The 57,229-nt window shown below is 46.5% G+C and overlaps 3 protein-coding genes across 3 annotated transcripts; all 3 read left to right on the forward strand.

Moving 5' to 3' along the window:
- Positions 1–1,302: 1,302 nt before the first annotated feature.
- Positions 1,303–8,335, forward strand: BPIFA2 (BPI fold containing family A member 2; the record flags this gene model as incomplete). Its single annotated transcript, XM_082670732.1, has 4 exons — positions 1,303–1,450; positions 3,950–4,094; positions 5,903–6,043; positions 8,257–8,335. 4 exons carry the CDS (start codon positions 1,303–1,305, stop codon positions 8,333–8,335), a joined length of 513 nt encoding a protein of 170 aa, XP_082526858.1.
- A 10,841-nt stretch (positions 8,336–19,176) lies between these two features.
- BPIFA3 (BPI fold containing family A member 3) lies at positions 19,177–30,936 on the forward strand (the record flags this gene model as incomplete). Its single annotated transcript, XM_082670733.1, has 7 exons — positions 19,177–19,300; positions 25,221–25,371; positions 27,464–27,571; positions 28,437–28,586; positions 29,798–29,882; positions 30,305–30,368; positions 30,902–30,936. The coding sequence occupies 7 exons, from the start codon at positions 19,177–19,179 to the stop codon at positions 30,934–30,936; spliced, it is 717 nt and encodes a 238-aa protein (XP_082526859.1).
- A 7,621-nt stretch (positions 30,937–38,557) lies between these two features.
- On the forward strand, positions 38,558–44,702 carry BPIFA1 (BPI fold containing family A member 1; the record flags this gene model as incomplete). The annotated part of the gene is made up of 7 exons (XM_082670734.1): positions 38,558–38,587; positions 38,776–38,950; positions 39,122–39,281; positions 40,737–40,844; positions 41,158–41,307; positions 42,159–42,243; positions 44,667–44,702. The coding sequence occupies exons 2-7, from the start codon at positions 38,791–38,793 to the stop codon at positions 44,700–44,702; spliced, it is 699 nt and encodes a 232-aa protein (XP_082526860.1). The 5' UTR covers positions 38,558–38,587; positions 38,776–38,790.
- Positions 44,703–57,229: the final 12,527 nt, after the last annotated feature.

Here is a 57,229-nt window from a genome sequence, read left to right on the forward strand (position 1 = left end):
CACAATTCTAGCCCCATCTCTGTCCCTGTCTTACTGGGTGACCTCAAGCTGGTTGCTTTCCCTCTCTGAGCCTGAGTTTCCAAATGAAGACAGAATTAGGCTGGATGATCCCTGTGGGTCCTCCTGCCAGAACATTCTCCAACTCATCAAGTCTATCCATTCTCAGTCTTTACCCCCGCCCCCACCCACAATGGCAACCGTCTTGGCAGCTGGAGGCTCTATGCGAACCTGATCTTAGTCTTGGCACAAAGTCCTCTCCATATCCATCCATTCCAGTTCAAGCATCCTCAGTGATCTTTGGGTTGGAAGTCTCTGTGTTCACTCTGGACAGGGGTTATTTTCTTTGGAGTCTCCTTGGATGGCTCTGAAACCAGGGCTTGCTTCCATGGGCAGGCTCCCATCCCATCACCACCATATAAGGGCCATCACCACCCAGCACAATTCCAAGAGACTGTGCAGGGGAGCAAGGATTTGGTATTTTCCTCCAAACCTGTGAATGGTGGACTTCCCCATTAATGTCTCCCCACATGGAGGCCTTCAGAAGGTGTTGGGGGCAAGAGGCAAAGGGAAGGGCCACTTGAATTAGCTACTATTTTGAAAATAGGAAATTAAGAAATAGATTATATTAGAAGTGTCAAACTGATGATCAATGCAGTGTCATGATGTGGCACCCTTTTATTTGTTCATGCTTTTATTTGGCAAACCTTTATTTTGTTGTACTGTACTAGGTGCAAGCTTTTTACTATGGGTTGGGAATTCAACAGTGAAATAAGTCACAATCCCTCCTCTAAGGAGTTCACAGCGTGGTGGGAAAGACAGACAAGTCATCACTAATTGGTACCCAGGACTCCAATCAGAGAATGAGGGCAGCAAAACGGTGGAGTGGGGCCCCCTAAACCTAGACTCTGGGGAGGGGCCTAGATTGGGTTTCATAGAGGACATGATGATGTCTTACTGAAGCTAGAGAGTCAGTAGGAAGTGACTTAGGTAAAAAGGCAAAGAAGAGGGAAATGTTCCAAGCAGAAAAGACAGTATGTGCAAAGGACCTCTGTGTAAAGAGCATTGACTTGGAGTCAAGTGTGACTTGTCATATAGCAGCTCCTCCACTCACTGGCTGTGTATGTCTGGGCAAGTTCCTCTAGCTTTCTGACCTGTGCTGGCCATCTGTAAGAGTGGAGATAACCACATCGATCTTAAAGGACTGTTGAGTGTAAGAGTGACAGGTGCTCATCAAAGATCCCTTTTCTCTACAGGTAATTCTCACTCCTGTTCCTCCCATGACTGTCCAGGTGTCAGGACAAGATGTTTCAGCTTTGGAAACTTATTCTCTTGTGTGGTCTGCTCACTGGGACCTCAGCGTCTCTTCTTGAGGATCTCGGCAATGATGTTGTGAGCAAGCTGAAACCTGTTCTCAATAAAGGACTTGAGACCGTTGACAGTACACTTGGACGTGAGTCAGCAAGAGGGATGATCAGTGGCAGCTAGGAGCTTGCCTCCTAAACACTATGCCTGTATTACCAAAGGCTGCCACCAGGGGCTGCTCTTTTTTAAAAGTGTACAATCTATTCATTTAAAAGAAGTCATTTAAGTGGTAAAAAATGTTACCCCTTCTCACAATTTTGTATATCTAGGGTAAATTATTATTATTATTTTTTTTGCTGGGTCAAAGGGTATGAACACTTTAATGACTCTTAATACATACTGCCATGCTCCTGCTTTGTATCCACTGTCAAAGGTATTCATCAATTTCACTTTAAACAATGGTACTAATATTATTACATCTTCTATGCCAAGTTAATTGATATAAAAACATACTTTGTTGTTCAATTTGAAGTTTGCTGTAGCCTGAACATTTTCCCCTGTTTGCTTACTATCTACATTTTGTTGTTTATTTCATTTGTCATAAAGGGGGCATTTATAATATTTTTATACATTAGGATAAACTTTTTATATATTATACATAATAATCCATTGCTCTAACATTTGAGACAAATACTTTTCCTGCTGTTTTCATTTTCACTGTGATTTGTTGGTTCTTTTTTCTTTTCTTTTCTTTTTTTAACATCTCCATTGGAGCACAATTGCCCCACAATGGCATGCCAGCCTCTGCTCCACAACAAAGTGAATCAGCCACACATATACACATGTCCCCGCATCTCCCCCTCTCCCACCCCCCATCCCACCCCTATAGGCTGCCACAAAGCACCGAGCCGATCCCCCTGTGCCACACGACTGTCCCCCACCAGCCATCCACTCCACGCCCGGCAGTGCATATATGTCCATGCCACTGTCCCACCTCGTCCCAGCCTACCCCCCCACCCCGCATCCCCAAGCCCACCCTCCAGCAGGTCCGCATCCCCACTCCCGTCCTGCCCCCAGGCTCTTCTGATCACTCCTTTTTTTCTTCCTTAGGCGCTGCTCTTTATGGGTGGTTTCCTGAGAGAGGTGGTGATTTGGTTCCTGGTTCATTCATTTTTAATTTTTCTAGAAACAAGCAATGCTTAAATAAATAAAACGTTACATATTATATCACGGTAAATTTTCTAATACATGCATAAGATAAATTCCTAAAAGTGACATTTCAAAAGTTCAAAAGGTATGCACATTTTAAATTATATTGGATATTGACAAATAATCCCCTATGTTAACATTTTCTCCAATAGTCTTTTTTTCTACTCCCTTGACAGCACTGGTATGGAAAACTTAAAGATTTTGCCAGTCTCACAGATGAAAGGTTATAATTCATTTCACTTACCATTTCTCTAATTACGAAAGAATCTACATATTTTAACTCAAATATTTTATTTATATTTTTAGCATATTCTTCTGTTGGGTCATTCAATTAGCTTAGTAATTTGTATTAACTGATTGGAAATTGAGCCCTACTTAGCTTAGGTAGCTTTAAAACTACCTACCTTTCTACTTAAATATATCTCCTTATAATTATGATTTCTTAAAAGAACTTGGTCTGCTTTTCATTTTCTGGAAACATTAGCAGCACACTGACAAACATTCTTTATAGGAGAAACTAACTTCTGTACATGACTGCCTTTCAAACCTTGCCAGGGCTTAGGCAACTTTCAAAGATGCAGAAGGGATCCACTCTCCAATTTCATTGCCGATAAAACTGAGCTCAGAAACAGAAGTGTCTGGATCAAGGTCACCTAGTTAGTTACAGGACCAGATGTAGTTTCCATCTCTGTTTGCGTCATTATAACTAGGTAGATAGATACTGTCCATTGCAGAGCCATGTTGCTGTACTATGATTACATATCTTGTCTTGTAGCCTTTTTTTCCTCCTTGAGTGAGTTGTTGCCTTGTTGGTTCTTATTTGAATTATTTTCTGCACATATATTCTTAATTCTTTTCAAATGTGCCATCCTACTTCTGCCATGCCATTTGCTCTATCAAATCCCTCTTTTCTCTGAAGATCCCCCTTTAGGACACTCTGTCCTCCTGCTCCTGTATGAATTATTGCTTTCTAGGCCTGCTGCGAAGCTGTCATCCAGGGACTCCTATTTGCCACTTTCATGAGTTGGAGCCATATTTTTTCCTTGATTCTAGATTTTCCATTTCTTAGTTTATTCTAAGTTTATTTTGTTTGTGTGAGCATCTCATTAGAGCTTCACTACTAGAAGCTGATGTGCAATCAATATCTATTGCCTGGTCACTGGATCGATTGCTTTGTTGACGAATGATGAGTATATCTTAGTGTGAAGGCAGCATGGAAGGAACAAGGTCTCCTTAGCTGTGTGACTTCAGGCCCATTTCTTAACCTTTTGATCCTTTATTTCCTCATCTGAAAGTGCAGACAATAATAATATCTACTTTATGGGGTTGTTATAAAGATGAAATGAAATAACATAGGCACATGGTCTCATTTAGTATCTGGTGCATAGTAACTGCTTCGTAAGTTGTGTATCACACTAAATGGAGATTGTTTCTACAGCTATCCTTCAGAAATTGAAGGCTGCCTTGGAGACGCTCCGGGAATCCACATCTTGGCAGGAGGTCCAGCAGAAGATCCAGGAAGCTGAGAACTTGTTGGACAAAGTCCTTTCTAAAATTTTTCAAGTAGTGGAAAAGGTTATGGGGTGAGTCACTACTTCATGGTAGAAATCTTTGTTCCAGGAAAAGAGAATACATATCTTTAGGGGACGTAAGATTAAGGTCAAAGACAGAAAGGTGAATAAACCTTGTGTGTCCCTGCAGAGCGGAAGCCGTCTGAGGCCAGCTCTACCAGAGTTTGGGTAAATTACAGGCAGGGCTGCAGGGCCTATCTGGGCATCTCATGGGTTTGGGCTTTCTCATTCTGTGATTTCAGGGTCAGGATGAAGATTCTCTTTACCCTTACCTCTACCTGTTTGCTGGTGCCTAAAGCCACTTTTCCAAGGAAGAAGACTTGTCTTCTCTGAAAATAGCTGAGTATATATAGTCTGAATGCTGTCAGGAGAGAGGAAACCAGAATTCACAATATGTAGGTGGCTCCACACATGAAGTTCTGGAGTCCACCAATTCTGGGTTCAAATTCTGACTGTACATAAAAGAGAATGAAATAATGCCACTTATAGCGACGTGGATGGACCTAGAGATGAACATACTAAGTGAAGTAAGTCAGAGAAAGGCAAATGTCATATGATATCACTTATATGTGGAATCTAAAATATGACAGAAATGAACTTATTTACAAAACAGAAACAGACTCACCGACCTCGAAAACAAACTTATGGTTACCAAAGGGGAAAGCGCTGTGGGGGGATAAATTAGGAGTTTGGGATTAACATATACACACTACTATATATAAAATAGATAACCCACAAGGACCTCCTGCATAGCATAGGGAACTCCACTCAATATTTTGTAATTACCTATAAGAGGAAAGAATCTGAAATAAAATATATATCTCTATCTACCTCTATCTATCTCTGTATCTATATCTGAATCACTTTGCGGTACACCTGAAACCAAGACAACATTGTAAAGCAACTATACTTCAATTAAAAAAAAATTCTGGCTGTGGCATGTATTTACCCTTGGAGTCTTGAGGGAAACCACATTTGTCTGAATCTCAGTATGCCACGCCATCCAATGGAGAGATTCAAACCTCTGAACAGGGCTCTCATGAAGACCAAAGCAGGCAAAGTCAGCGAGGCTCGTATGCGCATCACGATGCTGGCATCGTGAGAAGCGCCCAGCAATGGCTGTCATGAGGAGTGACAAGGGTGAACTGTGGTTTTTGCACAGGTTGAAAATCAGTAATGTCCACATCCTGGATATCAAATCTGAAGTGACTCCTGATGGCAAAGGCGCTAGCCTGAGTATCCCCATCACCACGAACGTCACCCTGACCCTATGAGTAGGCATTAGAATCTGAGGTTTGGGAGAGGCAGTGCGGCATGGCCGATGGATCTCCAATCTGGAATCAGAGACAGAGACAGGAAGATGAGGATGTGTAGAAGAGTCTTTATAAATGAACTGCACTATGATTTCATCATTCATTACCTGTGAGGTCTTGGGATAGTTACTTAACTTCCCTATACCAGGTACCAGTACCAATAATAATACTTTCCCCTCATGGTATTGGTGTAATGATTCAAAGGATCAATCCATGTAAAATAGTTTTTTGGAAACACCTAACACAGAATTTGTGCTCAATAAATGTTAACTATTATTTTTATTTTAATTATCAGTGTGATACTGTATAGAAATATCACATGAACCAAACCCATGTGGCCAGGTGAATAAACTCCTAACGTAAAAAAGTAGATTCCATAAAGAAAATAGACCATATTGACATTATCCATAGACATCCCATATAATGTCCACACAGATGGATGAACTCAAGTGGGCAGTGTGAATGGACTTCTAGACCTCTGTTCACTGTGAATCTTATTTCCTGCAGGCCTCTGTTGGGTGAGCTTGTCGACCTGGGCCTCCAGACTAGTGTCAGCATTGAAACTGATGCCAAGACTGGTGTCTCCACAGTGATCGTGGAAAAATGCACCAACGACCCAGCCGACATCTCACTCACCTTCCCGGACAGGTCAGGCCCACCCATCTCAGCAGAGCAGGGCTCCCAGAGGAGTTGGGACCCCTAGTTTCAACCTTATTCCTGTATCTGGGAGGGAGCATCGTATGGTGAAAAGGAGTTCAGACTCTTGTGTCAAGTTTGCTTTGCCACTAACTTGTGGCTTTGTAACCAATTTAGCCTCTCTAAGCTTCAGTTTTCACATCTGTAAACTGAGGATGATAATAATACCTAATTCATAGGTACTGTGCTGACCAAATGAGAAAATGCAAGTGTTTAGCATTCAGCCTGGCACATACTAAACTCTCAGTAATAATAATATCCATGCTGACTTTCTGTCTCTTTGTTCTTCCCATTACTGAGACACGAGTGTTGACCTCTCCAAACATAACTGTGAATTTGCCTATTTCACCTTTCAGCTTTATCCGTTTTTGCTTTATACTTTTTGAAGCTCTGTTGTTAGGTGCATGCACATTTAGCATTGCTATATCTTCTTGAAAAACTGACCCTTTTGTTATTATATAATGTCCCTTAATAATAATAAAACAATAATAATAATAAACTGTGTTTACCTTCTTGCCTCCAGTTAGGAGGGAGAAAGAGGAGTAAATACCTAACATGGACTCTAATCTCAGATTTCCCCAAATCATCCTCAACCCACTGGAAAATTCCCAAAATGAGATCTTGAAAACATAATCCTCTCCATTTAAATCACTGATCTCTGGTAACCCACAAAATCTACATCTTAAACTGTGTGCTTGAAAGAGCATGTGTAGCCCAGGGAAGAGGGTGGAGGGAGAAAGGCTGACTCTGGTCATGGCTGAGAGACGAAAAGTGGTCTGGAACTGAAGGTTGCCTTCAGGGGGAGGGGGGAAGGTTGCCTCTGGCAGGAAACAAGGCTGAGCCATGAGCGAAAGTCAATCCATCCTACCCCAGCAAGGAATCTGATCACACATTGCCTAAAGACCCCCCAAAACCAAAGAAAGGCTCCACGGCCTATTATTGCTTGGAAAGACTGAGGTGTAAGTCCGAATGCCTGAGCCCTGGTAGATACACCCTTGCCCATAGTCCCAGGGAATTCATCCTGCCCTCTGGGTCCCAGTGTCCATATCTGTAAAATGGCATTCCACTCCGCTGCTCCAAATTCTCTCAGGGCTTTTCTCTCCACTTTGGGTGGAATCCCAAGCCCTCCTCAGGGCCATCTAGGCACTGCTTGGTCTGGATCAACCCTCATGTCCCTGTGCTCTCCCCTTTGCCCACTCTGCCCTGGACATGCTAGCTTTTGCTCTGTGCCTCAGACAAACTTCTTCCCACCTCAAAACCTGTGCACGGGCTGCTCTGGCGACATAGAACACATTTTCCCCCAAGCCATCTCAATGTACATCTCATTCTTCAGGGTCTAAAACAAAGTTTCTCTTATTCTCTCTTATAAGAATCTACTCTTGCCCTTCTGAGTTCTTGTCACAAGTTTTCATTATATATTTAATTGTATGTTTCCTTCATTTATTCCTTTAGCCAAAAATGTGTTACACATCTGCTATGTGCCAGGCAGCCACCATTCTGAGCTCTGGAGAATGTACTGGTGACAGCAGACAAGGAACCTTTCTCATGGAGCTTATTCTCTGGAGGGAAAGGCAGACAGAGGAGCATTCAGTACACTAATAAAGAGCCCACAAGGAAAGTGTCACATTGCAATGATCCCTGCGCAGAGCAGCACACTTAACAGGGCACTATGATACAAAGCCCTCCCTTAGACAAGCAGTCACGGAGGGCTGCTCTGAGGAGGTGACAGTTATGCTGAGAGCTGCAGGTGGGAAGGAACCAGACTTAGCCAAACTTGTTTAATATACTATTTAGGTACCAGTTTAGGAGGTGCTTGTGCTTTGCTCATCCCTGTGTCCCCAGTCTCGCTTGGTTTCTGGCACATAGTTGGTGCTCTATAGATATGTATTGAATGAATGAATGAATGGATAGATGGATAGATGGATGGATGGATAGATGAATGGATGGATGGATGAATGGATAAGGTCTCAGGGTTGTGATGAGACTCATGGGGTATTGGGGTGAGCTGCTGATCAGACATGGGGCTCTAAGTGATGATACCCCTGGATAGAGGCTCAAGTCACCTGACTTCAAGGTGCTCCACCATCTTCCACCCTCTTCCCACTTCTCCTGCTTGGCTGCTCTGCCAACTTCACTGAGTTTTATCAGTTTCCTCCCTTTTCCAGCCCCATTGGACTGGTCAATGAAGCTGTGAACACTGTGGTCAAACTCATGAGAAAGACAGTGTCCCTTGTGGTGCAGTAAGAGGTGAGTCCCCAACTTCTGCGGGCCCAGAGCCAGGCCTGCTGGGGGACAGGTGTGACATTCCCTGGCCTGGCAGCGGGAGGAGGGGAGCAGGGGCCTGACATTAGCTGAAATCACTGGGTCCCACATTTGAACCATTTGCCATACCCATGTACTGCCAGTAGACCTTCTAGCTAATATTTTCTTTAATCAACACAATTTTACTTAAATTTATTGAAATACATTTATTTTTAAAAGGAAACTTTATATCACTATCATAAATAGAAATTAATATCACATCATATAATTAAAAAATAAGCACAGAAGAAGTAGAACTGTCACTGTTTGCAGATGACATGATGCTATACATAGAGAATCTTAAAGATGCTACCAGAAAACTACTAGAGCTAATCAATGAATTTGGTAGAGTAGCAGGATACAAAATTAATGCACAGAAATCTCTTGTATTCCTATAAACTAATGATGAAAAATCTGAAAGAGAAATTAAGGAAACACTCCCATTTACCATTGCAACAAAAAGAATAAAATACCTAGGAATAAACCTACCTAAGGAGACAAAAGACCTGTATGCAGAAAACTATAAGACACTGATGAAAGAAATTAAAGATGATACAAACAGATGGCGAGATATACCATGTTCTTGGATTAGAAGAATCAACATTGTGAAAATGACTATACTACCCAAAGCAATATACAGGTTCAGTGCAGTCCCTATCAAACTACCAATGGCATTTTTCACAGAACTAGAACAAAAAATTGCACAATTTGTATGGAAACACAAAAGACCCCAAATAGCCAAAGCAATCTTGAGAAAGGAAAACAGAGCTGGAGGAATCAGACTCCTGGACTTCAGACTATACTACAAACCTACAGTAATTAAGACAGTATGGTACTGGCACAAAAACAGAAATATAGATCAATGGAACAGGGTAGAAAGCCCACGCACATATGGTCACCTTACCTTTGATAAAGGAGGCAAGAGTATACAATGGAGAAAAGACAGCCTCTTCAATAAGTGGTGCTGGGAAAAAAGGACAGATACAGGTAAAACAATGAAATTAGAACACTTCCTAACACCATACCCAAAAATAAACTCAAAATGGATTAAAGACCTAAATGTAAGGCCAGACACTATAAAACTCTTAGAGGAAAACATAGGCATAACGCTCTATAACATAAATCACAGCAAGATCCTTTTTGACCCACCTCCTAGAGAAATGGAAAGCAGAAACTAACACACCATTGTAAAGCAATTATACCCCAATAAAGATGTTAAAAAATAAATAAATAAAAATAAATAAATAAACAAATGGGACCTAATGAAACTTAAAAGCTTTTGCACAGCAAAGGAAACCATAAACAAGACAAAAAGACAACCCTCAGCATGGGAGAAAATATTTACAAATGAAGCAATTGACAAAGGATTAACCTCCAAAATATACAAGCAGCTCATGCAGCTCAATATCAAAAAAACAAACAACCCAATCCAAAAATGGGCAGAAGACCTAAATAGACATTTCTCCAAAGAAGATACACAGATGGCCAACAAACACATGCAAGGATGCTTGACATCACTAATCATTAGAGAAATGCAAATCAAAACTACAATGAGGTATCACCTCACACCAGTCAGAATGGCCATCATCAAAAAATCTACAAACCATAAATGCTGGAGAGGGTGTGGAGAAAAGGGAACCCTCTCGCACTGTTGGTGGGAATGTAAATTAATACAGCCACTATGGAGAACAGTATGGAGGTTCCTTAAAAAACTAAAAATAGGGCTTCCCTGGTGGCGCAGTGGTTGAGGGTCCGCCTGCCAATGCAGGGGACGCAGGCTCGTGTCCCGGTCCAGGAGGATCCCGCATGCCGTGGAGCGGCTGGGCCCATGGGCCATGGCCGCTGGGCCTGCGCGTCCAGAGCCTGTGCTCCGCAGCGGGAGGGGCCACAACAGTGAGAGGCCCGCGTACTGCCAAAAAAAAAAAACTAACTAAAAATAGAACTACCATATGACCCAGCAATCCCACTACTGGGCATAAACCCTGAGAAAACCATAACAGTGTGGTACTCAAAAAGAGTCATGTACCGCAGTGTTCACTGCAGCACTATTTCCAATAGCCAGGACATGGAAGCAACCTAAGTGTCCATCAGCAGATGAATGGATAAAGATGTGGCACATATATACAATGGAATATTACCCAGCCATAAAAAGAAACGAAATTGAGTTATTTGTAGTGAGGTGGATGGGCCTAGAGTCTGTCATACAGAGTGAAGTAAGTCAGAAAGAGAAAAATCAATGCTGTACGTTAACACATATATATGGAATCTAAAAAAAAAAAAAAGGTTCTAATGAACCTAGGGATAGGACAGGAATAAACACACAGATGTGGAGAATGGACTTGAGGACACAGGGAGGGGGAAGGGTAAGCTGGGACGAAGTGAGAGAGTAACACTGACATACATACACTACCAAATGTAAAATAGATAGCTCGTGGGAAGCAGCTGCGTAGCACAGGGAGATCAGCTCGGTGCTTTGCGACCACCTAGAGGGGTGGGATAAGGAGGGTGGGAGGGAGACACAAGAGGGAGGGGATATGGGGATATACGTATGCATATAGCTGATTCACTTTGTTATACAGCAGAAACTAACGCAACACTGTAAAGCAATTATATTCCAATAAATATGCTAAAAAAGAAGATTCATACCCTTTGTATATGTCTCAGTCCATTCGGGCCACTATGACAAGATACCATAGACTGGGTGGCATGTAAATAACAGAAATTTATTTCTCACAGTTCTGCAGACTGGGAAGCCCGAGATCAAGGAAACGGCAGATTCAGGGTCTGCTGAGGCTTCGCTTCCTGGTTCATAGATGGCCATCTTTTGCTCTGGGGTCTCCTTTATAAGGGCACTCATCCTGCAAACTTCATGATCTAATCAACTCCCAAAGGCCCCACGTCCAAATGCCATCACATTGAGGGTTAGGTTTCAACATACGAATTTCAGGGGGACACAAAAATTCCATTTATAACAGTATTCACTCACATTGTCCATGCACGTGCCTTTTCCCCAGACCCATCCAATATCCCTGATCATCCAATATTGTTCCTTCCAGTCCTTTTGACCAAGGAGTCCTTCATCACTGCCCACAAGCCCACGTCTAGCCTCACCTCAGGCCACTTCTCTCTCTGCACAGAGTAGATGACAGACGCGCTGCCCAAAGCTCTGCCCAGAGAGATGATTTGGTCCCCTTTTTGGGCCCCTCACGAGTGGAGCTGTAGTGCCGCAGCAGACCATTGTCCTCTTACACCAGCATACCAAGCTGACCCATCCATGAATCAAATTCCAGATTTTTTCTCCTCTGTCGGCTGGTCAGAGGAAACCTCCATGAGGCCATAGATGTTAGTTGAGGAAGAGGTGCCAGTGCAACAGTGAAGGGTGACATGGCGTCTGGGCCACCTGCTTGTGCACCTTATTTGTGCCCTCTGAACTGCTCAGGCCTAATCCTGGATATGACATTTCCAATGTATGCTGGGTTGCTCCTGGGCCCACCTGACATTTGGGCTTATTTTCTGGGTCTGGCTGTACCCAACTCATGAGAAGTAGTTCTGTCCTCATGGTTATTTGATAGCCATGGTCAGACACAAGTGTCTACCTACCAGGTGCTGGTATCAAGCTAGGCACTATTTTCCAAATGATGTATAGTTCTCTGCAGCAGATGGCATGGCTTTGTTCTAGAACTCCAAGGGGTATGTGCTGTGATTTTTCTACTGGGGCTTGACAAAGGCTCCACATGTTACTATTTCCTATCACAAATACACGGAATTTACTACTTTGCTTTGGTTTTGCTTTGTTTTGTTTCACAGTTATTTTAGCTATTCTAAGTCCTTAACATTTCCATGCGAATTTTAAGAATCACCTTATCAATTTCTACAAAATCTTGCAGGGATTTTTATGGGTATTTCATTGAGTCCATAGATCAATTTGGAGGAGAAAAGACTTCTTAACAATATTGAGTCTTCCAAAAGAATATATCTCTCCATTTATTTAGACCTTTAAAAATTCCTCTCAGCAGTATTTTGTAGTTTTCAGTGTACAGATCTTATACATCCTTTGTCATATTATTCCAAAGTATTTAATATTTTTTATGTTATCAATATGGCATTGTTTTAATTTCAATTTTCAATTGTTCATGGCTAGTATATAGAAATGTAATTGACTTTGTTTCTCGATCTTGTATCCTGTAATTTTGCTAAACTCACATGTTAGTTCTAGTAACTTTTTTGTAGAGTTCATCAAACTTTCTATGTAGATGGTCATATCATCTGTGAATAAATATAGTTTATGTCTGTCTTTCCAATCCAGGTTTTAATTTCCTTTTCTTATCTAGGTAGAACCTCCAGAACAATGTTGAATAGAAGTGAGAGCAGACATCCTTGTCTTGTTCCTGAAACTAGAGGGCAAACATTCAGTCTTTTACTATTAACTATGATGTTAGTTGTAGGTTTTGTGTAGATGCCCTTTATCAGGTTGAGGAAGCTCTCTTCTATTCCTAGCTTGATGAAAGTTTTTAATCAAAGTTAGATGTTGGAGATCTATCAAATGCTTTTTCTGCATCTATTGAGATGAGCAAGAAATTTTTTTTAGTTTGTTAATATGATAATTTTCAAATGCTAAACCAACTTTTCATTCTTGAGATAAACCCCCATATAGTCATGAGGTATTATCCTTTTTATACATTGCCATATTTAAATCACTGAAATTTTGAGGGTGTTTGTCACTGTGTTCATAATGAATATTGGTCTGTATTGGTCTTAGTTTGGTTTTGGTAGTAGGGTAAGGCTGGCCTCACAGAAGAACTTGATAAGTATTCCCTTCTCTTCAACTTTCTGGAATAGCTTTGGTATAATGTGGTGTTTGGTGATGACACCATATCGGCCTAGATCTTTCTGTGTGATAAGGATTTTTCTACAAATCCAATTTCTGTAACAGATACAGAGCTTTTCAGATCATCTATTTCTTCTTAAGAAGCTTTGGTAGTTTGTGTCTTTCAAGGAATTTGTTCCTTTTGTCTAAGGTATAGAACTTATTGCCATAAAGCTACTCATAATATTTCCTTATTATCCTTTTAATACCTGTAAAGTCTGTAATGCTGTCACCCCTCTCATTCCTGATATTGGTCATTTGTGTCGTCTCTCTCTCTTTCCTAATCTCCCTACCTAGAGTTTTTTCAATTTTATTTATCTTCTAAGAGAAACAGGTTTTGATTTTGTTGGTTTTCTCTATTGGTTTTCCATGTTTATTTCATTAGTTTCTACTTTGATCTTTATTACTTCCTTGCTTCTAATTGCTTTGGGTTTAGTTGACTTTTTCTAATTTCTTACAAGGATGCCAAGTCTGATGTGTGTGGTAAGGACCCAAGCGAATTCCCTCCTTTCCACTGGCTGACATTTAAGGCTGACATTGTGGCCCTGAATGGCTGGTCCTTGTGGATGACCCGCCTTCCCCCTTTCCTCCTGAGAACACCTCTGCTAGGCAGGACCCTGAGCTGGATGGAGCCAGCTTCTGCCCCCTTGTGGTCCAGAGTGTTCACGGTTGTGGTGAGACCTGCAGTCTTCACTCCCCTGGAGCATCAACTACAGCTCATTGAAAATCTTTGATATTTGCCATGCGTGTCCTATGGGGTCTCTAGCGGCCTCTGTAGAATTACAAGAGGAAATGCCACTGGACAAGGCAGGCTCACAGGGCCTGGGACGAAGGGCGAGGACTGTGAGTGAATTTATCCAGAGACAAGGTAGAGCCTACTAGAGCCAGACACCCCCACACTTACAGGTGTGCGTCCTTGGGCAAGTGACCCCATCTCTCTGTGTCTCAGGCTTTGCATCTGTGAAATGGGGCAGTAACAATGCAAGCCTCGAGGGTTATTGGGAGGACTGATTAATTACTTTAATGAACCTACAAAGAATGCTTAGAGCAGAGGCTGGCCCACAGTCAGGCTCGATGAGTCTGCTCTTGTTACTCTTCCTGCCTCTCCTTGCAATGCCTGTGGGAGCTGTGGGCTGGTGTTGGGGGGCAGAGTGGGGTGTGGGCTGGGGAGGTTGATGGGGAATGAGTCACAGCTCCTCTGATGTCCCTCCTGTGGGCCTGGCTGCCTGGCTCCTGCCCCAGCCCCACCTCACCCAGCTGGGTGACTTTAGGGATTTTACTCAACCTCTCTGTGCCTCTGCAAAGGGAGGCCAATAATAACGGTGCCTAGCTCAGAGGGCTGTGTGGAGGATTAAATAAGCGATTACAAGCAAAGCGCTTAGACTGCCCCTCAAGCACAGTTAGTGCTCAACAAATGTTTACTAGTATCATCACTCTTATTTCAGCTAAGGGGGCCTCGTGCTCCATGTACAGCAGGATTGCCCAGAAGCTTATCCCCAGGTCCCACTTCCAGGAAGACTCTGACTTCATTGCTCAGGGGTGGCCTGGGAATCTGCATTTTTACAAGCTTCACCCATTCCCCCCAAAAGTACTATAATGCTCCCAGAAACCCAAGCTCTTCCACTTTCCTGTCCCCCTCTCCAGGCCACCCCAGAACCCAGAAGAGTCACCATCATCACCTTTTGTCAAACCTAATATTCCACTCAGAAAGGGCCCTACCCCCACTTTTAGGGAAATTTGACTTTGGGTTAAAGTTCCAGTATCTAGTCTTCCATGACTGTAAAATGTGTCCATTTCTACAAAGAACGGGATACATGAATAATAGATCCTGTTCCTTAGACGAGTGATTCTCTGGGCTATTCCAGACCCTACTGATTCAGGTGCAGGAATCTGCATGTTACTCACCCCCTCTACTGCCCCCTGGAGTGTGAGGACCTCTGCTTTGGGGAACCTAGAACTGCCTTAGAGCCCGAGGAGAGGAGGAAGTGGCCACTCCCAATGGCCATGGGAGGACGCTCATGAACAAAAGCCTGCACCGCCCTCGTTCTGCCAGGGGAGGTGGCTGCCTCCTTACACCCCTGGGTGTCCCTCCCTGGAGCCATGGACGTGAGCCAGGGCCTCTTTGGGGCACATGGCCGCTGAATTCTCACCCCTGGTCCCATCCACACCTAGTTCCTTTGTTCCTCCAACCTGCTGAGCCTTTGCCCACGCCAGGGACTTTCCTTGCGGTTCCACCTGCCAGGTGTGCCCCCCTACACCTGCACCCAAGGCCAGCTCCATCTCCTCCTGGGCCCAGCTCAGATGTCACCTCTCTGGAGACCTCCCCTAACCCTTTTCTAAAGTGGCCTCCCTGCAATTCCCAATTTCACCTCACTTTTCCCCCCCTCAATACAATTTGTAATTATTTCACGTATTGTTCTCGTTCTCTCACCAGACCATAAGCTGCTGCAGAAGCAGGGATTCTGTTGTTGCCCAGAGCCAAGCACAGTGCCTGGCACATAGTGGGCCCACAGGGGATATTGGTTGACTGGACAAGTGAATGCTCCTCCAAGTCAAACTCCTGGAAAGCCAATTACCCAGAGGAGCAGGGGTTTTAGCCAGTGTGAGTGGGCACACCTTAAGAGGACCACAGAAATCCTGCTACTGTGAGCACCATTTTTAAACCAGGTACATATATGTTTATCATCACAAACCCAAGTTTTCATCACATTTTCAAAATGCCTCCCAAAAATGTAAAGAAGCTTGTTCTAAGGTAAGTTCTTTGAAATAGTACAGGAGATTGCTAATGGGTGAGGTTTGGGGTGTCTAGCATCTCCCTCTCCCAAAGGAAATAGCATCTCACCACTCTGGGGTGGCAGCCCCTCAGGCTCATGTCCCCTCATGTGTGGCTGGAGGGTGCAATGAGATCCCACACGGAGCAGGCTTAGCACAGTGAATAAGGCCACCAGGTAAATATCGGCATCACCAACCTGAGAAGCAGCTGCTTACACGGGAGCAGAGCATCCCTCCAGGGCGCTCCTCTCTGGGAGCACCAGTGGCGGACAGGGCCAGGAAAACACCCAGCTAACTTATAGCCTTTCTTTTAAATAGCTGTTCAAGCTCTACCTCCTCAGGGACGTCTTTTCTCTGCTTACCCCGATCCCCAACTATCAGGTCTCCCCTCACTGCGCCCTTGCTTAGCTCCCCCCGCCCCCCACCTCTGCTCCGCAGCAGAGCCATGCTTCATAACCACATGCTCCTGGCAGGGAGAGATGCAGACGCGTGTGAGCTCCAGGAGGACGAGGAACCTGCCTGGCTGCTCAGAGCCCATGGTGCCTGACACTTAGCACTCACTGTCTTTAGCTGCTTTATTTGTTTTTTTCGGGTTTTTTTGTTTTGGGCTGCGTGGGGTCTTCGTTGCGGTGCACAGGCTTCTCACTGCAGTGGTTTCTCTTGTTGTGGAGCATGGGCTCTAGGTGCGCGGGCTTCAGTAGTTGTGGCACGTGGGCTCGGTAGTTGTGGCTCGTGGGCTCTAGACCGCAGCCTCAGTAGTTACGGCGCACGGGCTTAGCTGCTCCGCGACATGTAGGATCTTCCCAGACCAGGGCTCGAACCCGTGTCCCCTGCCTTGGCAGGCGGATTCTTCACCACTGGGCCACCAGGGAAGTCCCACTTTATTTGTTTGTTGAATGAACAAGAGCAAAGCCCACCATCTGATTGGACGTCTGCAAGCTCCCTCCAGGCACTGAAACCATCACAGCACCCCCAGTTGTAATTCCTGCTAGAATTGCCAAAACAGCCGTACTCTCATTTGCGGATGTGCTCAGGAGAGGTGGCTCCTTGACAGGTTGTGCACTTTCAGTGTCCTGGGCACCATCTCTAGGCTAATCATACTTGGTGTCGTTCACTCCACCAGCTTCCCTGGTTTACAGGTAACGAAGCTGAGGCTCAGAGAGGTGAGAGTGACAATGACAGCAATCATAGCAACAAGGTTTTTGAGCATTGCTATGCATGATTCTCTTTAAGTCTCACTACAGCCCCACACTATTATCCAGACTCAGGGTGCAAATCCTGGCTTTCCCTCCTGAGTCTGCCAGGAGGGAAAGCCAGGATTTGCACCCTGGTCTGTGTGACTCAGAATCCCACGCTCTTAACTGCGTGTGATTATACATTAAGCTGTCTTCAAATCCGGGGCTCACCCATGAGCCGTGCTTCCTGCTCCCTTGTCATGCACCAGAACCATAAATCTACACCCTACACGTCATCGTTTCTTTACACTCAGTGGCCCTGAGAACCACAGCCTGTGATGAGGTGGGGCTGACAACCCCCCCACCCCCAGTTCAGCTCTCCAAAGAGCCAAGGACAACAGTGACCACTCTTCTCCAATTTTCTTGACAAAAAAAATAACAAAATCCCTACTGGTTACACAAGACCAGGAAGACTAGAAAAGTACATTTAAAGTAACTGATATTCTACAAACATTCCCAAGGGGGGCATGAACACTGAGAGAGGACCTCAGATCGGGAAAGCCATCACCCTGAACTAATGCTTTTGATTTACGAGACCAGAAGTGAAGTGTCCAAGGATGGCCCAGGGCTTCTGGGAAATTCGCACAAGACCCTGCATGTCCCCCGCATCTTGGAGGGAGAGGACAAGAAGGGGAAAGAGCTTTTGTCTCAGAGCTCACGGCAGCTGAATTGTCGGGCCCAGACTTCCAAGGTCTGTGCAGCTGCAGGAGAGCAGAGGAGGGACAGAGTGGTAGGAGGTGAGATCAGAGAGGACACCAGAGACCCTGCAGGCTCTGAGAGGCATTGCACAGATTTCAGCTTTCGCTCTGTGTGCGATGGGAAATTTTGGAGGGTTTTGAGCAGAGGAGTGCCATGGTCTGATTTATGTCTTAAAATGATTTCTCAGGCAGCCATATGCAAAAGAGATTGTAGTTGGGCCAGGGAAGAAGCTGGGACACCAGGTAGGACACCCCTGCGATAACTCAGGCCAAGATGATGGCAGCTGAGGAGGAGTGGTTAGATGTGGTCAGATCCTGGAAGTGTTGACAGGACTTCCTGACAGATGGGTCATGGGAGATGAGGAAAGAGGAGTGAGTCGAGGGGGACTCCAAGGGCTGTGGCCGGAGCAACTGGGTGGATTGGGATGCCACGTCTTGAGATGGTGAGGAGAGGGGATTTGAACTGAATTCTTAATGACCCTCCAACCCAGAGCAACAAGATAAACCTAATGCTTTGGCTTCAAGGCTCTCTGTCCCCTCCTTGTAAATCTTATCCACAAACCATCCATCCGTCCAATTATTCATTCATTCATTTGTATCACTTAATAAACATCACTGGTAACTACCATGTGGTAAACATGGGAGGCACTGGACACAGGAGGATTAATTAAATTCATACCCTGCGCTCCAGAAACATGTAATTTAGTGGGGGATTCAGAGACCAGCCATCCTGTTTTATGTATTCAGTCATCTGGTCCCTCAACAATCATCAGCACTTAATTTCTCACAAGCAAGCATTGCGATAGGCATCATTGCAGATGATCCTGCCCTTAAGAAAGTCCTAGTCCAATTGGAAAGCCTGAGATTAACCATCCTTGCCCATTCATTCATTCATTCATTCACCGCAGTCACCGACATCCACCTTGTGCTGGTCTGGGAGAGGTTTCCCACTGGATGACCCAACAGTGGGGTCTACCGGGTGTCTCTAAGCAACAAGGCTTCCGTCTGGATCCCTGGCCTCCCCACAGGGTTCCACCTGCTGCCCTCACCATGTGAGCAAGCCCCAGTGGCAGCTGCCAGAGCCCATCACGACACCTCCCCACAGCATGCTGGGGGCTAACTTCGGTCCATCCATCCAGGTGGCCACCCTTGCAGCCACCCACGTGGGTACCATCTGACCTTTCTTAATACCCACAGGTCCAAGAACCCAAGATGCATTCACTCTGGAGGCTCCTGGTCCTCCTCAGCTCACTGGCCTTGCCCTTGGCACTCCATAAGCAGCACTGGCCTGGCCTGGCCAAGACCCACAGAGACAGCAAATCGGGTCTGGCGAGAAGTAAGCTAAGCCCATGTTCTGCCCACTGTCACAGGGAGGGTAGGGAAAGCATTAACTTGACCCCACCACTGACTTGCTAGATGACCTGGAATTGGTCACTTACCCTCTTCTCTTCCTTTCCTCTTAGACCTGAAGTACACAAAATTGAGTTTGAGTTGATCATACGCCTATTCCTAGCACATCGTCATTATCATGAACCATGGCAAGACCCCTCTTGTGTTTTATTTTATGTTATTTTCCTCTCGACCTCTTACTCTCACGCCCATTCCCCTCTTCCTTGGCAGGCATTGCAGCTTGTTTAATATAGGTGTTGGCTTTTTTGGGGTGGTGCTGCGCAGCGTGTGGGATCTTAGTTCCCTGACCAAGAATTGAAGTCGGGCCCCCGCAGTGAAAGCACAGAGTCCTAACCACTGGAAAGCCAGGAAATTCCCTAATATATGTGTTTTTAAATGCCCATATCCTTGTAAAACATACAGTGTTTTGATTTACATAAATGGTAAAGCTATATAGATTTCTTTTTTTTTTTTTTTTTTTTACTGTTTTCACTGGACACCGTGCTGTTGACATCTGTTGCTTCAGACTTGTACAGAAAAGTCCATGAAATACATCCACTTCATCATCACTTGGCCATTTCCCTAGGGATGAACACTTGCGTTGTCTCTAACTTCCCACTATTATAAACTACACAGCAATGAACATTCTCACGTGTCCTTCTTAGAACCTACGGGAGAATTTCCCTGGGATATACCCCGAAGGGAGATGGCTGGGCTCTAAGGCAGGTGCAAACTGAATTTAACTAAAGACTGCCGGATTGCTTTCTAGGATGGCTGTGCAGGTCTACGCCCATTCCAATAACAAACAAGCATACCTGTATCCCTTGTTTCCCAACACTGGAGAGAATCCACTGGTATCAGCCTCCTTGGGCTGCCACAGCAAGATACCACAGACCAGGTGGCTTGAACAACAGACATTTATTTTCTCACAGCTCTGGAGGCTGGAAGTTCAAGATCAAGTTGCCCACAGGGTTGGTTTCTGGTGAAACCTCTCTTCCTGGCTTGTAGATGGCCACATTCTCACTGTGTCCTCACAGGGTCTTTCCTCTGTGTGTGTACAGAGGGTGAGCGAGCACGTTCTGGTGTCTCTTCCTCTTCTTATAAGGACGCCAGTTCCATCGGATTAAGGCCCCACCCTTATGACCTGATTCAACGTTAACTCCTCCCTCAAGGCCCCATCTCCAAATACAGTCACATTGGAGATTAAGGCTTCACTATATTGATTTGGGGTGGGGGGAGCACAATTCAGTACATAACAGCATCCTTCTAATTGTTTGCCAGTCTGATGTGTGTTTGAGTGATATCTAATTGTTTTATCTTGATTAGTGAGATTAGTTTGATTAGTGAGAAGTTTGAGCAACATGTCTTAATTCTGTTAGCCATTTTGACTTCTTTGAATTCCCTGTTCTTATCTTTTGCCCATTTTTCTATTTGCTTTCCAATTTTTTTAATCCTCTTTGATTTGAGAAGATGTTAATTTATTCTTGACATTAGTCCCTTGTCAGGTCTAAGCATTGGTAACATCTCTCCCAAACTGTCACCTATTAACTTTGCTTGTAGACACTTCATTGAACAGGAATATTTTCAAACTCATCAACATTTCATCTTATGGTTTATATTTGATGAGTCTTAAGCCCTTGTCTCCAGCCTGTTTTTTCTAACAGCTTTACAGTTTCACTTTTCACATATAGGATTTTAATCCATTTGGAGGCTATCTTTATGTATGTTTACATCTGTAAATTAGAGATTCAGCTTCACTTCTCTCCTTATGAGTCCATTCAACCCACCTACTAAATGGTCAGCTTTCCAAACACATGGATTCCCTTTTGAGTTCTGTGTTCTGTGTCTGTGTAACTGTTTCTGTACCCAAAACATAATATTTTAAATACTACATCTTTGTAAAATGCCATTTTATCTGATAGAACTTTCTTCTTCCAAATGAATCTTAGACTGTGTTGAGTTCCTTAAAAAAGAGAAAAAATCTTCTGGAAATTTAATTAGGGTTTCACTGAATTTGTTTATTAATTTAATGACAATTGACATTTTTGCAGTATTATGTTAGGCAATTACAGAAGTAATATATCTTTCAATTTATTCAGATTATATTTTAGATCCCTTAATAGAATTTTAAATTTATATAAATGTCTTAAGTATGTTTTGTTAAATTGATTCCTAGAGAATTTATGGGTTTTGTTGCCACAGTAAATATTGCCTAATTTTCTATTATATTTTCTAGTTGGTATTGCTGGTACAGATGAGAGGAAAGCTGTTGATTTTTAAAAATTAATCTGCTATCCAAAAGTCTTACTGACCGCTTATTAGTTCTAATAATTTGTCTTATTTATTCTGTTCAATTTTCTATCTAGAGGATTATATCATCTGCAAATAGTGACAGTCTTATCTTTTCTCTTCTAAACCTTATACTTCTTGTGCCTTTTTCTTATCTTGCACTATAGCCAAGGCCTCCTATAGGAATGGGAATATATCTAGAATTCTCCACTTAGTATATTTCTGTAGGTTTTTGGGATATAGTTTTTATCATTTTAAGAAAGTCCCCTTATATTTCTAGTTTCCTAAATTTTTCTTAATCATAAATATTGGTCCTTAACAAATGTTTTTCTGCATCTAAAAATTAATCCATCTTTTTCTTCTACTCTGTTAATGTGATAAACTGTATTAATAGATTTTCTTATGTTGAACCCATCCTAGCATTTCTGGAATAAATATGATATTTTTATAACATACTATAATTATCTATTTATAATCTGCTATTATTATATTATTTTTATAATGTACTTTATTATTTTTATCATGTATTATTTTTATAATATACATTAACGTATTTATAATGTATCAAACTAAAATTTATATTTTATAATGTAATATGTAATATTGTAATTGTATGTAATATGTAATATGATATTTTTATAATGTACTATTAGATTTTTTAGCTAGTAATTTACTTAGGATCTTAGCAAATTTTTCATACATAAAATTGATGTGTAATATCTTTTCCTTGTACTATTCTTGAAGCAAGTTGTACTAGCCTCATAAAATGAATTTTGCATCTTCTTTTTCTGTTTTCTTTCACAATTATCTTTTCATAAAGTTGGGTAAAAGTCTTCCATAAAACCATCTAGATCAAAACTTTTGGGGAATGAGATCACCTGTTTCTTTTTTTTTTTTTTTTTTTTTTTGCAGTACGCGTGCCTCTCCCGTTGCGGAGCACAAGCTCCGGACACGCAGGCTCAGTGGCCATGGCTCACGGGCCTAGCCGCTCCGCAGTATGTGGGATCCTCCCTGACCGGGGCACGAACCCGTGTCCCCTGCATCGGCAGGCGGACTCTCAACCACTGCGCCACCAGGGAAGCCCTGTTTCTATTTCTTAATGGTTTTAAGTTATCGATGTTTCCCATTTCCCCTCATCATGACTTGGCATTTTATGGTTTGCCATAAATGTATGCATTGCATTTAGGTTATCAAATATATTCACATGTGGTTGTGGCTCCAGGTATCCTCATCTGTACAATAGGTGCAGTTAGGAAGCTGTTTCATTGGGCTGCTTTTGAGACTTAAATGAAGGCAAGTATGTGCAAAGTGTTTTTCAACTGTGAAAATGTTTATCTCTACAACCACTTCTCACGTATCTGTTAGGGTGTTACAGAAAACTCAAGTCAATCTGGTTTAAACAATAAAAAAAAAGTATTTCACACAACTGAAAGTCATAGGTAGGGCAAGCTCCAGGTTTGGTTCAATCAGCAGCTCAAAGCTGCCAACCAGAACTGAATTTCATCCTTTTTTAGCTCTGTTATCGTCATGGTTTCATCCGCAGGGTTTGGTTCACAGTGTGATAGGAAAATGGTGGCCAGTGGCCATTGGAGCTATAGGCTGTCTTGTTCCTTTCCAGTAGGAGAAAGAGAAAGAAACCTTCCCCTCAAACATGAAGCATAGGGTCTGTTTAGTCTGATAGAACCAACTTGGATCATATGCGAACTTTGTACCTGTAAGAGTCACCATGCAATGATAATCAACAGCCTCATCTGGACCAGGAATTGAAAAGAGTGTCTGAATCAAAAGAGGGGTCAGGACTTCCCTGGTGGCGCAGTGGTTAAGAGTCCGCCTGCCGATGCAGGGGACGTGGGTTCGGGCCCCGGTCCGGGAGGATCCCACATGCCGCGGAGCGACTGCGCCCGTGAGCCATGGCCGCTGAACCTGCGTGTCTGGAGCCTGTGCTCCGCAACGGGAGAGGCCACAACAGTGAGAGGCCTGCGTACCGCAAAAAAAAAAAAAAAAAAAAAAAAAAAAAGAGGGGTCAGATGGGAAGAATAGGACGAATGGGTGGATGGGAGAGTGGGTGGATAAGAGGATGGATGGGAGGATGTATGGATGAGTGGATGGATTGATGGATGGATATTGGATAGATAGATGGAGAATAAATGGGAGGATGGATGGATGGATGGATGGATACTGGACTGACAACTACTAGTGTCTGCTGCTCACAAATTCCCAAGTGCTACTATCATCATTAACCAAGAACTACTAAGAGTTCTAGGCATACCTATAGTTTCACTCCATCCTTGAAACTATTTCTTTACTGTACGTTCTCCTACTAGATAGAAAAATGGTTTGTGTGTTTAGTGCCCAGTACTGAGCCTGATACCCAGTAGATGCACAGTAAATATCCTTTGGCTAAATGTCTCAATATTCCTAGTAAGTATCCTATGAGATGGGTATTATTACTGCCCTATTACACAGATGAGGAAATCAAGACTCAGGGAGGTAGCAGAGCTAGGATTTGAATCTATGACTATGACTATGACTAGATCTATGACTCCAGAGACATTTTCTTTTTTTTTTTTAATTTTATTTATTTATTTTTGGCTGCATTGGGTCTTTGTTGCGTGTGCAGGCTTTCTCTAGTTGTGGCGAACCGGGGCTACTCTTTGTCCCAGTGCGCGAGCTTCTCATTGCGGCAGCTTCCCCTGTTGCGGAGCACGGGCTCTGGGTGCACGGGCTTCAGTACTTGTGGCACACAGGCCTAGCTGCTCGGAGGCATGTGGGATCTTCCTGGACCGGGGCTCGAACCCGTGTCCCCTGCACTGGTGGGCGGACTCCCAACCACTGCGCCACCAGGGAAGCCCCAGAGACACTTTCTGCAGCAGAAACATGGGGTGCTGAAAGGGGGTCTGGGGGCTGGCCCTGGAGGATACTGGTGAGGTGTGACAATGACTTCTGTGGCTCTGCAGTAATACATAGTTCTCAGTGTGGGGCCTGAACACCTAGAGGGTTGAGTCAGTGCAATAAATGTGTCTTGAGGTGAGCTCTGAGGTTTGTCAGAACTGGGCCCCCAACCTGGGCAGCTGGGGTCTAGGGTCCAGAGAGCTAGGACTTCACGCAGGTCAATAGCTTTTCAAATTTCCCTCCTTTTTGGAATTCATTCTTTTCCACTGGTAGCTCCACCCAGCCTTGCAGTTTATTCCGAGCATGGTGGGGGAGGATATCCATTTATTCTTTCCTTATTTGCCCACCTCTTTTTCTCTTCAACCAACATTTACTGTGATCTAGATCCCGTACGTTAGGCTCTGTGTTCCACGTTCAGAGATGCGGCACTGGGCAAATTTCAACCATAATATCTCTCTTTAGCAGCTGTTGCCTGCCAGACCCTCTGCAGGTGTGTCACACCGGCACTGCAAAGCATCATTTCACGGATGAAGAATGTGGATCTCAGTGTTGGGGGCAGGGGGATGACACACCAATCACTCAGCAAGAGGCCGGTGTGCCAGCCTGCAACCTGGGCCTCCTGGCTCCAAACCCCCCACCTTTGCCAGGACATCGTGCAATGTCACTGGTCCCATATCCATTTCCAGTTATTGTGCAGGGCCTCACGAAGCGCAATACAGAGTGCCGAATCCAGAACATCCGCTTCCTGGACAGTCTGAATGCCTCCAGGCAGACGGCCTCGGGGATGGTGGGCTGGCTAATTGGCAGCATGAACCTTCAGCAGCATCAAGAAGGCAGGTGAGATCTTGAACCCTGTCACTGGCCCTGGGACTCCTGATAAAGCTCTAAGAGGGCAGAGCTTGAGGGCATGGCAGTACGAGGCCTGTGAAGAGGAAAGGAGGGAAGATTGGAAGGAGATGTCACACCCAACACAAGGATGAGTAGGGGGCCCAGCACAAGGGGTCACTGGGAGAGGCAGCACAGCAGAATAATTAAAGGTGAAGGTTTGGGAGCAAAAGTTTCTGCATTTAAATCCTGACTCTGGGGCTTCCCTGGTGGCGCAGTGGTTGAGAGTCCGCCTACCGATGCAGGGGACACGGGTTCGTGCCCCGGTCCAGGAGGATCCCACATGCCGCGGAGCGGCTGGGCCCGTGAGCCATGGCCGCTGAGCCTGCGTGTCCGGAGCCTGTGCTCCGCAACGGGAGAGGCCACAGCAGTGAGAGGCCCGCGTACCGCAAAAAATATAAAATAAATAATAAATAAATCCTGACTCTGCCACCAAATTTGGGGAAATTGCTGGGCCACTCTGGTCTCATCTATAAAATGGGTGCCCAGAGCACAGCCTGGATAAACATCTGGGGTGCCAAAGGAACCCAGGACTAGAGTCTGATATTTGAACCCCACTCTTGCTTGAAAGCTGGGTGACTCTGGGCAAGGCATTTGAGCTCCCTGAGCTCCAGCCTTGAGTCCTCCTCAATGAAATGGGCGTAATTATCCCTGCGTCCTGGAGTTGTTAGGAGCTTTCCCTGTGGCACATAATGGATGCGTAGCCATTGGTATAATTAGCCTCGCAGAACTGGGCCTGTCCTCCACCTCCATCTTTCCCCCTTCCTCTCAGTGGATGCAGGCCTCCCCAGCTGCCTGGTCTCAAAGCTGCTCAAATGTAACACCATGATCCCAGCCTGCTGTGCCCTTGACCTACCTTCTCTCCGATTTGAATCCCTCATTCCCTCCCTTTTAATGAGCGCCAGTACTCACCAGCAGGGTTTCCCTTGCTGTGTGCAGTCACAATCACTTCCCTTCATTCATTCCTTTAACAATTGTTACAGTTATTCATTGAGCACCTACTGTGTACCAGCACCTGGGCTGGGTACTGGGAATACAGCTCTACACAGACCTACAGTCCCTGCCCTTTTGGATCTTACATCCTAGTTAGTGAGATAGGACACAAAAGTAAATAACTAATTTCAGATGGAGGGATATAACATGAAGACAAATTTAGCCAGGTCAGGGGTGAGAGTGATAGGGCTGATCGGGGGACCTTCCTATCCCTTAAGTAGAAAATGAATGAAGAGAAGGAGGTGAGTGACATGAGGTCATGGGGGCACAGTGAGTGCAAAGGCCCTGAGGTAGGAAGGAGATTGATGCATTTGAGGAGGAGGAAAAGTCCTGTGTGGCTGGGTGAGCAAGGGGAGGGTGGTAGGAGATGGGGCTGCAGAGGCAGGTGAGGCCAGACCCTGCAGATCTGAGGGGCTGTGATGCGGAGTTCAGATTTTATTGCAAGAGCAGTGAGAAACCAGTGGAGAACACTGAGTGATAGGGGAGTGTTAAGGCCCCTCTGGCTGCCACATGGAGATGGTTTGTGGAGAGGCCAAGATCGTAGCCTGGAGCCCAGAGAGAAACTAGAGCATCTCCAGGCAAGAAGTGATGGTGACCTGGACCAGACGAAAGCAACAGAGTAACGGGAAGTGGCCCATTTCAGGATATATTTTGCAAGCAGAGCCAACATGATTTACTAATGAGTGGAATGTGGCGGTGAGGGATGGAGAGAAGTTGAAGACAGCTCCCACGGTTTGGGTCTGGGCCCCTGGGAAGGTGGTGGGGCTATCCACTGAGAGCGGGAGGCTGGCTCTGAGAACGGGCCCAGGGGCTGGGTCTGCAGTTGGCTATGGGTTTCACAAATCAGTTGTGTGGAGCTGTTCGGGGGCGCTCAGGGACAGCTTGTAACCCCAGGGCTCCTGCAGGGAGCTCTTGCCCTCAGAGCATCTGTAAAAGGATCTGACTCCAAATCCGACTGCTAGGAGACAGGCCAGCCTTGTCTGTAACGCCCAAGGCCTTGAGGTCTGAGACCCTTCACCCTTGCAGGGGTCTTTGCTCTTTCCTTGTGCAGCGCCAACGTCACCAACATTCAGCTGGACTATGGTGGGATCCGGATGTCTTTCCATAAGGAGTCGTTCTTGGCAAACATCTCACTTGAATTTGACATTGACTCAAGGCTGTAAGTCATACAGAAGCGGGGCCTGAAGGGCACTGTTCCTCTTCACTGGGAACCTGGGAGTGGGGGGAGGGGGGCGGATTTGGGGAACCCAGATCTTTCTGCTGCAAACTGGTTTCAATTCCTGGTTTCCGAACTCACTTGCTGTGTGACCTTGGGCAAGTCACTTCACATCTCTGAGCCTTGGTTTCTTCAGCTGAAATATGGATGGTGATCACTGGTCAGTGGAGGCAGGTCATATGCTCATTTAAACCTATGTGAGTTCCCTACAACGATTTTTAAAAAGAGAAACAGGGGGCTTCCCTGGTGGCGCAGTGGTTGAGGGTCCGCCTGCCGATGCAGGGGACACGGGTTCGTGCCCCGGTCCGGGAAGATCCCATATGCCGCGGAGCGGCTGGGCCCGTGAGCCATGGCTGCTGAGCCTGCGCGTCCGGAGCCTGTGCTCCGCAACGGAAGAGGTCACGGCAGTGAGAGGCCCGCGTACCAAAAAAAAAAAAAAAAGAGAGAGAGATATAGAGTTTAATGATCGCATCACCCTTCCCTCCTCTGGTTTAGACTACCCTTTAACATCTACTGCCTCTGGGAGGGCTCCACTAAATTGTAAAGATTTTTAGAATAAGATTAACTCTCAATTTTTGAATTTCCGAAGGCCCCCTAATCTGGTCTATTTAAAGGATTTTCAGAAGGCACTCTGGCTAGTAATGTTTTTCTCCTTAATCGCTGACCACAGAATTTAACATCCAGGCAACGTGGAGCCCCACTGTGCTGATGTCTTGAAAGAGACACTCTCCGTGTTGGCTGCTTCCTCCTCCTTCTATTCTTTCTCTGTCTCCTGCCCCTCCCCCCTCCTCCTCTCTCTCGTCCCCAGGCCCTTCAATAACCAGATCATAAAGACACACGCACGCATGAACCTCGCTGTGGAGTTCTGGCTGGAGAAGGATGAGTTTGGCCGGAGGGATCTGGTGATAGGCAACTGCCGCGTGGAGCCCAGCAGCATCCGCATGACTGTCCTCGATGAGTAAGATCCCAGCCGCCCCTCCCCAGGGCTGGGCCCCTTCCTGACTGGCCCTGGCTGCAGCCACAGGTCTCCACTACCTCCTGGGTGAGCCCCAAAGAGATCTCACCCAGGATCTTCCCCAGGATCTGTTCCTCCTCCTGCATCCCCATCCCAGAGGTGACCCTGCCACCCTCCCAGAAGCTAGACTCCTCCTCCGCCTCACTCCCCACAGCCCATCTTCCACAGGTCCCATCAATGACCTCCTGGCAACCCTCACCTGCTCCCTTTCTCTCCATCCCCACAGCCACTGACTGGGCTCGTAGTCCACTTCCTGGACCACCGTGGGAGCCTCCTCCAACTTTCCCTGACTCAGACCTCACCGCTTTCACTCTGTTCTCCCCCTGCAGCAGAAATCACTTTCTAGCCCAGAAATCTAGCCACGTCAGCCAGCCCCTGCTCCAGACACTCCAATGGTTCTCCAGTGCCCTCTGGATGAAGAGCAAACTCCTGGATGTCACTCAAGGCCCTACTTGTCCTGTCCCCTACCCCACTCTGCAGCCCTTTGCCCTCAAGTCTTTCTGAAGAACCCCCCTCCATCAGTATGCCATATATTTTCATACCACCGTGCCTTTGCACACGCTGATCCTTATGCTTGGATGCCCCTCCTTCCTTCTTTAAAGCTCTTCCTCGTCACTCATTCATTCAACAAATATTTGCTGAGAACCTACTATGTGCTAGGCACAACATGCTTGATGCTAGGGATACAGTAGTGAACAAGATAGAAAAAAATAGACTTAAATAAAGATCTGTAGACTAGCTGACCAAGTGTGTCAACCCCAACAGACTGAGTACCTCAAGGGCAAGATTTGTGTCTGATCTCTCTCTGTAATTCCAGAATGCTGAAAGCAACTAGGTCATCAGTGGATATCCATTCATTTATTCATCAGACATTCACTGAATGCCTAGATCATGCCAGACATCCACGAAGAAAACTGTGGACTGTAGTTACTGACCTGGTTCTAATCTAATCAGCACTTAACTAGCTGTGTGACCTTGGGCAAGGCACATCACCTCTCTGAGCTGCGCCTTTGACTATTGCTTACAATGCTGCTTCTCACGTAGGGCTCTCTGAGGATTAAATGGCTGTGTGAGATGTTCTCCACACACAGCACCTGGCATTAGTATTGTCTGTATTTATCTGTTCTGTTCTGTATATCTATCTCTCTTTCTAGAGATATCCCACCAAAGATGAAACATTTTTTCCACAACCTCAGAAACAACCTGGAAAAAGTTATCCCACACCTGATAGAAAGTCAGGTAAGTTTCAGAAAAGTAGTTTCACCTTGGGCATTCTTGAGTCCGAGGGTCAGGGCATATATATTGGCATTTCAGCAAAGAATTGGGCTTTAGAACCTGAGAAATCTCAAATTAAGATGTTAAATTTTGCCATCTACTGCCTGTGTGTCCTTGGACAAGTGACTTAGCCTCCCTGAGCCTCAGTTTCCCCATCTGTAACATGGGAACCATCACAGTCCCCATTTCACAGAGAGCCACAAAGATTCAGGGGGGCAAAGCACGGAAGTGCTGTGCATAGCACCTGGTGGGTAGTTGGCGTTCAGTACAAGGGAGCCACACTTGCCATGATTCCTTGTGGAAATCCCGTGGCTTCCAGCCACAGCCCCTCCAGTTTTCTTAGCCCACTCCCTGGTCTGACCCTTCTCTCTGTGTTGGTGGCCCAGGAATGTCCTCTGATCGATGAAATCCTCAGGCAGCTGGATGTGAAACTGTTGAAAAGCCTCATGGGTGAGTAAGCACCTGTGTCCCTCCGGGGCGAGGACTCAGGACGGGCAACTGGCCAGAAGAGGTGTCCCCGCTGCAGCTCTTACTGAGGCCTGCTGAGGGGTGTCTGCATGTGCTCTGAGGACACTCAGAGGTGACCATATGACCATGACCTTCACTATCCCCCGAGAGAGCTGGGACAGCAGAGGGCACCCCTACCAAGCTGGTTGTGCCCCGCCAATTCACCCAAACCTCCAGGTTACCAGAGCTTCTCCCAAGATCTCCACTCAATCCTTTAGGGAGCACTGCCCTCCCACACACCCAAGCCCTCCCCCATCCCAGTTGCAGATAAACAGATATAGTCCCTGCCTTCAGGGAGCTCACGGTGAGTGGAAGACACAAGAACTGAATAATTAGATATCATTTGAAGAGTTTTAATGTGAATGTTCCCGGCACCAGGCCTTGGTCAGCATGGATGGATGAGAGACCCCTTCGGTGTGGACCTGGGGGTCAGAGGGCAGACACCTGGTGACTGATTCTGCCTCTTCTCCTTACAGAACAGGCCATTGCTCATGAACTCAACCAACTTTGAGTCCAGCCAGCCTTCCACGAGCCAGACTTGAGCGCCCCCTAGCTGCCCACTGATAATCAGAAGGAGATTCCAGATTTGGAGGCTGCAAGTCGCCCTCAGAGTGGGGCTTCTGATGTGCCACTCTTACCACAGGCCCTGTGGACATCCTGTCCTCTTCCACAATAAATTCTAGCTCTGAAGGGTACAGAGGTCCTTCTGCCTGGGCCCTGAGGTTTGAGTTCCAAAAGTCAGACCTGACGAAGGTCCATCCTGAGACTTGGCTGATGGCTGATAAGGTCCATCCCAAACCCAGGATATGCCTGAGTTCGCTCGTCAGCCCAGAAATGCCAGAGAAAACACTCTTTCTTTTCCTGTAATTTGCAGCCAATAGCGCATCCATGGATGTGCTCATCAGTGTGGGAAGGGCCCTGTTGCGAGTTCCCATCCCCTTGTTCATTCAACCCATGTTTATTGAGCACCTAATATGTGCCCAGAACCTTGCTGGGCTCCAGGGGGGTGAAGAAGAACAGTGACAGAGTGGTAAAGTATAAACACTGGCACTAAACAGATCTGAGTTCAAATTTGATTCAGCCCAACGAGAAGTTCCAGGAGGGTATAAACATGTGCATCAGGGTGACCAATGACCCTCCAGCCCCCAGCACAGGCCTGACACCAAATGTGTGCCCATGGTTAAATAATGGGTGAGTCCTCGTCTTATGACTCCCTAGCTGTATCTGGGACAAGGCATTTTACCTTTTGGTCTCCCTCCCCTGCAAAGTGGGAATAGAAATCTTACACGATGTGGAGCAGCGGGGGCCTCACACTGCTGGAGGGAGATGAGTCGCATCTCCACTTTGTAAAACTCGTGGCAACATCCCCTGAAGGGCAACATATTCCTCCCTCTGACCCACAGTCCCGATCCTAGGTACAGAAATACATGCACATGGGCACCGCAAGACATGTCCAACATTGCTCATAGCATCCGTAGTCATAATAGCCCCGAAGTGAAAACTCCCTAAATGCCCATCCAAAGAATGGGTAAATAGAATTGGTAAATACCTTGTGGGATCGTCACCAGCGGAATGCTCTACAGTAATGAAAATAACCTACACCCACACAACCACGTGGATGGATCTCACACACCTAACAAAGCCAGGCCCCGAAACACACGTCTCCCATCTATATGAGGCTCAAACACAGCAAACCTAACCCGTGCTGTCAGAGGTCAGGATGGTGGCTACCCTCAGGGAGAGGGTTAGTGACTGGACGTAGTAGGAGGGCCTTCTGGAGGGCTGGTAACACTCTGTTTCTTGATCTGGGTGCTGGTTATGGGGAGGGTGTTCAGTTTGTGAAAATTCATTGAGCGGTTCACTTACGTGCATTTTTCTTATGTATGTTATACTTTAACAAAAAAATTTTTTTTGAAAATAAAAACTATTTACCAGGCAGGATGTTTGTAGGAGTACATGAAAAGACATTTGCAATATGTTTAGCATCTGCTAGGTCCATGGGCAATACTTATTAAAAGTCATTTAATTCATTGTTAATTATTTGATTAATGACTACTCACTTCTTAAATATAGATTCCTGCCCTCCTCCACCCAAGGAAAGGGACAGCATACTGAGAAATCAAGGGGAAATACACACACACACAATAATAGTAGCACATACATCTAAGCACTCTGCATGTGCCAATCTTGGTGTTAGGAGTTTGCATCCAGCATCACATCAAATCCTCACAGAAACCCCATGAAGTCCAAAGCTGCTATCCTATTCATGCATAAGGACACTGAGGCTCAGAGAGGGCAAGCCACTTGCCCAAGGTCACAGAGCCAGGAAATGACCAAGTCGACTGCACTCAAGCAGCCAGACTCCAGAGCCCACAGCCTTGACCACTCTGAATCCCCACTTCAGTCTTCCATCCCTTCCTTCTAACACCCCTATCCCACCCACAACCCCACACTGGGAGAAAAATGTTGAAATCTGCGTTCTGCTAGATTGACAAGCTCAAACAAGGAAGTGTCAACAGCTCAAAGATGAGAATGGGGCAAGAGATACTCATGTCTCCATCTTTCAATTCAGACTCCCTAATCCGAAATGCTTCACTGGGGATCTGCAACCCTAAACACCCATGTTCACACGAATGATTCCCCCTGACAGCCTTGAGTTTACAGGGGTTTTCCGGCTCATGATTCAAAGAGCAAACATGGGAGGGCTGGGCCCCATCCTCCAGCGAGGTTGCCTGGTCCCGTGTGAAGGCAGCTTTTGTCTGTCTTCTTCCTGACCCTTCCAGGGGTGCCTTTCTCAAGGGGCCTCCTTGCGTTTCTCGCATTCTGTTTTCTTTTCATTTTGAGGTTCACAGAGCTGTGGACTCATTGTGTTTTCTCCTGGAGGAGCTTGTTTCACAATGGACCTCTATTATGATACTGGGGTCTGGGGTTGGGGGCGGTCATTGAAGCAGAAATTCAGCCCCAAATACTCAGAAGCTTGCTCCAGGCCCTGCTCACCTGTGCTTGTAACTTCCGAGCCCTTCCGTACAGAGTTCAGGCTCCCAGGGAAGAGAACCAGCATCCCACCCCCAAGTTCTGGAAAAATGACCTTGCATAGTTCAGAGTCCCTTGAAAAATAAAATGAACTCTGCCCTTTAGAAATGGATCTCATGGTTTTTTTGACCGGACTGGACAGATATTTATTAAAATAAAAAGGGAAGTGGCAGGACTCTAGATGTTAATTTTTCCTTTTAGTTCATCTGTATTTTCTCGATTTTTCACCAGTGAACACATGTTCATTAGCAATAATATAAAACGGATATACAGAGAACCACAAACACTGGATATACAGAGAAGAGGTAGCTTCCTTATTCGATCTGTAACTAACCCATTCTTCTTTACAGTAACCACTTATTAGAGGGGAAACATTACATTTTCAGTCTATTTTAAACCATAGTTCAATTCAGTACATAAAAATGGATCCCTTGATTCGCAAAATGACACCAGTAAAGGCTCCCAAACACAGTCACAATCTGATACGTAGGAAGAAAAGGGCATGACCTCCAGTTTCTGACAAACACGTTGGGGAGGCATTGACATCGCCAATGCGGAAAACACTGTCTTGAAATGTTAGCTGGGTGTCCGTCCATGCTTCCTGATGCCCCATGACCCTTGCCCTGCTCAGGGCACTGGAACAAACAGTACCTGTGTTTCAAGGAAGGGCAACTTCAGCAGAAGCAGAGAGGAGGCTTTTGAGTCTACAAAGCCTGGGTCTCTGACAAAACAGCAGTGACAGAGAACAGATCAGTGGTTGCCAGTTGCAGGGGAAGAGGGAGGGGGTAACTATGAAAGGGCAGCCTGAGCGTATTTTGGGGGTGATGGAACTGTTCTGTATTATTGTATTATTGTGGCTACATAAAACTTTTCATGTGGGCTTCCCTGGTGGCGCAGCGGTTGACAGTCTGCCTGCCGATGCAGGGGACACGGGTTCGTGCCCCGATCCGGGAGGATCCCACATGCCGCAGAGTGGCTGGGCCCGTGAGCCATGGCCACTGAGCCTGCACGTCCGGAGCCTGTGCTCCTCAAAGGGAGAGACCACAACAGTGAGAGGCCCGCGTACCGCAAAAACAAAAAACAAAAAAAACCAACTATTCATGTGTTAAACTCATTGAATTATACACCCAAAAAAGGTCAATTTTACTGTAGGTTAAATTTTTTTAAAGACTGAGTTGTTTTGTTTGTTTGTTTGTTTTAGTTATAAGATACTATTTCTCTTTTCACTCTCTCTCCCTTTTTTATCGGCTGTACCCGACGGCTTACAGTATCTTAGTTCCCCCACCAGGGATTGAACCCAGGCCACGGCAGTGAAAGTGCTGAATCCTAACCACTGAACTGTCAGGGAATTCCTAAAGCCTGGGTTTTTCAATTTCAAAATTTGGGGCATAGGAGACATTAAGAATAGCATATACATGATGAATTGAAGCAAGGTTTCCTGACCCCAGGACTAGAAAATTTCCCATGTTGGGTTGGTGGAGTGTGAGGGTCAAAGAGAAATTGAAGAGAAAATAGTTCTAGTGGGTTCTGAGAAGTATCTCATGGCCTTCTTCTCCCCAGGCAAACCTTGACGTGGGAGGAGGACAACAGAAACTCCAAGTCAACGTGCGGGATTCCAGAACAGAGGGGTTCTGTGTCCACATTCCCTTCCAGAACCAGGAGAGGTGGCAGGACCCCAGGGAGAGAAAGTTAACTGGAAGGTCTCAGTAGTTCCAGGCAGATGGGCTGCGGCAGTCCCCCGGGATCCTGCCTGAGACCCAAGGAATCGAGACACAGAACAATTTTGGGTGTCCAGCAAGGGTGTCCAGTAAAAAGTAAAGGCTAGGGCTTCCCTGGTGGCGCAGGGGTTGAGAGTCCGCCTGCCAGTGCCGGGGACACGGGTTCGTGCCCCGGTCCGGGAAGATCCCACATGCCGCGGAGCAGCTGGGCCCATGAGCCATGGCCACTGAGCCTGCACGTCCGGAGCCTGTGCTCCGCAATGGGAGAGGCCACAACAGTGAGAGGCCCGCGTACCGCAAAAAAAAAAAGTAAAGACTAAATTCGAAGGGGCCTTTTGGACGGGAGGGAAGCACAGCATCTTGGCATCAAGGGGTCAGATGGCATATGGCTGCTTCTATATTTCCAGTCAAAACAGGGACAGGACAGCCTTCTTCAGATGCCTTGGCACAAATAAAGCCCCTGGAACAGAAATAAAATCCCAGGGGGAAATGGGGAAGTTTTTGTTACTCAGCAAAATGGCATGTGAAATGCTAAACTATACATACATTAGAAAAAAAATATGTAGGGGAGTTCGCTGGTGGCCTAGTGGTTAGGATTCAGAGTTTTCACTGCGGAGGCCCAGGTTAGATCCCTGGTCAGGGAACCATCCCACATGCTGCGTGGCATGGCGCAGCCAATAAGCAAATAAATAAATAAATGAAGGGATTATGTATTAAAAAAAAAATGTAGGGACCTCCCTGGCAGTCCAATGGTTAAGACTTTGCCTTTCAATGAAGGGGGTGCGGGTTCGATCCCTGGTTGGGGAGCTAAGATCCCAGAGACCTTGCGGCCAAAACAACAAAACATAAAATATAAGCAATATTGTAACAAATTCAATAAAGACTTTAGAAAATGGTCCACATCAAAAAAAATCTTCAAAAAAAAAATGTAGACACATGAGTTTATGAAATGAAGTTCATACCCCATCCCCAGACATTATCCCCCACAGCCCTGTGAGGTAGATATTATCCTCCCATTTTACAGATGAGGAAACTGAAGTTCAAAGGTTTGGAGGGACTTGCCCAGGGTCACAGGATTTGAACCAGGGCAATATGCGCCCATATCCATCCCCTTTCTGCCGTAACACAAATGCAGCCTCCTAGCTTCAAACCAGCAGCTGTTAGCTGTCCAGTAACAAACTTGAATCCATTCTTTGGCTTATCTGCTTCCATTTCCCCCCAAAAGAGTGGCAACCTGACCCAAACCACAAGAGTTGTACCAAGATAACATAAAAGGGGACCCCTTTGAGGATGACTGACAACATACAAGCTGTGGGAAGAGTCTGGTGAGTGCTTGAATGGATGATTGAGTTCAAGGCCGTGGCCCAGCCCCTTGGAGGCATCAGCCAGACTCTCACAGGAAGTGGGAGCAGCTCCAGTGAAGGTCTGACATGAGGGGAAGGCAGCGCGGCTCACTGCTTACAGGGGCATCAGACACAGGGGAGAATTCTGACACCACTCACTCGCTGTGTATCCCTGGGAAGTAATCACCTTCTCTGAACCTTAGTCTCCTTATCTGACATTTGAGGTTCAACAATATCAAGCACTCATGACAAAGATGAAGTTCAAGTATGGAGAGCACCTGGCACAGAGTAGGTAGTCCATAAATGTGCATTTCGCCCTTCTCTTCCCGCTTTTGCTTATAATATGCTCTCACTGGACTAGGGCCTGGACCTCTCTGTGCCTCTTTTTTTCACCTGTAAAATAGACTCCAAAGGCCCAAGTGGTGGTAACAAATGCCTCATTACTTCATTTTGGGAAGGGAAGAAGAAAGGGTAAAGGTAGAGACCAGGATGTCACACAATCCCTCAGGCCTGGGAAACTGGAAAGCATTTTCCAGGTTATAAAAGTGGGAGGCATGACATTCACAGACATGGGGATGCAAAACGGTCAGAGCGTGCCCAAGGCATCCTCATCTCTCAGCCCAGTGATTAAGAGAAAGGACTAGAGCGTGAATGCCTAGGCCCCATGCCCACTGTGAGACTCTGGACGCGTCACCTCACACTACGAGCCTCAGTTTCCCCCTTGTAGAATGGACGTACTCGTTCCCATCCCACACAGGGTTGTGAGGGGCTGGAGGTGAAAAACGATGCCGCACCTGGCATTCAGCAAGAGCTTGGCAAGTATTAGCTGTTGACACTGTTTTTATTGTTATTATTATCCAATGGGTTGAGTCCTAATGATACTGACCAGGGTTTTTGGCCTTCCTTAATCAACAGAAATTGACTAGAGGCCAGACAAGAAATTCAGGCAAGCCTTTATGGGGGTCCCTGCTGCAGCAGGGGGGAGTGAAAACTAGTAACAGGTTCCCTTGCTCACCCCCCCGGAGGCAGGGCAAGCTGGTTCCTTCTATGGGGTGAGGGTAGGGGTGCATCCAGGGATCAGGCTAGAGGGGTGGCTTACGTAGTTTGCCCACCCCTCTGGTGGTGTTGAGTTCAGGGGGCATGCGCAGTACTCTGTTTTTGCTCCTGGCTCTTCAGAAGTGGCAGATGGGTTTTAGGTCGTTTTGTATCTTGTTGTCCATAATTTGCCCCAACTGCCCATGCACGCGGTTATGTTTAGTCCCTTATAGTTTGTTTGTATTTTGTTGCTTGAGGAGACATTTGTCCAGGTGCAAGCACTGCAGCAAAGAGTCCCAGGTCCCAGGCCCCAGCCTGTCTCACTAACTCTGCCCCATCCTCTCTGTGTCCTTGGGCACCTGTCCCCACTGGGTCTCAGTTTTCTCCTCTGCAAAGGAGGAACAGCAACCCCTCCCTCCAGGGTTCTGTGAGGATGTGTAGCCCCCAGCATGTGACTGTCACGCAATTAGGATTCAGAAACCAGGACACCCCTGCCCTGGAACTGAGGGGTGCCCCAGATGTAGGGAAATCAGAGAGAGTTTGACTCTTTTTTGACATTTTGGGAGCAAGAGCCCTCCAACTGGAGAAGAATAATTGGACCAGGAATGGAAAAGGCCTGGATATGAGATTGAGGTCCCTTCCTGGGCTCCACCGGCTGCCTCTCCCAGTGTTTCCAAATGTGATCTTCAGGCCACCTCAGAGCGTGGGTCCCCAGCCTCAGTCCCACACGTGAAACCATGAAGTCTTGAGTAACATCCCCATCTCAAGTTTTCCTCTGTTTAACTTGTCAATCAAACGGCTTAACTGTCCCACCTACTAATATGATCGGCAATTATTTACTTTGGAGAGCAATTATTACTTTGGTGTCTTACTTTGAAAGACACCACCAGATTGCAGAATTCTGAGTTATCTCGAAACCCATCATTCAACTGCTCGTTTCCGGATTCCCACACTATAAAAGAGGCTGCCTCCTCAGCAGTAGCCAGCAGGGAAGAGGAGACCAAGACATCTGCTGGGACGCCTGAGAAGCCAGGTGAGATCTGCCCATTCCGTCCCCCGCCCCTCCACTGCCTGAGTGTGGAGGACTGAACCCAAAGCCTGGCTCAGAGGAAACGCGTTAGTTATTGCTATTCACTCCCTGGTGTGCAGGGACAGGGGCAGGTGGTGGATGGGTTCCTCTCTTGTATTCGTGCCACAGTGGACCTGTCATTCTTTCCACAGATACTGAATGAGAAGATGTTTCAAACTGGGCGCCTTGTTGTCTTCTGTGGGCTGCTGGCCCAGACCATGGTCCTGCTGGAAGCCCTGCCCTTGCCCCCGGGCCAGACACTGCCCTTGCCTGTGACTCCATCCCTGGCCTTGAGTCCCACAGATCTTGCTGGAAGCTTGACAAGTGGTAAATGAGAGTCTGTGATAACCTCCTTCAGGGGTGTGAGTGTATGTCTCTCTGTGTGTGTGTGTGTGTGTGTGTGTGTGTGGTTGGTTGGGAAGAGAGATAAAAGGGGGCAAGGACTTAGGACCCATAATTGTCAGATCTGACCCCCATGGGCCCCATACCCATTTCCAGCTCTCAGCAATGGCCTGCTCGCCGAGGATCTATTGGACATTCTCGAAAACCTTCCGCTCTTGGACATCCTGAAGACTGGAGGGAACCCTCCCAGTCGCCAGCGGGGGGGCCTACTTGGGAAAGTGCCCTTACTGACTCCTCTCCTGAACAACATCGTTGAGTGAGTAGCCCTAAAATAGGGCCTTGGACCCCACCGGAGAACCCCTGTTGGAGATCTAACAGCCCCAGGCAGTGGCCCTGAAGGGGGTGGGGGGGTGATCTGAACATGAGGCCAGGACTCAGGCTGAGACCCTCCTCACAGTCTGGCAGGGAACACCAGCCCTCTTGAACTAGCAATTGCCCCCAGTCCTAAAGCGCGTCCTTAGTCCCCAGCATCATCTATAATCCTCACCATAGTCCTCTGAGGTCAATTTAATAATCCCTAGTTTACAGACGGAAAAACCGAGGCACAGGAAGGTGCCTGTGATCACACCACAGGAGTGATGCAGAGTGAGGGTTCTAACTCTAACTGACTTAAGTCCAAAGCCAAGGTCTTTTCCACTATATGATAGTAATTTTGTTCTCCTCACCTGTGAAATCCCTTAGAACACTGTGGCCTTTGATGTAAGCAAGAAAGTGTAAGCTACTCTCCTCAGTGACATCATTATGTGATGTCCGTGGGACAATCCAAGATGAACAATCCAGGAGCCACCTCAGAGCTCTCTAAGCAAGGAGCAATAGTAGAAAGTTTGAGGCCAGTGAGCTGGCAAAGCCTAGATCCTCCATAGGACTGGGTCAGGGATATTCCCATGATTCCTACCCACCCAGGTGCTTGCCCCTGACTAGAAGACAGATAGATAGGCTTGAGTTTGATTTTTGCTGGGTGACCTGGGGCAAGGCACTCAGTCTCTCTGGGCTTGGTTTCTCCATCTGTAAAACGAAGATTGTGGTACCCACAGAGAAAAACTGTTGGGAGGACTGAAAAGATGTAGATCACCTGGCTCAGTGGCTGGCTCAGAGAAGAGACTTACTTCCACCCTCTCTCCATTCTCCCCGACTTCCTGCTTCTCCTTCTCCATGACAAACATTGTTGATTGACCTGCCATGGAAGAACTTGGCAGGATGAGTGATTCCTACCATAAATGTTTGTGAAGGACTTACTCCAATTGCCCAGACTCCAATAGCCACTTACCCATCCATCCATCTATTTGTCCATTCTCCCTCCATCTAACCACTTACTCTTCCATGCATCCACCCACATATCCATCTACCCCCCTGCTCATCAGTCTACAAAGTCAACCAATATAGAGTGGGCCCTTTCTTTGTAAGGCTCTGAGCTGGCATACAGGATGAAAATATAACCCAGACACAGTGTCTATCCTGGAGTACCTTATAGACTTGAGATGAGGAGAGGGCCATGTGTGTGTCTGGATCTGACCCAGGGCAGAGTTTGGGAAAAATTGATGTGAGACTCGAAACCCATGTGGCTTTTGCTGCAAGACTCCCCTCCTATCTCCTCCATCCCACCTCATGGGTAGCTCCCACTCTGGGATGGGTAAGGTGGAGTTAGGTGTGGTTTCTAGATTTAGAACTAGAGGAGTTAATGTTTCTCCCCCCGATGTTGCTCCCTGGGCAGTTTGAAGACCACTGATCCCCAGCTGCTGGAACTTGTCCTCCTGAAGAGCCCTGATGGCCATCGTCTCTATGTCACCATCCCTCTGGCCATGGTCCTCAGTGTGAAAATGTGAGTGGGTCCCAAGGGGGAATGGGAGGATGGCTCACCAGAGGAGACCCTGATGATCTTGGGTAGTCAAAAAGAAAAAAGGTGTTGGAGTCTAACAGACCTGAGCCTCCAACTTCAACTCATTTGCTGCCATGCTGAGTGACCTTGAGTCACTTGGGAAACTCATTTAACCTCTGTTAGCCTTGGTTTCCTCTGCTGGGAAATGAGATGAGTACAGCTGTGGGCAAGATTGCTGGCATTTCTGTCAAGGAGAAAATCCTCCTCTGCCTTGGGATGTGGTGAGACCAGCTGCAACAGAGTGTCTTTTCTGCAGACCCTTGGTTGGAAGTCCATTGAAGCTGGCTGTGAAGCTAAACATCACTTCAGAACTCTTAGCTGTGAAAGATGAACAGGAGAAGTTCTACATCGTCCACTGCAACTGCACTTTCTCCCCTGGCAGCCTGCAAATCTCCCTGCTTGACGGGTGAGGCCAGAGGGGTGGCTACTCCTGTCCAGAAACAATAGGATGGGATGATGGATGGATGGTTGGGAAGATAGAACAATGGGAGAATGGATGAGTGGGAGGGTGGAAGGGTGAGAAGATGGATAGGTGGATGGATGGATGGAAGCACGGATGAATAGGTAAATGGTCACTTATCCCTTCTTAGGCCAGGCTCACCAATTCTGTGCTATATTAGGCAACAAGAAATCTGAGTTCAAGCCCCATCTACCTGAGGGGTGTGGCAAGGGATGGAGGGCTTCCTGTGTGAGCTTGAACAGTGCTTCCCCAACCTGGGTCTCAGCTTTCTCAGATAACTGCAATACGGAGCTACTCTGGCATTATCGACAGAATCCTCTAAAATAATAGATGTGACGTGCTTTGTGCCAGTAAAGGGTAAAATAGCTATGGAGCCTACCTGGGTTACTATTTCAGTTACTGCTGCAAGGGAGATGGGAGCAGGTATAATATACAGGAGTCGTCCCCATCATGGCTCACGTTTACTGAACACATGTGCTGTGCATCACATGTATCATCTCATTGAGTCCTCATGACAACTACATACTAAGCACTGTTCATGCATTTATGGATTCCACAAAGCCTTATTGAACACCTACTGCGTCCTGGAACTGTGGGTTTATTCTACACGTACCTGGTATGTGCGCTGCTGTGCCGTGTATCACTCCCTTTGGATGTGCCCCTTGTTGTGGATCGTGTGGGTGTGGAGGCACGAGGCCAGGTTCCATTCCTCGGTGCTGAGTCTGCAGTGGGCACATCCAAGTGCTTCTCCATACGAGCCTCAGGCCCCTGCACTGCCCACGGCTTTTCTCTTTCAGGTTGGGCGCCCTCCCCAGTGCAAGCCTTATTGACAACATCACTGGGATGTTGGGTAATGTCCTTCCTGGGCTGGTGCAGGGCCAGGTAAGTGAGTACAAGAGGGGGCTCCTGACCTTTGGCTCTTAGAGCTTCTCAGGCTAAAAGAAGCCCCTGGGGTGAGCTTTTCTGAGCCTCTCAGTTTAATAAGTAAATTCCATCCATCAGTCTATCTGTCCATTGATCCATCTGTCCACGTTTCTTCCTTTCATCCTTCAAAATGTATTGATTGGTTTCTGCTCTGGGCCAGGCCCTGTGTGTGTCCACACTACAGCTGAAACAGATGGGCTCCTGCCCCAAGAAGCTCCCAGGCCACCCCCACTATGGCTGCAGACCAGGCCCACCCAGCCTATGCTTCGATGCCTCCTATAACCAGAAACTCACCCCTGCCAGGGTAGTCCACCCTATTCAGAAACAGGTGCCAGATCACACAGCGAACAGCAGTTCACTGCGTGACTGGGCACCTCACCCATGCCTTCAGTTCCTCCTTCCACCCAGTGTGGATGTGTGAACATTCATCTGTGGGACTGCTTCGAATCAGACACTCTCAGATACAGAAAAATGATGGAAGATGTCCCCAGAGAATGCATACTGGGGATGCTGTTGCTGCCAGGCTCTCCTTAAGGTGCCACTTTGCCTAACTCTCCTCTCTGCCCCTGGGTCAGGTGTGCCCTCTGGTCATTGAGGCTCTCGATCACTTGGACACCACTCTAGTACATTCCACTGTCGGTAAGTACCTGCTTCCAAGCCCTCCCTCCCCACTGCAGGAGCAGGGATTTCCCCCAGGGAGCTCTGTCCCTGCACACGTGGGACGGCTAGGTCCCTCCAGCCTCAACTCTCCCCATTTCAGATTTCTTCTTTGCCTTGAATTATCCAGATCCTGTTGAGGCATAGACTATATCTCCCCACATCAGCCCTGACACTGAGAACAGCTGGGCTGGTTGGTGGAGGCGGTACGGTCCCCTCCAAGCCCTGCCTGAGCGTGGTTGGATCTCAGAGTTCCCATTCCCTAGTCCCAGGCCTCCAGAGGACTGTGGAGGTCCCTGGGCTCCTTCACTCTGGTCTGTGGTTATTGTTTCTTCATTTACCAGACGCACTGATGTATGGGCTGGAATCAAATTCTCAGCCTTCCGGGAAGGGACCTGGCCTGTGCTGAGCTGAGTGAGTATTGCAACCCACTCTGCAGGATTTGGGAGCTGGCTGTTCTTCTCCTGGTGGGGGCAGCAGGGGGCTTGGGACAGTGACATCCAAAGAGAGAGACAAACAGCCACATAGACATACACCAAGATGCACAGAGAAGTCCACAGAAATGCTGACAGAGGTGGAGAGACACAGGCGGCACCGCAACACAGCTACAAAGAGAAACACACATGGTCGTGGATACGTGCACACACACACACACACACACAAATGCCCGGACACACACATGGTCACTCAGACAGACACACAGAGGCACACACTCTCATGTCAGCACATGCACACATGTACACACACATGCAAATGCGCCACGCACAAATGGACACACAGACACACATTCACTCAAGCACATGCACAAGGAGCCCCCTGACCCCGGGCCTCAGGGTCAAGATCACCCCAGCCTTAGGGTCTCAGCCTCCTCCCCACCCTCTGGAGGTGAGGGGGGGGGGTGATGATGGGCCAATACCAGCAAGACTCAGGGACTTCGAGTCTCCATTCCGGCTGGGGTCTTGTCCCAACAGAACCATTTCCTGCTGCTCGATCCACGCCCTGCCCAGCACCTGAGGGCTCACAGAAGGCTGGCCCGTGTCCTGGACCATGACACGGGCATGTTTGGAAACCAGAGCAGCCTCCTCTCCAAGGAAACTGCTTCCCCTTCTTTCCCACCAGGCATGTGTCACATTCCATGTTCGTCACCAAATAAAACTGTCCTTTCTCTGCACAAGATGTCTTGTCATTCTTCACCATCGCTGGAGGGCTCATAGTTGGGAAAGTGCCCTGGCCTGAGTGCTTGGAGCTGTAGAACAGAGTTTGGACCTTACATTGGAAATCTTAATGGTCTTAGCCAGGACAGGAAGATGTTCAGATGGGTGTGGATTTCAGAGAGACTGCTCTGGGGTTCCTAGGATGGGTGGACAGGGTGTTGGGTAGATGTAACACTCCAGGCAAAAGTGATGATACACAAGATACCGTGCAAGAAGTGAAAATGGCAGATTAGAGAGATGTTCAGGAGGTGGACCTGGAAGGGTGGAGGTGAGGGAGCAGGTGAGGCTCCCATCCGTGTCTCAGGTGGGGAATCCCAAAGGTAACTGGAAATATGGGAGGACGAGTTGATTTCAGCAGGAATATTATGCCTTTAGCTGTGGCCCTGCTATGTGAAAGTGCTTGTGGGACCTCGAGGGAGACATCCAGGAGACTGATAGATACACGTCCTCTACCACCTCTCTTCTGCCTACTTGCACCCAGTCATACTGGCCTCTTCTCTGCTCTCTCAGCAAGAGGATGATGAAGATGACAAGGAGGAAGTATAGGAGGAAGGAAAAACTGGGCCAGAATGTTCATTGCTGAAAGGCTTGGGAAAGATAAGCACAGAGAAGGGTCATGGGAGTTGCATACGAAAAGATTATTGATGCCCTGGGTGAGAGTCATATTTTTAGAGGAAGAAACCTGATTTTAAGGAACTGAGAAGAGAAAGGGATGTAAGGAAGTTGAGACTGTGAATACAGGTTAGATTTATGAAAAATTGGCTGCAAGAAGGAAGAAGAAGGGCTACCCGGGCTGGGGGACGCTGTCCCCTCAAATAAAAAATAAATATGCTTTCACTGTTTGAGGTCCTTAGAGGATCAGCCCCACCCTTTCATTCCACAGCTGAGGCCTTGAGTTGTACGTGAATGACTTGCACAAGGTCACAGAGTAACAAAAAGGCAAATCAAGGAGGGAAACATCATAGACATCGAGAGACCCCACTGACCCTGTGAGAATGAACAGATTCAGGCTGGTGTTTCTCAGCTCCTGCCAAACACCTGCCATCGTGTCCGGACCCACCACTATCTCCACTTGCCATTGCCACCAACCAACATGGTGTCAGGGGACGACAGTCCCGTGGTTCAGAACTGCAAGAAGGCTTATTGTAGGAAACCAGCATGAGTCTTCTGGTGAGGATTTAAGAGGGGAAATATCTTCCACACTCACAGAACTAGAAGATCTTTGAGCTCAGGATGAGTAGTTAAATTCTGTAAGCCACTGAATGATTGTTATGACTGTGAAAGACCTGAAATACAGAAAGGACCTTCCAGACTGGAAACCAGCAATTAGGACCTGACTTGCAGAGAACCCAGTCATTAACTACCTTCATTTCCTCTCTGGGCAAGCATTACGTCAGGACTGAGAGTTCCCCAGGGCTGAGGCCCCAAGAATCAAGGTGGATAAAGACGGGCACATACACACACCTGGGACTCTCAACACGGGTCCTGCTGCCCTCTGACCACGGCTCCTCTGACCACGGTGCCCTCTGACCACTGCATTCCTGCCTGGACACACACCCACCATCCATCTCTGGATACTATTTTCTTCCTACTGCTCCCTGGACTTCTTCCTATAGCCCACTGATAGGTCCTTCCCTCCCCTAACAATTTCAATTCCTAATTAACTGGTCTAAGATTCCCCTGGATACAAGTGACCTGGTTAATCAGAACACATTTATGACTTATAATAGGACATTTTCACATTTTAAAAGCTCGTCAGAAGGATGTCAGTGGCAACGGCAGATTAAAGACCTCCAAAAATTCTCTCCTACATAAAAGCAATCAGAAAACCAGCAAAAATTGTCCGAACCAATGTTTTCAGAACTCTGGAAATTAACCAAAGGCTTGCAGCAATCCGGGCCGGGGTTGGGGGGGGTGTTTATTCAATAAAAAATGACTGAATCTTGGTCAGAACAGCCAGCTTTGTGACACTTTAGCGTACGCATCTCCCACTTTCCAGCTCCACAGTAGACTTGAAAACCAAAAGCCCATAATCTTGGTGAAAACCATTAGCCTGGCAGCCACAGAAGGTCGACAGAAGGGGATCGATTGGAACAACTTCAAAGCCTCATTCCCGGAGAAGTGTCATTGTTTGAGTGGTCTGTTAGTTCCCTGGAGGACCCCATTCTCAAGGCTGTCTTTACTTGACGTGAGTCAGAGTTCTGCCAGTCAGAATGTCAGTATGAATCATCTTTTCCCCAAGGACATTTGTCAGAATGGTAGACAGGCCTTAAGACTGGGTCCCCAGGAGTCTTTAACTCTCAAGCTAGTCCACATTCAAGTCTTCAGGAACTTGTCATAATTACCTTTTAAATGTTCCTGCCAGTCACCGGCTCCAGCAGCCTCTGCTTCCGGTAAGATGACATTGACTGTAATTCTATGTGTTTATCTCTCTCCAGATTTCAGGATGGCTGTTTGCCCTATGACCTCAATTCTCTGATGGATCTAAGCATTGAGCCCTTTTCTTGTTGTGAGGATGGGAGTGACAACTTCCAAGCTCTGTACGTGTGAGAGCTGAAGTTAGAAGTCTGAGTTTGCCATAGTTTTCACCAGTTAGTTTCGTTTCGCTAGAGGATGGGCCCCTAGTGTCCCCCATACTGCCATCCTGAAAGCGAGACTTCTTTGGAAGTTGTTAGCCATTATTTCTTCAAATTTATTTTCTGCAACCAGTCCTTTTCTCCTCTCATTCTGTGACTCTGATGACATGGATGAAGCCTTTTTGTTATAGTCCCTCTGGTCACTGAGGCTCTCTTCATTTCTTTCGCCCTTTTTTTCTTCCTCTTATTCAGATTGGATAACTTCTATTGATTTACCTTCAAGTTAATTGACTATTTCCTCTTTCATCTCCACTCTGTTGCTGAGCCTATCCGCTGAATTTTTTATTTCAGTTACTTTTATTTTTACACTCTAAGATTTCCACTTAGTTCTTTTTTGTAGATTCCATTTCTCTTTTGAGACCTTTATCTTTCCATTCGTTTCTAAAGTGTTCGTCCTTATTCTTGGAGCATGTTCATAATATCTGCTTTAATGCCATTGCTTGTTCATTTTAATGTCTGGATCATCTCAGAGTTGAAGTCTATGAGTTGTCTGTTCACTTGACAATTTGTCAGACTTTCCTAGTTAATTGTATTTCAAATAATTTGGGGTTGCATACTTTTTAATACTATGTTATGAGACTCTGGGTCCTATTTAAATCCTACGGAGAATATTGGGGGGGGTGCATTTTAGCATGCAATTGACCCAATTAGAATCTAACCCAGTTAAATTCAGTTTCCATCCTACCCTCTGTGGGCTGTGTTTTTGGTTTTTTTTTTTTTACATCTTTATTGGAGTATAATTGCTTTACAATGGTGTGTTAGTTTCTGCTTTATAACAAAGTGAATCAGTTATACATATACATATGTTCCCATATCTCTTCCGTCTTGCGTCTCCCTCCCTCCCACCCTCCCTATCCCACCCCTCCAGGCGGTCACAAAGCACCGAGCTGATCTCCCTGTGCTATGCGGCTGCTTCCCACTAGCTATCTACCTTACGTTTGGTAGTGTATATATGTCCATGCCTCTCTCCAGCTTTGTCATAACTTACCCTTCCCCCTCCCCATATCCTCAAGTCCATTCTCTAGTAGGTCTGTGTCTTTATTCCTGTCTTACCCCTAGGTTCTTCATGACATTTTTTTCCCCTTAAATTCCATATATATGTGTTAGCATAGGGTATTTGTCTTTCTCTTTCTGACTTACTTCACTCTGTATGACTGGGCTGTGTTTTTAAACAAGGGATTTCCTCCATTGTCTTTCTCGCATAAGAGCCCCTCTTCCTAGTCCTTGGATCAGAAAGAGAGGATTTCCCTTGGAGCTCTTTCTGCTCACACTCATACATGGTTCCATGATTCAGACTGTCTTTGGGTCCAGGCTGAAAGATACAAGTGGGACAAAAACCCAGGAAACTCAACTATGGATCATTCATTCTTTTAAGTTATGACTTCCTTCCCCAATCCACCATTTATGTTTCAGAATTCTCAGAGAGCCACTTCATTCACTATGTCCAAGGGGTTCATTTCATTCAATAGGAAGGACAGTGTGGAGTATGCTTACCCCATCTATTTCAACTCTCCAATCTGCAAAACCAAATGGCTTATGACACATGATGGTGGACTACCAGAAATTTAACCAGGCGCTCTCATGGTTGCAGTATCTTTATTAGAACAGTTGAATGCAGCCTCTGGTACTTGGTATGTAGCTATTTATCTGGAAAATGTGTTCTTTTCGATACTCGTCAGATAATGAGTCCAGAAGCAGTTTGCATTCACTTGGGATGGACAATGGCACACATTCAGCCTTGCCCCTGCTCTGAGTCACAAAATAGTCAGAGGGGTCCTCTCATGTTCATGTTCTAGTTACTGTTGCTGTACAACATTTCACCCCCAAATTCAGGAGCTTAAACAACAATACCCATTTAGTGATGTTCCCTGGTTTCTGTGGGTTAGAAATTCAGGAAGGCTCAGGGGGAAGTTCTGGTTCATAGCCTCTCATGTGATTGCAGCTTTGCTTGTAATCGCTTATTTAATCCTCCACACAGCCCTCTGAGCTAGGCACCGTTATTATTGGCCTCCCTTTGCAGAGACACAGAGAGGTTGAGTAAAATCCCTAAAGTCACCCAGCTGGGTGAGGTGGGGCTGGGGCAGGAGCCAGGCAGCCAGGCCCACAGGAGGGACATCAGAGGAGCTGTGACTCATTCCCCATCAACCTCCCCATCCCACACCCCACTCTGCCCCCCAACACCAGCCCACAGCTCCCACAGGCATTGCAAGGAGAGGCAGGAAGAGTAACAAGAGCAGACTCATCGAGCCTGACTGTGGGCCGGCCTCTGCTCTAAGCATTCTTTGTAGGTTCATTAAAGTAATTAATCAATCCTCCCAATAACCCTCGAGGCTTGCATTGTTACTGCCCCATTTCACAGATGCAAAGCCTGAGACACAGAGAGATGGGGTCACTTGCCCAAGGACGCACACCTGTAAGTGTGGGGGTGTCTGGCTCTAGTAGGCTCTATCTTGTCTCTGGATAAATTCACTCACAGTCCTCGCCCTTCGTCCCAGGCCCTGTGAGCCTGCCTTGTCCAGTGGCATTTCCTCTTGTAATTCTACAGAGGCCGCTAAAGACCCCATAGGACACGCATGGCAAATATCAAAGATTTTCAATGAGCTGGACTTGATGCTCCAGGGTTGTGAAGACTGCAGGTCTCACCACAACCGTGAACACTCTGGACCACAAGGGGGCAGAAGCTGGCTCCATCCAGCTCAGGGTCCTGCCTAGCAGAGGTGTTCTCAGGAGGAAAGGGGGAAGGCGGGTCATCCGCAAGGACCAGCCATTCAGGGCCACAATGTCAGCCTTAAATGTCAGCCAGTGGAAAGGAGGGAATGTGCTTGAGTTCTTGCCCTTGCAACATGCATCATGTCTCTGTTTGATCATTAATTTCCAGCTTCGACAACTTGACTTGTTTTATCTCTCCCCGTCCTCCCCCACCGCCTAACTCACAAGGGCCTGGGTCTACTGTCTCTCAGACTCTTTCTTCTCTCTCAAATCTTCATCATAAAACTTCCAGTTTCTCTGCCACCTGCTTGTATTCTCTTTTCTATTCCCAGCTCTCCATTTCATTCTTTTACTAATTACACTCAATGGTAACGTCTCAGAATTTGCTCACTTTTTAAAAATTGGAATCTCAATTTTTATGGTATTAGTTAGGACAGAGCAAGGCTGTGCTACAGTAACAAAGGAGCCCTGAAACCTCAGTGGAGTAACACTATAAAGTTTGATTTTTCACTCACACATTCACTCCACACGCCATTTTGGAGTGATACTGTCTGGAGTGCACAACCTCCTCTGTCACCAAGACAGGGCAATGAGGGCTGGCAGATGGGCAGGACATTATCAAAAGCTGGGCCAAAAAGCGGCATGCTTCACTTCTTTCACATTCCACTGGCTAGCCATTCTCTTCCCCTGAGCCCCAGCCTCCTCATCTGAAAAGGGGGGATAATCACAGAACCCGTCTGAGAGGGGTTTTGTGGGGATTAAGTCAGGTGATACATATAAAACACAAGAGTCAGGCTCAAGAAACAAGCTATTATTATCATTCATGCCAACTCTTTCCTGGAGTAGCATTTCAAGCACATTATTTGAGCCTCATTTTATCATTGAAAAAAAAAAGGGGGGAGGCATAATAGTACTACATTCAGCACTATTGGAAACACAGAATAATGTGTACAAGACCTGGCACATAGTAAGTGCTTAAGAAATGCTGCTGCCCTGAGTTAGCTTCAAAATCTTTCTAGAAGGAATCATTGGCTCCAGGGCAGAGCAACCAGGATCTAGGAATTGGACACACAAGAGAGAATCAGCATCAAGGTCAGTCAGGGTTCGATCAGCATAGAACCACTAGGAGTAATGTGTATAATAAGGGATATATTGTAGGGCTCCCTTATCCCTGCAACTCATGGAACTGTAGGAGCAAGTTGAATGGGCTCTGTTAAGTTGTTGTCTTTGTATCTGATTCTGGAGCCTGAAGTCAGCAGGGCAGGCAGAAAGGAAGGGAAGATGGATGTGGAGTGGGGGAAGATCAAAGACAAACCGGAACCTGCTTCTGTGTCTCCCCACCTCCAAGGCTCCAAGTTCAAAGATACAGGGATGCTGGGGAGAGTTCCTGCTCCTCTGGTGGATGATTTTGAGAGCCCAAGCACTTGATAAGGCAGTGGAGCAGAGCCAGAGACTGAGCGCTGGTCCAGACCCTGCCCCTACTTGCATGTGACACTTAATGCAAAGTAACCAAGACCAGTCACAATCCCACAGCCCTCTTGAGCATTAACTGTGATGCAGCAGAGCAGAACTCACTGCATGGCATCCTCCTCTTTGGGACTCAGTCTTCTAAGCTGTGAAATGGGAGACTTTCAGCATTTGAGTCCTTCTTTCAGAAGAAAATTCTCTGCCCTGGAAGGGCACCATTTTATTTATGCTGCAGCTAAATACTTCTCCCCTTGTATTAGTTATCTACTGCTGTGTAACAAGTTACCCCACAACTTTGTGGCTCAAAACCATAAACATTTATTCTACCTATCACAGTTTCTGTAGGTCACAAATATAGAAAGAGCTGGGTGATTCTGGCTCAGGGTCTCCCATGTGGTTTCATTTAAAATGTTTTCCAGGGCTGCATCTTCCAAAGGCTTGACCAGGGCTGGAGAATCTATTTCCAAGATGATTCATGCAAGTGGCTTTTGGCTGGAGGCCTCAGTTCCTTGCCACCCAGACCTCTCCATTGGGCTGCTTGAATGTCCTCTCAACATGGCAGCTGGCCTCCCCCAAAGTAAGTGATCCAAGAGAAGGAAAGAGGGAAGCTGCAGAACCTTTTATCACCTTGTATTAAAAGTCACACCTCATCACTTTCTGCCATATTCTCTTCATCAGAAGTGAGTCACTAAATCCACTCCACACCCAAGGGGAGAAGAATTAGTCCTGTCTCTTGAAGGGAGCATCAAAGAATTTGGATGTGTTTTAAAACCACTATCTCCCTCTCCATTCCAGATATCCCCATGGACATTGCCCTCAATGACCAAAGGCTCAGGAGCATATTTTCCTAAGCAAACAAGGCTTTTCTTCTTAGATAAAATCTTTAGCCTCCCTAGAAGGTGGAAGTCGCTGCAATCCAGTGTTTGGATTTTATATTATTGTTGTTTCAACTGTTTGTTTAATAGCAGTTTTTCCTTCCCACCACATTCAAATCAGACAAAAGTAGAAATACTCTGATTGAAGTGGAGATAAAGGGCACAGTTTCAACATTTCTGCCCTTTGTCAGTGTCTTTGCCAGCGGTGATGGTACTTCCCCTGGTATGTGAGATGACTTGAGACAGAGCATGAAATCCCAAAGGAGAAACATTTTTGTTCTCTTATTTATTCTTTTTCCCTTCCTCTGACCACAGGAAGAAGAAAGTCTCAGTTGGGAACTAGTCTGTCTTTACTACTTTGGGTGATGCTGCTACAATCCCTCTTGGGAGAGAGAGATCCTCCAGTTGTTCTCACCACATTATCCCATAAAACATAACATTTTTCTTTTTCGCTTGTATCTACTTTGTGGTTATCTTCCATTTCTGAAAGTGGATGCTGGGGCTTCTAACTGAAAATTGTGACGTTTCCTATTACAATAGATTTTCTTTAAAAATAGGGAGACAATTGAAAGGAGAATATTAAGTAAGTAAAAGTAATGGTGGCTGGTTTGGGGCAGAAATCGTGGAGGTGATATGTGAATGACTGGAATCTGGAGACCCTGGGGGCCTGTCCTCTAATGGGGGACCCGTCCTCTGATGCCTAGCCAGCCTGGCCGCTGGATACCATGAAGCCACGTAAGCCTCCAGGGCCCTAGCCTTGCACCGGCCCTCTCACATAGCCTCGTGACCACTACAGAGAGCTGCTGCATGGCAACACAGCAGTCATCTTGAAGATTAATATTTATTTGGCAGCCTAACACCTTGCTAAACCCTTTAAATGCAGGATCTTATTTAATCCTCACAGAGATAAGGACTGTAAGACTCAAGGTCATACAGCCTGTGAACAGCGGATTCAGGATTCAAATCCCAGAAGTCCAACTCTAGAGCCCAAGCTCTTTGCCAGGGGCTGCAAACTCACCATCCTCCAGCCAAATCTGGCACACTGTTTTTCCTTTATACTTTAAATTACTTTAAGCGCTGATTATTCTCCAATTGTGGACTGATTGTAGATGCAGTCACCTATTCCCACACCTCCATCATACCAAATTGTCTTATGCTATTAAATGCTTGGCCCCAAAAGTAGGGTTGCCTGATCTACCAATAAAAATACAGGACACCTAGCTGAGATTGAATTTCAGATAAACAATGAATATTTTTTGTGTAAATATGTCCCAAATATTGCATGAAACAAACTTAAAGTTATTTATCTTTTATCTGAAATCCAAATTTAACTGGGCTTCCTATATTTTTTTCTGGCAATTTTACCCTACTGGCATTTGTATTTATAACTCCTGCCCTGTACTCCATTCCCCCAGAGAGGGGAAAATTTATTGAGCATTTACTCTGTGCTAGTTTTGAGTGGAGCCCAGAGCAATCAAGGGCTCTGCAGCAGCTCCAGGCAGCAGTTCAAGCAACACTGTTGCTTGAGCCACATGATAAGGCAGACCCCACGGTACTAGAAGTATCTATGATGCCACGTAGAGTGTTTAACAAACCCCAATAAGGGAGTCACAGAGAAGACCCCCTAGAGCTCTGGAGCAAGGTCATACCATCTTCAGCAGAGAACTGTACACCGCTAGAAAAAACAGCTCCTGACCCGTTACTGGGCCATCAAGTGACCATGAGGCCAGAACTTCCCATCATGCCCTAGGCACTGTTATCCACCAAGTTGTAAGGTCAGGCAGGACCAAGAGCATATCCATCATCAGGTAGAAGTAGTACATCTAGCTTGGCTCAAGGTCCAGCATAAGTAAGCTGCATGAATAGGTGGCCCAGACACCCACCTCCCTTGTCACCTATGTCACCTACTAGTGTTCCCCTACACTTCTCCCTTGGGTCACACCTATGGTCATGTGACCAGCTGATGGAGGAGAAAAAAACCTGAGCTTGGTCCATGAAGGGGTTGGTGTTAGCTGAAAACGGATGCTGTTCAGGGGTGACACTGAAAGACGGGAATGAGAGGGAATCCTCCCAGCAGGCAAAGTTTCAGGCAGCACACCTGGTCATCCACTTTGAGAAAAGAAAGAAATGGCCAGATATTTATAGTCTCGTGAGCTGAGGCAAATGGCTTAATAGTTTAAGCAGGGACCTGGAAGAAATATGAATTTTTTAAATATTTATTTATTTTCTTTATTATTATTATTTTGGCTGCATCGGGTCTTGGTTGTGGCACGCAAGACCTTCGTTGCGGCATGCGGGATCTTTCGTTGCGGCATGCAGGACCTTCGTTGAGGCATGCGGGATCTTCATTGCGGCACGCGGGATCTTTTGTTGCGGCACGCGGGACCTTCGTTGAGGCATGCGAGATCTTCGTTGCGGCACGCAGGACCTTCGTTGTGGCACGTGGGATCTTTTGTTGCGGCACGCGGGATCTTTCGTTGTGGCACAGGCACTTCATTGTGGCCTGCAGGTTTTCCTTCTCTAGTTGTGGCATGTGGACTCCAGAGCACACGGGCTCTGTAGTTTGCAGCTCGCAGGCTCTCTGCGCGAGCTCAGTAGTTGTGGTGCGCAGGCTTAGTTGCTCCGCGGCATGTGGGATCTTAGTTCCCCGACCAGGGATCAAACCCTCGTCCCCTGCATTTGAAGGCAGATTCTTTACCACTGGACCACCAGGGAAGTCCCAAGAAACAAGATTTAGAGATTGGGTATGCCAAAGCAGATTTAGTAACTGCCACTGAAAGTATGTATGACCTGCCACCAACGGGGACTACCACTGACTGCCTGATACGGTACCATCCATTCAGGTGATCAACCAGTCTCTTGGACCAGCAGAAGGGCTGAGGATTAGTGAAATTGAAATGGACAGTATTCTGAGTATCGGTTAAGGCCTCATGATCAACTGCAACGCCAGGGACTCTAGTTAGTTTCGGAAATTTCCCATGAATTATGACTGCATCAGTTTGCTAGGGCAGCCATAACAAAATACTATAGACTGGGTGGCTTAAACAACAGATATTTATTTTTTCACAGTTCTGGAGGCTGGACGTCCAAGATCAACGTGCCAGCAGGACTGGTTCTCTCTGAGGCTCTCTCCTTGGCTCGCAGGTGGCCACCCTCTTGCTGCCTCTTCACATGGTGGCCCCTCCATGCACCCTCGTTCCTGGTACAATCTCCTCTTCTTTTAAGGATACCAGCCAGTTGGATTAAGGCCCATCCTAATTGCCTCTTTTTTTTTTTTTTTTTTAAATGAGTATAGGGGGCATCTTCTTTAGTCCTCCAACTAATGCCAAGAGGCCAGTGGAGCAGGTACTAGACATTCCCTTTTTTTTTTTTTTCCGGTACGCGGGCCTCTCATTGCCGTGGCCTCTCCCGCTGCAGAGCACAGGCTCCGGACGCACAGGCTCAGCGGCCATGGCTCACGGGCCCAGCCGCTCCGCGGCATGCGGGATCCTCCCGGACCGGGGCACGAACCCGCGTCCCCCGCATCGGCAGGCGGACTCCCAACCACTGCGCCACCAGGGAAGTCCCCTAATTGCCTCTTTAACTCGATCACTTTTTGAAGGCCCTGTCTCCAAATACAGCCATATTCTGAGGTATTAGGGGTTAGAGCTTCAACATATGAATTTGGGGGGACACAATTCAAGTCCATAACAATGATCACCCAGCATTCCAGAGTAGCTGAGCCTGTATAGGGTGAACTTAATAGGAAAAGTAAGTTGACCCAAGCAGTGTAAGTGGTGAACTACAGATACTGGCACTGCCCTGCCCAGACCCCCATAACTGGGCACTAAGCCTCACAGCTCCCCCTTCTCTAGATAACTGCTTTCAGCTGACAGGAGCCACCCCACCTCCATGGGGGACAGCCACCACAGATGATGGACTAATACAAGCAGGGACAAGCCCAGTCCCTGTGCCTGAAAGTGGAACAATGCTGAGGTGTGCTCTTCTGCTCCCTTTCATAGCAGATGATCAGAGCTGCAGGAGGAATAGCTCGAGGTACCATCCAGCACTGAGAAGGGCATGAATTCATGTGCACAAGATGTTCATTATTGGAGACAAGGGGGGAAGTTATGGTACGATACAGCCTGTGAAATCTAACACTAAAATTATATGTGCTGATGTGGGAAAAATCTCCAAGACACATTAATGAAGGATGGAGGAACAAGGTGCAAAATACAATGCAGTTTGATCCTTCTGTGACTGTTGTAAAGGATAAGTGCTTTCTGGAAGGACAGTCAGGAAGTGTCTACAGTGATTAAAACTCCAGGGAGTAGAGTGGGCTGGGACGAGGAAGTTGTACATCTGTCCGTCACTCAATATCCTTTTGTACTTGTGAAATTTTTATCCTATACGTGTATGACTTCCCCCAACATTTTACTATAAACGTATTCATACATACAGGAAATTTGAAATAATTACATAGTAGGCACCCATATACCTACACCGAGATTCTACAATGAACAGTTTGCTATGCTTATCCTATCTCATATCTGCCAATCTATCCATCCTTCCATCCATCCACCTTATATTTTTATGCATTTCAAAATACATTGCAGATAGCAGTTCATTTTATCTTTAAACACTGCGAGATACCGTTCATTAACTAATGTTCAGTAGTTGTTTATGTTTTTTAAGTTTAAGGTAAAATTTATATAGAATGAAATGCACAAATCTTTAAGGGTATCTATGTGTCATTTTTATACCCGATTTTCTTTTTTTTTTTTTTGCCGTACGCGGGCCTCTCACTGCTGTGGCCTCTCCCGTTGAGGAGCACAGGCTCCGGACGTGCAGGCTCAGCGGCCATGGTTCACGGGCCCAGCCACTCCGCAGCATGTGGGATCTTCCCGGACCGGGGCACGAACCCTTGTCCCCTGCATCGGCAGTCAGACTCTCAACCACTGCGCCACCAGGGAAGCCCTCTTAACCTTTTTTAAGAGTGCCGGCACTGGCATCCATTGTTCCACTTTCAGCCAGCACTGACTGAGCCCCTACTGTGTGCCATGAAGTGTGGCGATGTGCTGGGGCAACACAGTGGACAGGACCAAGTTGCAGTTTTCATGAGCTCCCACTCCGGTGGTGGGGGGAGGGGAGCAGACAATACGCACGTAAATGAATAAGTAAATTAAATCATTGCGTGCTGAGTGAAAGAAGCCAGATACAGCAGGGTACCTATTGCATGTTCCATTTACATGAAGACCAAGAACAGACAAAACCAATTTATGGCGGAAAAAAAATCAGAAACAACCCCCGATGGGGGCACAGGGCTAGGAATTGGCTGGAAAGGGGCATAAGGGAAATTTTTGAGGGGTTTGGGTTACACAGGTGTATGTATTTGTCCAATCTCAGC

Source organism: Grampus griseus, assembly GCF_964374135.1.
Source record: "Grampus griseus genome assembly, chromosome: 14".
Lineage (NCBI taxonomy): Eukaryota > Metazoa > Chordata > Mammalia > Artiodactyla > Delphinidae > Grampus > Grampus griseus.